Here is a 71,318-nt window from a genome sequence, read left to right on the forward strand (position 1 = left end):
GCTTTAACCACAGAGAAGTCGCAAATAAAATGAAACTCAAAACACACGGTGCATTATTTGTTTCGTTTCGTGCATACATAAATTGTACATGCGGAAATATATTTTCTGAATTAAAGAACGTATAGGCCACCGTTTGTTTCCTCGACAATAACATTTATTCCATAGATTACATTCGTGCCCATCAGTGGTTTAAAAAAAAAAAAAAAGGGAGGTGCGTGGAAAAAGGAGGTGCCAGCATGTGGTTCTGAAGTATTTTTAACTGACATATAGGTCCTTCGATAATGCAGTGATGAGTTCAAACAAATGAAGAGAACAAGGACCAGTGGGCGAGCCATTCAGGCCATGAACATGTTGACATTTGACCTGTCCACTTGGACATAACAAGCAATTTTGGCGCAAGGCCATAGCGGGTGGGGGGGGGCGTAGGGGGGGTATTCATAGTTAAGCGTAGTTTAACATTCATTCTCAGTAATGTTTTAATCGAACGTGTTCAACTAAAATGATATGCATTGTTTGTTTGTTTGTTTGTTTTTTTGCCACTTTGGAGATGATAGTGAATTAAATAAACGTGGGTGAAAGTGCAGCCCTCCTCCTGTGTTGCACCTTCCTCCTGTGCGCGCCTCCACTCAAAGACACGCGAACAATTTCATCAATAGACGCAATGTTCGTGCCTGGCTGTGTAGGGGGGTTATTTATTAACGCATCTCCTTTTTCTCCAACTAGTTCCCATCCGCGTCGTGTGCTGTTATAAAGCACCCCACCTCTCCACTATAAAATCAAGTCTTGTATTGTTCAAGGAAGGACTTTTTTTCTGACCAAAGTCACTCCGGTGTGCGCATAGAAGCCAACAAGAGAAGTCAAAGGCTGACTGTGTCGAGCGTGAAAGCAGGCTTGGAAGCTAATGGGATGGAAAATTAAATGAATTCAAATGGTTTGACCAGTAGTATTGTGTCTTCTTTTTTTTCGCGAGAAAAAGAAACATTAATTACATGGTTGGATCTTTCTTCTATGACAATATTGTGGAATCAATCCAGAGTGCGGCAACTCTCTAAGGCTATTTAATTACGACCTGGGAAGAAGTGGATTATTTGAAGGGGAGAGGAAGGTTTTATGGGCGTTTAAGATTGGCTCTTGCCCGTCCTTTTTGGATGTTTTACGATAAGCGGCGGGGCCCTGATTTAACTGGTTGGCCATTGATGAGCCATGAATATAGAGGAACAACCTGTCTGTGAAGCAAGGCGTAAATATAGAGAGCAATGCCCCACCAGGGATCTCCATTCAAACTCACTGACTATACTTGAGCGGTGCCAAGGGTTCACCACCACCTCTCCTCGACTGGTTTCAATGGCCCACTATTTAAGACCCCTGTGAGCTCACAAGAAAACACATTTTTTATGTCGACCCATAAAACTTTGTTTGGCCCTATTCAACGGAGCCCAATCATTGTCCCACTTTGCGGTGTGGCCTATTTCTGAAAGATTCCCACGTTTTAGAAGTGGCTTTGTAAAAAAAAAAAAAAAAAAAATGAAAGAAATTAATTATTTCTCTTCATGGAAGTGGACATCTACGCATATATCAGTCACACCTCTTTCACTATAGACAGAAATTCACTACGCTACATTGACTGCATCATTTTTCTGGTTTGACCCTGCACGGAGACAAAGAAAACAACAACGTCGAGTAAATGCGTGTTTTCTTCGACGCGCGCACCCTTGCCACACCGGTTGTGTTTCCTTGTTATGAGTACGAGGGAAAGATGCAAGCTGCCTGCATCAACGACCGACCAGCTCCTTAATGCGGGTGGGGCATTAGCGACCCCCGTGAATCGTAATTGACCTTGTATGGGACTCCCACCAGGTGACATGATTGGATTAAAACCCAGACTAATATTACAACTCGTATTGGGGACGGGCGTGCAAATAAACTACGTACACAAAGCGGTTCGTGTGGGATTTTATCCCAAAGTTTTGGCAACCCAAAGTCTTTGGAAAGTTTTTGCGCCGGGACTTTTTCAGTCCCATTCGCCTGGTTCAAACTCACTTTGTTTCGCATGAGGAGATTCGGACAAAGGCCTGTGAAGTCTTGTGAATTGATGTGTTTCGGTGTACCTTATAAATTCATACCTTTTCTCACTCGAGCGCCTCAGAAAGAAAGTGTCACTCAGGCCGATTCTCTCTGGTGTCCGACGCATTTAGCGCCACATCCATTTAAGCCGTTCATTCCGCAGCAAATGTATGCAGGCAGGGCCGCGCATGAATAGAGCAGCGTGTCAGCCGACTCTAATTGGGATTTAGCCACCAAAGCATATGCACAAAGTGACTGAAGATCACCAGTTTCTAAGAGAGTCGCAACTTTTGCCCTCCTCGATGAATACACGCCGTTCCTTCCCTCTTCTCGGGGTAAAAACTGCATTTTTGCCGCAGGATGAAGGTTAGTGACCCAGTTGAATGTGCGGCGTGTTTCTGCAAAGCAACAGTCTGCGCTAAACACCTAATGGCAAAGAGCATGTTTCTAACATGCAACCCAATGGCCTATAGACTTGAAAAGGACCCGATGTTTTATGGCTTTTATCTGATGAATTTCATAGTTGTTGTTTTTTTTCCCCCTCATGGCCACTGCACGGGTTGAGCGCAATTTGCGAGGAAAAAGCCCGAGCGAGAAATAGTGACATCAACCTGCATATTGCACCCTCAACCCCTCCACCATATCAAATTCTATGATTTTAATTTTTTGACAGCAAACATTTTTTATTCTTAAATGCTAATTCTAAATATATTATTTCGTAGTAGTAACGTGTATGTTTACTATATAATTTATTATTGAAAAAAATGGCACAATGGATTGTAATTTTATTGTAACAGCAATGCTGTTATCAAGGAAAAAAACATGCGTGCTTTTTGGCCATTTTAATTTAAAAAAATGTAATTTTATTTAATGCTGAATTTTAAACTGTAATTTGAGTGGGATATACTTGAATAATTCAAGGCTAATTTCGATTAGGTTTTGTTTAGAAATAATTTTTTTGTATGTGTGTATGTATGTATTTATTTACCTCTTGAGATCTGTTGCAGCGTCGGCATTGAAAATGAGGAACCATGGAGAGCTCCGCTTTCAGCGCTCAAGCACACCCGCGACAAATGCACGCACGCACGCGCACGCACACGATGACACTGTTAATTATATTCATGATGAATTCCATCGTTTCCATCATTTAAAGCTACTGTCTCCAATTTCCTCAAGTCAAGCCTATAAGCATATACGTTCATATATGCACCCTTCAGAGTGGATGCACATTAGTAAATCGTTATAACAAAGTGTGATCTAATGACATGAACATCGTACTGCGCCTCATTATGAGGGCGATTGACATTTTTGTGGTCGAACTAATTGTCCCCTCCAAGCATGAGCATATGTGTAAACAATGCTGATGCACATCTCTTGATAGCTGTGTATGAAATGTAATAAAATAGGAACGTTTATGAGATATTGGACCAGGTGGTTAAACACATTGACTCAGCAATCGGCATTGATCATTTGGCTTTATTGAAATAGAAGGGCCATAACCTTCGCTTTAAACTTGTATTTGTTTCTTAAGCGGGTACTGATTTTATTAAATGTATATCAAATATTGGTTGCCCCATGTGGAATAATAATATTCTTTAAATGCAGTTTGCTTCATTTTTCCTTCGCGTGCATTGATTCATCAAAACCCAAATCACTTCTCAGAACTCAGTGCGACTGGCATAAACAATTCACAGTGGCATCCTGATATTTCATCTTAACTGACCAATTTTTATACCATCATCGAAATCGGGTGCCTTTCTTGCCTTTTCTTCAGCTTCTATGCGATTGGTGTGTTTCATTTCTCTGCTACAAGCCCCCGAAGTAAGACACTGAGTGTGTTTGGCATCTGCTGGCCAAATTCGATCGCTCTCAATCAGCAGCAGGAAGAAAAGGTGTGGAAGTGGATGGAATGAGGACAGGAAACGGCTGTATGCTGTCATTCGGTTGCAAGGACAAAATTTGACCGATGGATTCTAAAGCCCTGCAGAAAGTGTCAGGTCAACTGCCTCAGCCCTCAGGTGACTCTTGCTCAGTCGTACTCTTTTCTTTCGACTTGCTTTGCCTGCCTATACTCCCAGTTGACTATTACATGAGCAAAGTAAAAATGCACTGAAAAAAGTCATCTTCAGCATTTGTAATGGTTACACAGTGTTAAGTTGTAACGTTAACAATGAAAACATTTTTATTGGAGGGTTAAACAGACAAATCTCATTTAAGATTATTAAAACACTGAACATCGGGAATTAACTTCTGAGCAAGCACTATTGAAGTAATTTCAGGGAGTCATGAGAAGTACAGCCATACAACAAATAGGAGATTTGTGGTATTCACTCAACCATGAAGAGATCCTCGCGGCCGTCGCATGATGGGATTTGTGTTTTTCTGTCTCGCAATGTCTTCATGTGGACCATTTATACCTTTGATTTTTTTTCAGTGTGCAAGGGGAGCAACTACTTCAGATCTAACAATTAATCCAGGGGAGTTCCATAAATTTCTACTGATTCAAAATCGCAAGTTGGCACACCCACCTCAAAGTACAGAGCTGCAGGGTTCGATTCTGGCTCAGGCCTTCCTGATGGAGTTTGCATGCGTGGGTTTTCTCCGGGTATTGGTGGTTTCCTCCCACATTCCAAAAACATGCATGGCAGGTTAATGGAACACTCTAAATTGACCCTAGGTGTGATAGTGAGTGTAAATCGTTGTTTGTCTATTTTGTGCCCTCTAATTGGCTGCAAAGCAGTTCAGGGTGTCCCCCGTCTACTGCCCAAAGACAGGTGGGATAGGCTCCAGCACCCCCGCGACCCTGTGAGGATAAAAAGATTAGAAAATGGATGTATGGATTAAAACCGCGACAAAATGGACTACGTCATGCTTTTATTCGTAACTCATTTTCTGAATATGAAATCCCATTTAGCCAAATGTAAACTGCAAGTAGATCCAATGTCAAATAAATTCTGTAGACGTTTTTAAAACGTAACGAGCACTTACTCATAAAAGTGTATTAAAAACTTGAATATGTAAGTAAATTCAAAGACATAAAAATTGACCAGTAAAATAATAAACTCAAGTAGAATTTACTTGCAAATCATTATCTTACACATTTAAAAACGTATATGGTCTTAACAAAGAATAGTGTTTTTGTGAGTACTTCATAATTTGATGCAATTAGTTTCCTTACATTTTCTAAGTAGATTGAACACCAAATTTTTTTGTGTGCATTTAAGATTTAAAGATGCGTGTAACATCTATCTATCTATCTATCTATCTATCTATCTATCTATCTATCTATCTATCTATCTATCTATCTATCTATCTATCTATCTATCTATCTATCTATCTATCTATCTATCTATCTATCTATCTATATCTTTGTACATTCTTACATAGATCTATGTAAGTTACTGGAAGCAAGGCTAAGTAAATGACTCCTGATGACAGTATTTGCAGCAAAAAGGGGGTGAAGGTCACACAAGTATTTCAAAATGAGGTCACCATTGAGGGCAAAGGCATATTTAATTCTCATGGTTCAAGTTGTGGTGCCACAGCAAAGGCCATTCATAGTTGTCTGCTCAGGAGCAAAGGTCCAAGGTCACTGTCCAGACATGGGGTTTGGTCTATGCAAAGCACCAAGAAGGCGTCAAGGTTTAAGGGTGAGAGAGAGGGTCACAGGCGTAGCCGTTTTTCCAATGGCCACCCTCCACCATCTCATCCTTATCGCTTACCATGTCTAAGAGGGATATGGAAGTAAGGTATTTAAAAAGGAAGCATGTCATGGGTATGAAACAAACCGGCTTCGAAGGCAGAGAGATGTATGATAGCCCATTTAGCAATTTTTATCATTGCATCAATTTTCTTTCACATTTTCGGTTCAGGGTCACGGGTGAGGTGGAGCCCATCCAAGCTGTTTTTTGATGAAAAAAATCTGTCTATCCATCCAGTTTCTAATCCGCTTATCCTCGCAAGTACCGCGGGTGTGCTGGAGCCTATCCCAGTTGTCTTCGGGCAGTAGGCGGGGAATACTCTGAACTGGTCTCCATCCAATCGCAGATGAGAAAAACAACTCAGCAAATTGTTTTGGAGCAAACAAACATACACAACTTATATTTTGGGGGGTTAAAACAGACATTTAAATTGGAACAACTTTAAAATATCAAGTATTGATATTTCTGGTGACAGTGTTAGTTTACATAACAAAGCATGCAAGTCGTTTGCTCCAAACAAATTTGCTGAGTTGTTTTTACTTGGAGTTGAGGGAGAGTATAAGGGGCAATTGGTTCTGTAAACTCTAATTTCTTTGTTGCAAGAAAGACAATTTTCACATTTGGAAAACTTAAAGTACTTTTATTGAATTGCCCAACTTATAATTTTTTTTTAGCTTTGTTGCCATGATTTTGCATCAGTTTGCAGATACTCAAATTCCATGATCAAAGTTGCCATAAAATTCTCCAAAACATGCAGAAAAAAGCCCCCCCCCCCCAAAAAAATGTTACCTACCAGCCGTCAGCACAACTACCGTATTTCATCCAAAGCTGGAAGCCTATGGAAGAACAGCAGTATTGAGATTAAGTCATGTGACACCTTAACCAAACTAAAAACAAGAAACTCAGTACTCAAAAATCTGAAATGTAAGAGTGAACATTGTTTTGTTTTACATTTGCTAGACCCAAAATCTTGGTTTTCTTTTTGAGCCATATATATATATATATTTTTTTTTTTTTTTCAAAACTTATTCATTTATTGACTTTTCGAAACTTTCCTTTTTCGTTCCTCCTCGTTTCTTTTAACCTTCTTTGTACAATGATTGATTGGTGGGAAAATGAAGCATCATTATGATTTTTACTGATTTTTACTCTTCGAGACAGTGCTCTTAGGTTAAAGATAAAGACAGGTGCATTGGAAATTTACTACATTCCCACTACATCTTTAAACCAAGAGTGCTATCTAGAGGAGTCAAAAATGATCACAAGTGCTTCATGAAGCTACATTTGTCCATCACTATTGGAAATATAAATGTTTTTTTGAGATGCGAGCTGTCATTCGGTGAATTTTTCTGACCTTGATTTGCGAGTGCACATTTGATTTACCTGCACTGTATGGTAACAGAGACCTTGACTCACTTCCCAACAAGCAAGAATTTGGCAGACAGAATTAATGTGCAATTCTTCAATAAAGAGGCTGTGAACGTGAATGTGAATAATCGTGTGCCTAAAAGCACCCTGGGATTGGCTGGCAACCAGTCCAAGGTGTATCACGCATCTTATATATCTCAAAGTCAGCTGAGATTACAATAATGCCTGAACATAAAAGCTGAAGTCTTTTCATCATACCTTGATCTCAAATCCCACAGCAAAACTCGAGGAATTGGTATCACTTGTCACTGAAGCTGGTTGCAAAAATAGAGGGGATGTTGTAACACCATTAGTAACCAAGTTCTCTATAGCTTGCTGGGACATCTATGAATTGAATAAGCCATCCTTCAACATCAACACGAAGGTTTCACCAGATCCACACTACTTCTAAGGTTGACACAACGGCGCTGGGCATTAGCCAGAAATTATGATCAGGCCTCGGAAAGTCATAGCAGGGAGTATAGATGCAAAACTGATGTAATCTGCTCTGATGGGACGAGGGACTTTAATTGAATGCCAAGCAGAAGCTGGAGGGTGACCTGATGAGGGCAGTGGAGGGACAAAGAACCCTGGCAAGATTTGACACAAATTAGTACTTATTAGTCTGGTCTGTTTTTGGCACATTAAAATCAAGAGTTTGCAGAAATGCAGGAAAAAGAAAATGGAATTAACTATTACTGAGGGGAAATAAGGATGCAGAAGATGGGGGTGGGTGAGTGCAGTCTGAATTTTACAGTTGACATAGCACAGTGATATGAGGGGAGAAAATAGTGGTCAAGCCTGCTAACGGGGATTATCTATTGTTACCTAAAGCATTACTTGATCAACCATTATACAGCACGCAGTCCTTTTAGCCATCCTTAGCATAAAACAATTAGTTGTCTCAGGATTAGGGTGAAAATATCATAGAAAACAGTGGCCTCCAAAAATGGATACCGTATTTTCCACACTAAAAGGCGCACTGGATTATGAGACGCACCTTCAATGAATAGCCTATTTTGTAATTTTTTTCATATGTTGTACGCACCACATTATAAGACTCAATCTACAATGCATCCATTAGATGGAGCTACGTTCAAGGAAATGCCAACAGAGCACTAAACTACACTACACCCTGATTTATATAGCGGCGATCAGATGTCAGTAAAACGTATTTAATAAAGCAGCGACACAGTTCACTTAACCAACAGCAAGTTATAACATTGACTCATTAACGTTGAACTCTCTTGCTGCTGCTCTATTTCCGTGTTCAACTGCGAAACCGATCGTCTTAAGTTTGAACTATGTGTTGTAAGCATGTCTCTCGCAAGGAACCATTTTGGGGTTGACATATTACCATAATGACCATACACAAGGTGCATCGGATTTTAAGGTGCGCTGTGAGCTTTTAAGAAAATGGGAGGCTTTTAGATGCACCTTTTAGTGCAGAAAATACGGTATATCTGAATTTGACCAATGCCAGTAGGTTCGCGCTCAACCTAACAAAGCAACAGCTATATTACTACACTTGTTTGGGATAATCAGATCCTTTTGGCCTTAAAGTTTTTGGCATTCACGCTCATCTTCCCATTGACACTTTGGCCCTTCTCAGTACTTTTTGGGTGAATTCCAGCTTGACCTTGGCATTCGGAGTGGTTTGCATCTCTTGGTGAAACTGTGTGCTTTTGTTTCCAATCTGTCTCAAAACAATACATTGTGATATACCTTCACTCTTGCCCCCTTGACGTTATTTCTGCAGACAGGTTGATGTGAGGCCTTCTTCAGAGCTCTCAAATTCGGAATCAACTGCTGCTCTTTTTTTCTTACCCATTTGTTGTATGTTACTGAGTGTGTTTTTATTGTTTTGCTCTACAGGACATTCATGACACTGTGGCTGTGGGTGTACTGACTAAGTACAATATTTGTGTTATATAGCTACAGTGTATCATATGATTGACTTTCCATCTTCTCAGCTTCCTAGTTGTTTATTTTCATCTATAAACAACTCTCAGTGTTTCCTTGTTGCCAAACCCCACCTTGTCCACTGTAAATGCATTCATCAAAGGAAAAATCAAGGTGTAAAACTAAGCAGAGAGTTAGTACTACTTATTGTTTGTCTGATCAATCTGGCAATAAAACACGCTTAAACACTTTTAAACTATGCATCAGACTCAGATACCTGGAAAGAAAAACTAGTGATGGTGATTTTTACTTCTCTAGATGGATTAAAGATAATGGCTAGTGCAATGGAAATGTATGGCATTTCCACTGCATCTTTAATCCAAGAGTGCCATCTAGAGGAATCAAACATCATCACAAGTGCTTCATGAAGCTTCATTTGTCTATCCATAATAAAAATGTCAAGCTTGTCTCAGATAAATCCTTGGCAGAGAAATTGTCCACCTCTATTTCAAACCCAAATGATTTCAAGCTACAGCAGAAATAAATGTATTGGTCTTCCTCATCCAATAGTTTTGGGGGGAACGGCCACTTCACTTCAGATCTTAGAGCAGCATCAAACTGGAATCAGCCAGAGTCTTTTCCATCTCCCTTTGAAACCTCGGTGAGAGCAGTCCATTTAAAGCAGTAGACAGCAACAATTTCAAGAACAAGTGCAGGTAATCATACAGGAGATCATGTAGCATTCATTAACATTATCCGAGTGTGAGCAAGACAGCATACATTATACACTAAGACACTGAGGGCCAAATCCATAAAGAATGAATTGCAATCTTTGGGCACGAAATGATCACTTCACATTGCTCTGTCAATGCTTCCCCTCGCTAATAGATGCTTCAAGTGACAATTTTACACCAGATTTCTGTAGACGTTGTTTGTGCCCCCCAAACTGTGGGCCGAATCCACAAAGAATGAACTGAGGCCGCTGATAGCATCTTTAATTTTATTTCCTTTGCATTGCATTTCATCTGCACATTGCTCCGTCTTAACATTCTATTCACAAAGGATATTGCGCTGATGACATACTAACCCAAACAGCTAATTTAGGGCCTCTTGTACTTTGTACATGTCAAGCGTTAACTCACATTGCTCAGATGTTGCAGGCTGTAATGTGTCCCCTCAAAAAAAAAAAAAAAAAAAGATGCTTCCACGGGCAAGTGTTAAGTTTATTTGCGTCACTCAAACTGCGTGTGACTTTCACTTTCAACACTGGCGTTCGTGAATTAGATGTTGTTTATCAATGAAGATCATTTGCATAGAGGTGGACAATTTCTTTGCCAAATATACTGCATGCATATAACCTAATTTAAATAATACCACCGGAGGACCGAGACACATTCTGCTTGGTGTCTCATTTAGTGACGCATTTCAGCATCTGCGGGTGTTGTATGGATTAGACGCTTTCATTAGCTCAATTTTTACCTGTGAGCACCATGCAGTCCTTCAGTAAATCCGGCCCCGAGTGTCAAGAATTGTCTTGAGGTAATAAAAATATATATAATTAAAAATAAAAAAATAGCAGCCAACAACGTTTGGTGATTTAGAAAAAAAAAATCATAAAAAGGGGGGGGTGGACACTGAAAACCAATGAAATTCTTTGCTGATGCATGTAGAAAGATCAGACTCTTTCATTTAACATTGGCATAATCTATGTTGACATTTGCTGGGAATTAATTCAATTCATTATAAAACTGAACAACAGTAAATGATTTTTCTATCCATTGACTTTGCGCTTGCGGATATGTTTCATTGAACAGAAAAAAAGGTCCTTGGTCTCACACTTCCAAGCGATACAGAAATCTGCTGATATTCCATTAAGGGTTGGTGGTAGTGATCATTAAACGTGCATCATAAATACATTCATCTCAGTTTTCAGAGTGTGTCATCTGAGCCAACACAAGTGGGGGTTTTTTTCCCAGTAAACAAGCTATCAAAAACATAGTAAGCTATCAAAAGCATATTGTAGTGGGACAGAAAGGAGAGAAAGATCTTTTATAAATCAAAACTTTAATCATTCAGAGGTTTACAAATATATGACCCACAGCATTTTCCAGCACAACATATTTACATCAACTTGAAATTTAGAATTGTTCACAATATTCAATACACCACTTTATTTTAACATTGCACAGTGCACCGTTGTTTAAATACCTTGCATTATTTAAAGTCCAGGGTAATAAAACAAGGGCATCTTCTGCATATCATATATAAATAATTAATAATCACCAGTCTTAAATGTTACAGGTAGTAAATGGATTGTCAATAATTAGAGATCACACTCAATTCACAAATATTTCAAGTATTATTGCTGTATTGATTATTAAGGCGATCATTAGGAAAACAAGCTGTGTGTTTAGCTAATAAATCTGTTTTGGGATTCATAGATGGGAAAAAAAGTGACCAAATCATAAAACAAGAGAGGGGAAAAAAAGTTAATGAACACTATTATTCCATACTGTATGTAAATTACAGATAACTGTCAGCCAAAGAAAACAATGGGAAAAAAAACCTTGAGTTTTCTGCTGAACTTTTAGTTTTGGTGTTCCTTTTTTGCCCAGTCTTGCCATCCACCCGGGTAATGCTGAACACTGGAATAGGGGACAGAATGAGGTAGTGAAATGAGGGGTTGGGGGAGGGGGTCATGGGTTATAAATACATTTTTTCCCCCTTTAGATAGTACAGTTAGTAACATTGTGTTGGCATTTGTGAACAACTGGTTGACAATGGGAACTGTGAGCATTTAACGTAAAACTCCTACAATTGCTCCCTGCCACGTTGTGTCTTTAATATAATATCAAGTGTTTGTTGTGTGTCAATGTTGTGACAGTTTAAATCAAATGGTCAAATTCTGTGCAATGCATTTAGGAGCTACAATGTCTTTGCTTTAATCATAAGAGTTGGGTATTTTTTTTATACGTTAGTAGTATGTAAGTAAAGCAAGCATGGTGGGGAAAATCAACACTTCCTGAAATAATTACAATGTTTTAATTGAGATTATGGTGCAAGATAAGATCAGTAACATTTAACCTCCTTGTTCTAATAACAATTTCAGGTTCCAAGGAGTCACACTCAGTTTCCATTAACATCCAGATTTTCCAAAATTGTGCAACACAACTAAGGAGTCTTACTCTTTGTATCCAAGTTCGGAGGCCATGTCAAGTGCATTCTTGCTCCTGATACCTGCCAGGCAGGTGAACACAATGTTGTCTATCTTCTGGGGTATCTCACCACCATACTTCTCATTGAACTCTTCCGGATCTAGCTGCAGAGCTGTGTTCACCTGACCCACTGCGAAGACGTGAATACACAAATTTTATTCTCAATGTTTGGCAACTGGTGGAATGAGAACCCAAATGTAGGTGATAAACCTATTTTGGGTGGGCCACAGACAAGTGGTAAAAAATTGCAGGGGGTGGATTTCCAATGGCTCTGACATACTTCGATACATTTTGAGGTTACGAACGGCACACAATAAACTGAATGGCTGGAGGGGGCGCAAGAAGGCATGCTGGGTTACTCACTTATCGTTTTTACATTGACGATGACACTGGATGGATGGATGTTTCATTTTTATGGGCCAGAAGTGTTTTTCACAGTAGTAATTACTATCATTGTGACTTTACTAATACATTAGCGTGGTCCGGTGGCCCAGTGTGTCGACCTTACAATGCAGAGATCGTGGGTTCGATCCCCGCTCTGGCCTCCCTGTGTGGAGTTTGCATGTTCTCCCCGGGCCTGCGTGGTTTTTCTCTGGGTACTCCGGTTTCCTCCCACATTCCAAAAACATGCATGGAAGGCTGAATGAACACTCAAAATTGTCCATAGATGTGAGTCTAAGGGTGGATGGTGGTTCGTCTCGATGTGCCCTGCGATTGGCTGGCAACCGGTTCAGGGTGTCCCCCGCCTACTGCCCGAAGACGGCTGGGATAGGCTCCAGCACCCCACCGCGACCCTTGTGAGGATAAAGCGGATCGAAAAGTGGATGGATAATATATTAGCATAGGTTTGTAATAGACTTGGGTTGCGCTCTGACTTGTGCACAAAATTGGGCTATATCGCCGTCTACAGAGTGGAACTTTGTCAAAAACTGAGGAACCCCAGTACAGTGAAATAGTTAACATCTCCAGTTGGACTTGCCTTGTATTTGGAAAATAACAATTTATTTTGATAGCCATGCATTAGAAATGTCATTACTTGTGTGGTAATGATATATTCAGTATTTGCTACACCTCTGGCCCATTTTGGGTTCCCACACGAGGGGTGTGCCGATCTGATATTGATGTGGCTATCGGTCCGATATCAGCCCCCAAAACAGTATCGGATTCTTCCGGTCGACATCAAAAATCTCTGATGTTAGCAATCATATACAAGCAGTCTTTTCCCGACTCCGCAGTCCTTTTCGGACTCCGCTCCTGCTCTTATATCCATCAGTGTCTGGATCTAGCATGCAGAGTCCACATGATCAAAGCAACCATGCTCTTGTTTGAGGTTGAATTTATGCAACCCAAGTGTTTTAAATAAATCGGTCATATTTTCTCATACCTACAGTTGCTGACTATTACTCTTAGTTTGAATAGTACCACTTAATCAAGTCTAACATTTCATACAAAAAAATACATTAAAGCATGTATCATTCCTGCTGATATAATATCTGACGATATCGTATCGGAGAGTACCCGAGCGCACAATGTTGGTATTGTATCGGGAGTGAAAAAAGTTGTATCTGGAGACCCCTATCCTAGACAGCATTAAGTAAGAGAACGTTTAAGTGCTTCACACACGAGCTTCATGTTTATTCCGTAACAAACACGGTGCACTTCAGCCTCTGGCTAGAGATTTTATGGCTAGATATACGCATTTGAGATACAGTCATTAACTAAATAAAGTGTTCCATTTTATATGTTAAGATGCAGTCATTCAATAAATAAAATGTTCCATTGAAGATGTTAAATTGTGTGATGTTATGAATGAGAGGCAGTGTTAAAAATTCAACTACACTTGTAAGCGTATGCACACTAAATTGTCGATGGAAGGGGGAGTGGGTGCCATATAAAATTTCGCCTCAGGCGCCACGTTGTGGCTTGGATTCATAAGACCATCCATGGTCCACGTCTCTGTTACAAATAATTTCAATTATGGGAAATCAACACTTACAGGGGATGTTAATTGAGCCGGGGATGGAGCCGTATTCTCGGAGCTCCCATGGCTCTCTGACATCGATAATGACAGACTTCCCACCAGCCAAGAGCTTCTTCAACTGCTCATAAGTCACATCCGAGCTCGGTGGCACCGAACTGAATCTGCGGCAACCCAGCCACGACTCTGGAGCTGAAGGACAACCAAACAACTTGCCACATATTGGAAATGCATGAGACAAAATTATTGTGGGTTGTTGTTTTTTTTGTCATGTACATACTGGTACATGCACCAAAACTGAGTGAACTGTTAAGAGAGGAATGTAAAAAAAAAAAAAGCTTCATGTGACTTAATTTCCGAAAACTATGACAAATTGTTATTCAAATTCACTTGCACATCTCTACTTATGCCCACTTCAACCTTTGAAAATACCAAAGCAATCACCACATTAATTTGAATCTTCTGGGCATCGACCGGTAGCTTGTTCCTCCCATAGATGTACACTATAGAGAAAAAGCTAGAAAAAAAGACAACCAATCATCACCAAATTAATGCCCACAGGTCCATCCGTACCCACAACAATCTCTGAAAATATAAAAACAATCACCCCTATATTTTGCATTTTATCGTCATTAAGTGTTTTCCTCTTCTCTAAAAAACAGCTCAGCGTGATTTTATGTCAGAAAACTACAACCAATTGCCACCAAAATTCACGTGGACATCACTAACTATGCCCACGTCAATGAAAATATCAAAATGATCGAGCCTATCTCAACTACACACAGCGAGGGCGGAGCAGGGATCGAACCCTCAACCTCTGCACTGTGAGGTCGACGCGCTAACACTGGATCACAGAGCCGCCCGCTTAGTGTTCATGAAATCCAAAACACTGAGGCAACTGTCCATATTTTCGGAGATCAATGGGCATGTGTCGACGAGATGTGCACATGAATTTTGGTGGCAGTTGGTCGTAGTGTTCTAACATTGACACAGGTTAAGATTTTTTTTACACGCACATTAAGCATTTTTTAACTCTCCCCTGTTGACAACGCATAACAGGACACTCACTTGTGTCAAGACCTTGAATGTTGACAAGACCTGCCAGGTGGATTCGGCTGCTTGGGACCAAGGCACGATGAAGGGCGTTACTGTCCCACAATAGTCGTGGGGCGACTCTGGAAAATCTCACGCACATTCGGAGAGCCATATGCAATAAGCAGCGTCTATAAAAAGACGAATTTCTCTTACAAAATGCAAGCACATTACTTAACTGCGAGCTGAGCATGCGCACGCGTGCAGAGTACGAATCGCGTAGAGGACCAAAGAAACTTTGTTGAAATAGAAGAACGCGCCACACAATTTATGATCCTTACAAGTTTAAACCGTTACATATGCACTATGTAACTGGGTGCGCACTAAAATAGTGCATGATATGATTTGTTAAATAATCTCGAAATACAGAAAAGTCTAAAATTAAACGATAGTGTTACTCAGAGCAGCCACTGCGCATTTCTACAAATGTGGCTAGTAACTTGATGGGTTGGCGCTTGAATGAGAACGTTTGAATGAAACGCGTATCAAATTATTCTTTACTTTTCCGCCCATTTTACAAATCTTTAAAATTGGTGAGACGGTCAAACGACTTTCACAGAGACTTCCGCTTTTCTGATGGGCATTGAATACAACACTACAGATTGCCATATTGCTTCCGGCTGCGTCACATGTTTACGTATTTGGGTTGCTAGTTGATGCTATAAACTCTGGCAGTATTTAGTCAAGGTTAACAGTGCACGTGTCTTGCTTTCGTGTTATTCCACGTGTTCGGCTTTAGTTCTCAATACCTTTGTTTCCAAGCATATAAAAAGAAAACAGTTGTATTAGTTGCATTATTTGTGGCGGAAGTTTGAGGCTCGCCTATTTGCTAGCCAAGGGAAGTTAGCATCACTGGTCTTTGCTCACACTGTCCATCATTGGGACACAAAAAAAAATAAAGAGGTGAGTTCCTTAAGACTTCGTTCTCATGAATCCCGAGTTTCATAAGCAAAGGATCACTTCGTACATCTTGGGCATTAATCTTGTCTATTATATGCTTTAAAACGCGTCTTAAAACTCATTATTTGTCTTTCGACTCAGAATGAGACTTGATTTTTGGTTTTACTGTTTTTGTGCTTTCTGCTGTCTTTATTCATTTGTTGTTTTATTGTTTGTTGCTGTATGAATTATTTTTGCCCTATGTACAGCATATTGTATACAGCGGTGGTTCTATAAGTTCTATAAAGTGCTCTACAAGTACAGTTGAGTTGAGTTTAATTCAAACTGCTAATTAGGATCGCTAAGTGACCTTATTTTCTGAAGCACTTGGTGAATGCCACAAATTAAACGTATGTTCTAGCCTAACAGAAAGTAATATTTAATGCAGTATATCTTGAATATAATCCAGATATCCGCCGTGATCATGGATTAACTAGGAAGATTCTTTAATTAGTTACATTTTTAAATGTTCTATTTTATTGAAGTATTTTTGATTCATCGTGCGTATGTTTAAATGAACACAATGCTGGATTACACCCAATGAGTCAAGAGATAAATTGCTGTGGTGGATGTTATGTACCAATCACAAGTTCTACACATTGTTTTTGTTGTCTGACATGACAAGTGGGCTGGGTAATATGGTTTTTCCATATGAATTGCAGGTTTTTTTTCCTCTCTCCCAAAAATCTACCCACCACTTCACTGAAATATTTTTTTTTCTTTGTGCACTATTATTTCCGAACATTAGCTTTTTTCAATTTATACAGAAATTATATTGTTTTTTTTCTCTAGAACATCATACTAAATGTTTCCATCTATCATCTGAATCCCTTTTATTCTTGAAAAAAATCATATTTGTCAAAACACGTATGTAGACATGATTACTAATAAATAAACAGAAAAAATGATCAACAATACAACATCAAATGACCTGTCTGGCTCCCTGGCTCCATTTATCTGTATTTTGCGAAAAAAAAAATATACCACAAGCAGGTGACCCCTGCACAATATACTGTATGCGGCATGGATGCACATACTGTCAGTCAGTCAGTCAGTCAGTCAAGTTTCCAACATATTACTAATGCACTGTTTTTGCAGTGTATAAATGGACACTGTCTTTGGCCCTGTCAAGCGCAATTGGCTCCACAATATCCTACTCCTTTTTTGTCATATATAACCTATAGTTGAAATGATTACACTCATGTTATACCAATGTTTATTAACAGGAATTCAAGTCACTAGTTGCTTTTTTTTTCTTCCTGACAAATAGTCACTTAAAGATTTTGGAAAACTCACTAAATATCGCAACAAAGTCACAAATGCTTTCACACTGACTATACTTTTGTAAATCACTTCCACTCTGCTTGCACTATGATGTCAGCGTAAGCTGCGCATGTTAGTGGGGATACACTTTGAATATATATATATATAGAGAAATAAAAACCATCCTGGCGTGAAATACTCTGTAAAATTAATCACCCAGCCCTAATGGCAAGGGGAAAACAGCAATTTAGTACAATGTGCTTGTTTTGTGTCATAATGTCAATCTTAACCTGCAGAGTTCCAAATGCGTCTTAAGGAGCCCCTGCCCTTGACAGCCGCCAACATGACTAAGCGGACAAATAAACCCCGAAAACCTCGAGATGACGAATCATCAGATGAAGTCAGTGGTAAGTCACTTCAGGAAAACATTTGTTTTTTTCTCTTTTTGTTTGTTTGTTTTTTTAAATAACTGATCAGTGGTGATGCTTATTCTACTGTTAATGGGTTTTGGGTACAAAATGTAATGAATATTTGATTAATGCAATGAAAAAAATGATTCTGCAAACAAATGAGTCATTTTTATCATTTGGTTGATCAGTTCACTTTTCAGCAAATGAAATGTACAGTACTCGAAAGTAGTGGTAAAAAAAAAGAGTTTGTTGCAATGCCTTGTTAACATGTTATGTATTTTAGTGTCACCATTGTAGAGGAGTTGTTGTTTTTAGTAGGGTACGGTGACATTTTTTGATGCTTTTGGTTTTTGTGAATTTGGCACCCTTAGGTCCAATGTTAGTGAAATTATGATACTCTGGTCTAGGGTTGGGCCTTGTTTGAATTTGGACCATTACGGTTCTTTGATTCAATTCCAGTTCCTAACATTTCTCAATTTTGATTCTTGAAAAAAAAAAAAGGCAGCTAAATGGAGATATTTTTGGGGTGAAATCATGTTAACCTCTGCTTTTTAATTTCATGAACTTTTTGCTGTGTGTGAAATTTACAATGAGTTACTTTTCATCCAGTCTATTCATATCAAACCTATGAACAGGATCTTTTCACAAGAGAACTTTATTTTTGAGAACCTCAAGAAAATACACTCATGCAACACAATTCATACACAAAGCATGTTATTGAACACCCATTGAAGGGCTACCCTAGTGTTTTTGTTTAGAGGGAAAAAAATATACATGACAGACACAAAGCTGCATTTAATGGACATGTAAGGACAATCTGTATGTTTACAGTATAGTGTAAGTCAGAGGTGTCAAACTCCGGTCTGCAAGAGCCGGTATACTGCAAGTTTAAGATGTTTCCCTCCTCCCACACACCTGATTCAAAATGACAAGCACTCCACTATGCAGAAGACTGGCTTGTTTAAAAAGAAAAAAAAAACCCTATATATATATATATATATTTTTTTTTTTTTAAACAAAGTTCAGCAAACCTTTAAATGCAACCGAAATGGCCCGAGAAGGACAGCCGACCTAGTGGAGGGTGATGGCCACCACCGTGGGGTCCTACTGGGCACCCCAGCTGGTGAGTTCCGCGTGAAGGGTCCGGTGCTTGTATAGAGTTGCTGCCAAGGGTGCCTGGTAGGATGGAGCAGCAGAGCTGGGTGGGAATAGGAGTGGCCCGCGGGGGTGGGGCATGCAGACTCGCTCAGCATGCGCATTTGCGCATGACTTGGTGCAAACAATTTTTTGAAACAAGGTACTTTTTATCAACAGTACATACATTTTTAACATTAGTTAGACATGAAATATAATTTTTTATAAGCATCTAGGTACCTGCATACATCTGTGATTTATATTTTTTATTTATACCTGTATTTTTTTTTTCTGAATCCGTGTACAATGATTTTATAGTGAAGAAAATTGTCTTTTACTGCAACAAAGTACGGTTACTCAGTGCAATACATGCCATTTCTGATTCTATGGTTATCACACCGAGTACCCTTCTGTGGTGGCTTCATAAAACGCCAAAGAAAACTGATAATATTAAAGAGTATAGTAGTCGATAATTTCAGGTGATTTTAAGCTAATTTTTGTCTGTTTTTCAAAGTTTATTTTCATGTTCTACGTTTCTGATGCAGGGTTGACTTGCCAACATGTGACGAAGGCAGTGGACTTAAGCTTGGTGAAGAAATCTGTGTTGTCCAGCTTGTGGTTGGTGTGTTCTGAGTGCCTGAAGGAAAGAACCATGATCAAGAGTGAGCCAGCAGCATTTCAAGACATCTTAGTTTGCCTCAAGTGTGGTTTCCAAGTAAGATTTCCATCAGACACACACTGGAGAGACTGACTAGTCCCCCCTATATATTTCCCACTTCTAAAGCGTCTTCTTTTTGCCACTGACCATTTTCGGCTCCTCGGTCCATTTCTTTTTGCACTTGTCCCGTTGAATGATTGTGACATTGGTTGTCTTTCGAGGACACGAAGGTTGAATGAGTGCTACCCGGACGTCCATACTGCAGTCACATTGAATGCATATCCGATTTACTTTATGTCCACCAAGGAAAGGGGGCTGGGTTGGATTTGAAAAAAATTGAATAGTACTGTTCAGATTAACATGAAAATATCAGATGCATGTCAGGTATGGGCAAAAAAATCGGAATTGACCTGCAGTGTGAACATGGCCTCAGAGACATAATTACTGGAGATTGGACTCTCTGTTTTTGAAAGTTTCAACATATGCCGTTTAGTTGCTATGACTAGCGTGCACTGAACTCGGTTAGTGCTACGCTTACTGTTTTTCATTCGATTAGTTTATATTTATAGCCTACAAGTTTTTGAGCAATGACTTTACTCCTGCATTAGTGTGGGACAATCCAAATTCAGGCTGCTATTACGGCCTTCATATTTAATTTGTTAGTGACCTGTATTTTAATGGTTAAGAATCAAAACAAAGCATTCCTTATTTTCCACTCACGATTTATGCACACTGCTTTGCAAATACAGTATATATGGAGCACTGTTATTATTTGGAATTATTGATTGTGGTCTCATGTGCTGATCAGTGTGGGGACGTAAAGTTTTGGTGGGCCTTAGTGGATTTCAAATTTAGGTCCCAGTACTCTAAGTTGAAGTCTACATGCTTCGAGTTTAACTTACAGCATGTCAGAAAAAGAGCGAAAATGTTGATCGGTCCGGTCTCCATTATTGTCTTTTATTGCTTAAAACACAAATATGATAATAGTAATAATAATAATAATAATAATGATGATGATAATAATAATAATAATATAAAAACACCTCAGTACAAGCCTCATGACAGCCCATCTGGAGTTTTCCTAGGAAACCAGAGGCACTCTGAGACCATGAAAAACAAAATTTTCTGGTCAGATTAGACAAACATTGAACTGTAAACTGTGAGTGCTAGACAACATGTCATCTTGTAAGGCTAAGGCCATGCCCGCAATGATGCATGTTTTTCAGCAGCCGGAATTTGGAGACTTGTCAGGAAGAGTAAGGAATTCAGCAGTTTAAAGAGACATCCTGGATGAAAACCTATTTGACTCGAGAGTGGAGTGACCCTCGGCACACAGCCAAGATATCAAAGAGGTGGCTTCAGGACAGCTCTGTGAATGTCCTTGAGTTTCCCTTAGCCGTACTCAAATCAGAATCTGGAACTGGCTGTGCATCCTACATGATGCCGCTTGAGATCTGCTACAAAGAAAGAATGAAAGCAGATCTTCATACTACTGTATGGAAGTGTTGTTTCTGTGCTATAATTTTAATAACATGCAGCGTATACTTTTTACAGGGCTGTAACCACTCAGGGATTGAACATGCTGTCAAGCACCACCGAGATTTCCATCCCGAGTCTCATTGCATCACCATAAGCTTGAGCACCTGGAAAGCCTGGTGAGAAACCTTCCAAATTACAAGATCGAAATGACTTTTTTTCAACCTTCATGACAAATTACCGGTATACAAAATGTGGTACTGAAAATGCCATCTTTCGTTGTTGCAGTTTCTTTGGAAATTTCTCTGTATTTGTTGTTTTAGTTTGTGTCCGCTGAGACAAGTTTAGCTGTTCTTCATCAATGCTTTTGAAAACATTTATGTGGGGGTTATCAGGCCTGAGGATTTCACGGTAACGATCATTTCCGGTAGCGTGTCGTTTCCGTGGGATCATTTGTATGGTACCGAAAAATCATTTCCCATAAAAATCACTGCACACTAGTTGACTGTACGCGATACAATCTTTCCTGTGTGATCGTGATTTCACTGTGCCTGAATATGTGCTTGTGGTGTGGAGTGTCAGTGCTTTTCTTCTATTCTACTTTCGTTTTGTTTTTATTAAGTGATTGGGGGGGGGGGGCAGAACAGGAAACATTATGTGCGCATGCGGGTTGCTATTTTAGTCTGCACGCTGAGAAAGCGCGTGGATGATGGACAGAGATGGCGGCGAAAAAAAACCCGAAAGGTGTATTAGTTACTACATTTAAGAAATGGGAATGCCAGTCGGATATATTTCTTTCGAATCATCCGAAGAAGGGCATATTACCAAGATGACATGTGATGTATGCACAAAACACGAAAGAGAAATACGACGGGAGGCACGATTCCGAGGCAAGTACTTGAAGTTGGTCATTAGATCTAAAGGCTAATCGCTATGAAAAATATTATTAAACAGTCTTAGTTATTTTCTAATTTACTAGTTGTAGACATGGTCACTTTATGAATAAAACATTCGGCACAAGGTGTAGTAATACTAATGTTAACTGTCGGTAGGCCTAACAATGACGTGTGGTAGATTATTTGGTCGAATTGAGAGTAGATTACACAGTGCATCATCTTGGGGTTGCAAAGAGGACGTCAAACCATATCAATACTATAAGTCTATCTATCGTAATAAGGTCATTTTTAAAAGACTCATCACATGATTTTAATCATTCAATTCCTATTACATGCTTTTGTATTAATAAAGGAGGTGAGTAGCAATTGATATGTTTATTTACATCAATAGTACACACACACACACACATATTATCATCTTGACAGTGTCAGGTTTACTTGTGGCCCATGGTATATAGCCAGGACTGAAGTATTGTGTACACATATGTGTTACTGATGGCCATAGTATTTCATCATGATTTATATATTAATGATTACCAGCAAGTTAATCTTTGCAGTGTGAGACTGGAAAAAAATACTTTGATTTTGTGGTATGCTGTATTCATGATGCCAAATGAGTACAATAAAAGTGTTAAACAACATATTTTGATCCAATTATTCTATTGAATAAACCTGGAGTACACAGCTGCTGATGTAATTATGTTAATTTGTTAATGCGTAGTTTTCAAACATCTGCCCCTTGCAGATTATACTTTTGAGTATCAAAATTCTTGATTATGAATATCAGTCAAAATAGAAAAATAGGTTCCCATGATGAACATTTACGGAACACCAAATTAGTTACAGTGGTTTCCCATTGGATAATCTAATGGAACCGAAAAACTGTTTCTGTTAATTTCTGAAATCCTCAGGCCTGGGTTATTGAATTTTAAAGTAGTTCAGTAACAGTTTTTCTGTCTGACTACTCCCTTTTTAACAGGTGTTTTGAATGTAATGAGGAGCTCTCCACTCACTGTAACAAAAAGGCGTTGGCGCAGACTCTGGAATTTCTACAGAAGCACTCTGTCAAGGTGACATCAGGTAGGACCTGCACATAATTACAAACAAGCTTGTTGCACTTTCATCAATGCTAAACTTGTCTCTGTCAAATGTATTCACAGACACCACTCAAACATGGGAAGAAGCCCCTAAATCAGGGGTGTCAAACTCATTTCACATGGTGGGCCACATACGGCCTCGGTAGATGTCAAGTGGGCCGGACCATTAAAATGATACCATACTTTGCTATAAATAACCAAAACAATATGTCTTTCCTTTGTTTTGGTATAAAGAAGCACAAGAACATTAGGAAAATGTTGAAATTTAATGAACATATCTTTTACAAAACATTTCATGAAGCACCTTACATTTCCTTTGACAAATGTGCAATTTACTTTTATCATTCACATATATGCATTGCAACTGATCCCACTGATTGTACAAACTTTAACAAGTAATTGGTATTGAAAAATATAGTGATGCACTTGAAGATTAAACGAGATTTATCAAGAAAGGAAGTTTTAAACCATTTACACGTGCATATAAAATCTAAATGTAATCCCTGCCTACACTTTACAAACTAAGGAGAGTGCTATTAAATGTGTAAATGTGACAGTGCTATTGATAGCGTCTGCTGTCATGGGTCTGTCTCAGTGACAGACTGAGGCTGCTGTTGTCTTCTTCTCTGATCAAAACAGTGTCCCCTTGCGGATACTCAATGAATTTCACCTTATTTCAAAATATTAATTCTGTGTCTTTAATGCATTTTTTCCACTTTTAAATTATCCTGCGGGCCTGATTGAACCTCCTTGCGGGCCGGTTCCGGCCCGCGGGCCGTATGTTTGACACCCCTGCCCTAAATTAAAGACAAGGACCTTTTAATAATGACAATCTACTGTATATTCATAATCAAATGCAGTCATTCTAGATCAATTATATAAGTAAAATTAATGTTCCTAATACTGTACTATAAATATGACAGTCACTGGATAGTTTCAAGATGCGGAACAGATTTCCAGAGTTGACGAACAATAATTCATGATGCTGATGCCACATTTTGATTTGCTACATTGTTCCACATTCTTCATTCAATTTAAAAAGGTTTCAAAAAGGTTTAAATTTGACAGATGCAGTCAGCCTCATAAGACTGCACTGCAGTATAACTGCCCCCCCTGGTGGTTGATTGTCAGTATTCCTCAATTGAAATGTGTGTGCGTGTGTGTGTGTGTACCCCCTCTTTTTCAAGACTCAAGTTTGAAAAAATACTTTTTGAACACCAAATAAATTTTTATACAGAAAATAATTACAGTACATCTGAAACAAATGATTATAACAATATATTTGAGAGAAAAAGCATGTTATTTTGCCTCATTCAAATCTTAATATCTGAACATTTAAATATGTAAACTAAAGTGCATCACATTCGTAAATGAATGGCTTCTGGTTTTTGAAATGTAAATGACATCATAACTTCTCCTCAGCTGCCGGTTAACCTGGCCGATCTTCGAGCCACTTTTCTCCAGATTGTCGCTACGTTTCTCCATTTTCTGTTATCTCTTCTATTATTTTCTTCTCTTTTCTTTCTTACCGCTATTTTTTATTTTTCTTCTTCGTGCTACCGCTATTTTTATTTTTATTCTTCGTGACAGGGGTTCACTTTGGCCTGGGGAGTCAAGTTCAGCATTCGCTTCAATGATATCTGGCGCCATCTAGCGTCGTGAATGGGTATAATGTCTAGACCCCGAATATAAGACGACCCCCACTTTTTCAGTCTTATTTCAATGCAAAAACACCGTCTTATATTCGGGCCAATACGGTATGTGAAAGACTCGTCACCAATTCTCGCAAACAGGGGGCAATTACTTTTTCACACAGGGTCTGAGTGGTTTGGAAAATTGGCTTGATTATTTGAAACCTTTGTGTGTGATGAATATGCAAAAAAAAAAAGCTAAACAAAAATCAGTTGGGCGGCAAATACTTTTTCATGGCAAGCGAAATCAGCCACGGCATTGGCATGAGTGGCTAACTCATTTTTTTTCGATGGTCCACCCCAAGTCGAGTTTGAAGCATCTTGAAGTGTGTGTCGACCCTAAGATTTGTATTTGAGGAGCTCTGTCCTATGGTTCTACATGCCCACAGTTTGTCATGCAAATACTACGGTGTCCATTAACCAGTGTCCATACACTAGCCAGCCATGCACATTGGGGCTGGTCTTGAGTCAGTCGCTCAACCACAGCTGAAGAGTTGCAGGATTGATGCTAAAACTGTCTCCCACTCTCTCTGTACTTGTCGCATGAGTGCACACGTTAGTGGAATTAGGCGCTTGAGTGATGCTTCCCGGCTGGGTTCCCTGAAGAATGTGAGCAGCTGTGAGGGGTTCGGCCTCCGCTCTGTTATCCATTGTCTTTCTCACTCTGTCGCTTGTCCCTTGTTCTGTTTTCTGTCCTGCCACCTCTGGGCCTGTGTGCAGCACTAGTAGGAGTCACAGTCCTGATCAAATTAGAGAAACTGGATCATTCTCCACAGCTGGAGTGCACAAACTCTTTGGTGTACTTACATTGAGATTTTGCTGAGGAGAACATTCATTGTCATTATTTAATTGTGAACTATATCACACATTTGCTTTACATTCCAAACTGAGCTAAAATTTTCACTCACAAACTGAAAATAATGTACTTTTTCCCAGCCTCCAACAATACAGATTTAAAAAAAATATTTGCCAAGTACATGACTAACATGATGTATTGTGCATTATTTTATTAAAACGTGTATATAGCATGCTGTTCCTTCTAAGGCGTCAAGGAACACCAATTTTTCAGAACAAACAACAAACAGGACACTAGAGACAAGAAGCACTTTAAGTTCTTTTGATGTTGTTTGGCAAATTGGCAAATTTCACTTATTAGACAAAACATCTAAAAATTGTGTCCTATATTCATTTGGATTCTTTTTATTATACAAAATTATCATTACAAAGAAAGAACGTGTTGGACTAGCACTTGGCATGTGTAGCATGTAAATTTAAAGGACCTTTGTGGACTGGTGTTTTCGTGGCTCTATGCTAACCCAGCTATATGTTTTAACTGAGGTGGATTAGCCTACCTACTGTTTTGACTCTATCAATTACCTGTCACCCTTCCGACCACCCAATTGTCCCACACCCGTTGGCCAAATGGCTATAGAAATAGACAGCCATTATTGTACAAAATAGACTGTTGTTGTCGGTTGAGGAGCTTGTAAAATTGCATTTGAGTCTGAAGGCCAGATTTTTAGAGAGAGATGTTGTTGTGCTTCTCCCATGCTCCCCAAAACACAAAGGAGCCCAAGCATGGATGTTTTTCAGAATCCACAATGATTTGTTCCAACAGCTCATTGAAGACTAAAAGTCGATTAACTATGCTCTCTCACCATCAAGGTCTTTGGCTCAAGCACCAGAATTCCACTAAAAGGACGGTTTACCTCAGGGAGCTCGACTCTGTCCTACAATGCACCTGGGGTGTCTTTGTGAAATAAATGAATGGGTTCTCAGGAGACATAACACATTTCCCACTGTAATCCTGTAATTCCGTCTTGTTTCATGGTATTTATAGTAGTGAATAATTACTCTCCTCTCAACTGTGTGAATGTTATTTTATGAATTATACTTGGTCGGTATTAATTATAGAAAACATCTGTTCTTAGATTTAAAAACGCTCACTTCCAAATGATATATTATAAATATTTACTTAGACTTTTTTGGAGTCATACTTGCTTTGTTTAATGTGTGTTTTTCCCCACCCTTAGTCAATTGTACCTTTCAGGACTTGTAAACTATTACTTTTTCTTTGAGTAAAAAAATGTTCAACATTTTTTTTTTTAAGTTTGATTTCATATTGTTTAATTGGAATAATTGCTGCTTTTCCGCATTTGATACAGTGGTCAAGTAGCCTACAATCAGTGTCCATCAAGTTTCTATTTTGGATAAGTGTGCCAAGGAGTGATATGTTTGTTAGCATTGACTGTCTGACGGATGACTTGTCCTTACTTAATGTGTCTAGACGAGTCATTGGCCAACAAAATGCTTGTTCCCTGGTGGTGTGTTCATGGAGGTAATCAAGGGTGATCCTGTCTTAATTCCCACCACTGCACATGAAAGTAGGCCAGTGTGTGCACTTTTTTTTTTTTTTTTTTTGGTTTGTCTGTATATGATTACTGCCATACAGTCTTCCATACAATCCATAAAAATCTACAGTCAAATATAGTCTTCCCAAATTCAATCATAAGTCTTCTTTTTGAATCAGTCAGTGTAAGCAAAAATCACTTTACTGAGCATTAATTTCACCAAGGTGCACTTAATATATTGGCATGTGTATGGAAAGTAAAACGTCACTGAGCTCGTCTGGCCTCAGATGGCAAGGAAGCAAGCTTTTTATGCCCTGTAGTCACAACAAATTAGTGAATTAATAAGACATTTGGTGTTGCTCGTCCTTCCTCATGACTGCTTGCTCTGCATGAAAGGAGCTGGCTTTGCTCTGCTGCACTGTAAGCAAACATGGAAGCATAAACCTGACTGGCCAAACGATTAGATTGTCATATCAGGAATCATACAAAGCGCATCTCTACTTTATTTTTCCATTTGCTCTTAGTTTGATGAATTGTTTGCAGTAATTGAGAAATATGCTGTCCATACATACTCCTTATTCATCCCTGAACTTGGCAGCAGTGAAAAAGGAAGAAAATGTTGCTCTCCCATTGCTGCTAAAAAAAGCATTTGCTCCTCTGTTAAGACTCTTGACAAAATGCTGGAGTGTCTTTGGGAACTGAGTCCTTTTTTTCCCCGGAATTATATTAGAGTGCTCCAAGGTCACTGATGTGTTGCTTTCTTAATTTTCCTTTTTTTTTTTTTTTTTTTTATTAATCCAATTTTTCTCAAAGTGTAAACAATCCCTATGTTTCTTTGGATATCTCTTGTGTAAGGACGAGCAAGGGAGTGCAAGAGGTGTTGCTGTACATGCGTGCATGTGGATGAGTGCGCGTACCGTACTGCTTTTCTCCACCCTGGGGAAAGGCTCATCTCGAACTGCTCCTGTTGCCCGTACTCGTTGGCTGTGCAAGAAGAGCCAGGTGGTTGTGCTTAGTGCAGCACAGTCAAGCGTGGACGTAGCGCATGCTGACATTTGCCATCGTTGATTGCTGCAGGGAGAGGAAAAATCTGCTTTTCCATATGCTTGTGCTCATTGCAACCCTTCCCTCCACCCACTACACCCCTCAACTGTCCTCCGCTGCCCCCCCAACCCGCAGCTCCCCCACCCAGTCTCAACCAGATGGCTCCGTGAACATTGTTTACCTTGGGTGATGGTCCCAGATGCAGTGTGTGTCCATAGGCATCCCCATTCCGCCCAGTTAGTTTCCTCATCCCTCTCCTCCCACTCAGCTAGTGCCAGTCGCATCTCTTTGACTCAAGCTGCGTTAGGGCTGTTGACTCTGTGACCTTCATTCTCAAACACACACCATAGATAGATAAATAATCTGCTTCTTATAATGTTTTTATTTATTTATTTATTTTTTGGGGGGGTGGGGGCTAAGTTTGGGTTTTCCTTTTTAAAATATCTATTGTGTTATTTTGTCAGTGTGTGCCTTGTCCTTTTTGTGCTCCTGCTGTAACATTAATTTCCCTTTAAAGGACAGTAGGTTCTGATTCGTATTCTGGAAGAGATGCTCTGTCTTTTCACTGTTGTTCAATTCTCACTTGCACATGTTTTCAATGTCAAATGCAGTTTGGGAAGGCACTATATGTTGGCTACTTCCCTACTTCCACACTGTCTGTTCTGACATATGGGAGTTCCCTTATGGCTCCATGGAATTGCTGGAAACTCCAGATGTTGCCAGCACAGGGGGGCAGATGTAATTAGCACTATTTAACGGAGTGCGGCAACAGACTGGCATCTCACCAAGCTGAACCTTCAAATTCCAAAAACTATGGGATGGGCCTCGAAAGTATTTTTTTCATGTCAGCGCTTAAAATTTGTCATTCAATTTCAGGCCACAAATACTCGGAGAAACATTGAAAAGTCCTGCACAGTCCGTTATTCTCCTCGCAAAATTATTTTTTTGAAATTATTGTTTTTTTTTTTTTTTTTAGAGTAGACATGGTGGATATAGTTTAGTTTTGTTGCTAAGTATTTTTTGTGATTAATCAATAAAATAATAAATGACAAAAATATTCCATAGTGAGAGGCCTACCCAGAATTGTAGGTGAAATATTTAAATGATTTTTGGGGGTTAAACTGACCAACCCATTCTGCTTAACAGGTTCATTACTGTTGGGATGCTTCTATAATAAATCAGCGCCTGAGTTGAAAATGAACAAATTTGGGTTATTTATCTGAGAGTAAGAGTGAGAGTGAGAAGGTTGGAATTCACATGATAGCACCATTTTCTGGAATCATGTCAATTTTTATGTCTTCTCATGTTCTAGCAACATCGATCAAGATCCCGAAATTGAGGGAGGAACCCTCTGATTGTCATGACCCCTCAAGAGGCAAAAGCTCACTCATCAACAATGGCTTCGTTCCTGTTAAAGGCATCAATAACCTTGGCAACACCTGCTTCTTTAATGCTGTTATGCAGGTTGGTACATTTCTAAACTACTTTTGCAAAAACATCACTGTTCTCCACAATTTGATGTCTACAATTTACTTTAGTCTGCATTTCAACTGCGAGGGTTGAGAATGGTTTACTTTGAGAGGGCAGAGTCAAATTTAAAAAAGCAACACAAAGATCCACCCACCCATCCACTTTCTAATCCGCTTATCCTCACAAGGGTTGCGGGGCGTGCTGGAGCCAATCCCAGCTGTCTTCGGGCAGTAGGCGGGGGACACCCTGAACCGGTTGTCAGCCAATCGCAGGGCACACAGAGACGAACAACCATCCGCGCTCACACTCACACCTCGGGACAAATTATGAGTGTTCAGTCAGCCTGCCGCGCATGTTTTTGGAATGTGGGAGAATACCGGAGTACCTGGAGAAAACCCACATAGGCACGGGAGAACACGCAAACTCCACACAAGAAGACCGGAGCCGGAATCGAACCCTGCACCTCTGCACTGTGAGGCCGACACGCTAACCGGTTGACAACCATGCCGAACACAAAGATCAAATACAGTATTTACCTTGGCTGAAAGCAGGGGGCAATTAATTTTGCAAAGGGGCCACATAAGAAACTGCGATGCTTGCTAAAGACCAAGCCAACATGGAAATCTCTACTTCCATCCATCCATCCATCCGTCCATTTTCAACCACTTATCCGGGGTCGGGTCGCGGAGGCAACAGCTTTAGCAGTGAAGCCCAGACTTCCATCTCCCCAGCTACTTCTTCCAACTCTTCCCGGTGATCTTGAGGCGTTTCCAGGTGTTTTCCAGCATGTCCTGGGGCCTCCTGCCGGTGGGACATGCACAGCACACCTGACTAGGGAGGCTTCCAGGAGGCATCCTAATCAGACGCCCGAACCACCTCATCTGTCTCCTCTCCACGTGGAGAAGCGGATCAACTCTGAGCCCCTCCCAGATGACTGACCCCCTCACCTTATCTCTCAGGGAGAGCCCCGACACTCTGCGGCGGAAACTCATTTTGGCCGCTTGTATCTGGATCTCGTTCTTTCAGTCACAACCCATAGCTCGTGACCATGGGTGAAGGTATGAACCTTGATCGACTGGTAAATTGAGAGCTTCGCCTTTTGGCTCAGCTCCTTCTTCACCATGACAGACCGATACAAAGTCTGCATCACAACAGACGCTGCAGCGATCCGCCTGTCGATCTCCCGTTCCCTCCTGCCCTCACTCGTGAACAAGACCCCAAGAGACTAAAACTCCTCCACTCTTATGTTTTAACATGGTGTTCATGATGGACAATCCGTGACAAGCACAGAAGTCCAATAACAAAACATCAGTTGTGTTCTGATCGAGGGGGGGGGGGCATACCTCCCAATTATGCCCTTCCAGGTCTCACTGTAATTGCCCAAGTGAACATTGAAGTCCCCCAGCAGAACGAGGGAGTCCCTACTGGGAGCGCCTTCCAGCACACCCTCCAAGGACTCCAAAAAGGTTGGGTAGTCTGAGCTGCTGTTTAGTGCATAGGCAAAAAGAAAACAAAATCACAGCATATTTTATCTTCATGGTCACTGTGAAGGCCGGCAGGAGACTGGTAGGGCCCGTGGACTGTAATTTGCACAGGTCTGCGCTAAAGTCATCTGTCCAATTTTTACAGACAGTAAAAATGACCTATCTAGACATCATACGTGTTTTTGTGTGATTTCAGACATGGCCAAACCAGTGGTTACCATAAGAATTATGATGAAGTTATCATTAAATTTAGTTTGACTATCATGTGAGGTTAATTTGTTATTGAAACACTGCTTGATGAATGTTTGTTTGGTCCTGTCTTGTCTTGACCTGGTTTCTCTTTACATTCTCACAGTATGTGTAAACACTCACAAATTCTTTAAAATGACTTTGCACGTAAACAGGCCAGCTTTTGAGGTCACTTTGATATATTTTCAAAACAGTGAGAAAAGCAGTGCAAACTTGGACATGTTTACCTGCCCACACATGAGTGGCTTTCGGTTGGTGCAGAGCATGATCACAATGCAATTCAACCATGAAGCCTCCCTAGTCTCTCTCTGGTTGTGTCATGGTCACTGCAAACTGACATGCCTCTTTAACAATGAACCTCTTTTTTCTGCCATTTTGTTAATCACCCCTAGGACCTTCCTCTTTGATAGAAATTCGAGTGAGTAAGAATGCTATTCCCTCTCGCTCGCTCACTCTTTCTCTTTTGTATTCTCTCCTTGAAAACTGCAATCTTTTTGGTGAAAACATATAATTGTTAGAGGATGAGCCGTGTCTGCATTCACAATGCCAGCTCCATTGTGCCTTTTCCATAGCAACTGTCTTCATTGCCAAGATGTGACCAAACAAATCTCTTGATAGCAACGGAAAAGATACTTCTCTCTCTTATGGGACACTCGCTACCCCTAACCAAGACTCTTCTTTCATTTTAAAGCAACACGTGAGAACATGACCATCAGTACATCGGTACAACATTTCACAAGGATATTTTAAATGACCACATGGAATTGCAACAAGCTAAGAATGGTTGAGCGGATATCCAGTATTGGGTGTCGTGACGTGATTTAAATGTAAATGATAAGAATTTATTTCTTTCAGAATCTGTCCCAAACTCATATGCTCATTGACCTCATCCAGGAAGTGAAGGAGAAAGGGTATAAACTAAGGATCTGCCCCCCAGTTGAGAGCAATCTGGTAACGTTCAAATGTCCTCTTCTTGACTTCTGGAATTCTTTTTCAAATACTAATTGTTAAGTTACTGGGTCGGTGTTTATTTACTGGCAGCAACGGTATATATTTGTACTACACAACAGCTTGCTGTAGCGAGTAGCAGATATTGAGATGTATGTGTTTATTTACATGTATATAGAATGATAACAAGAAACTGAGCAGTACCATAGTGAATCTAATCATAATCTCACTGAATTGAACCGAATTGAATCCTTCCTCTTGAAGAATAAACTGTCCTTGACTGGTATTATTGTATGGATCGAGATGTGTATCAAATCATCTTTTATTGGACTGATGCACACCCTAGTGAAAACCAATTTGGAATTATGTTAATGCAAGGTTATGACTTTTTTTTTTTTTTTGCAGGCCCCATTAGTAGCAATGCTGCCCAGTCCTGAGCCCCTGACTGCAGCCATGCTTCTCTTCCTCCAGTGCATGAAAGAACCAGGAAAAGGTCCAGTTAATCCCAAGATCCTCTTTAATCAGCTCTGCCAGAAGTAAGGCACTCTTCTTCACTTTCCTTCTTTTCTTCTTGTTCTTTTCCTTCCCCTTTTTCCTTCTTCTTACTCCCTTTTCTTCTTAACTGTGGTGATATAAGTCAGTCTGCGAACACAAGCAACTACAATAAAACACACCAGAAATAAAAGATTAATCTGTCGCTCGTCCTTTTCAACAAAGAGTGTCGCTAAAATGATTAGAAGACATCTCCAGTTCAACTCAGAACAGAATGAGAATTGAAAAGTGCTCCCACGGATGCCTACACCAAAAGATCGGTGATTGGCTCATTTCGTTGTCAATCAAAAAGAGATTCAGCCTCAGACAGATCATTCAATCATCATGTAGAAAAGCTGAGCGTCCGGGCCAGCCGATAAACGACGACTGTCCATAGACTCCCAGAGACGCTGAGCATCCGATGGGCGAGACAAAACCAGCATTTATCCAATGACTCGTCTCGTTTCAATGCATTGGGACAACGGGCTCCGAACTCTCTAGACCAGGGGTCCCCAACCTTTTTTGCCCCACGGACCGGTTTATGTCAGACAATATTTTCAGGGACCGGGATTTAAGGTGTGGCGGAAATAATACAACAAAATAATATGGGATGAGCTGCATGAAAACTGTGGTGTTTTCTAAACATAATAATAAACACAAGGAGCGTCTACTCTGGCCGCAACACTCTGATCGCTATGGTAATGTTTAATGCCTTCAAAATACGATACAATGCAAATTCAAAGTGCATGAAAATGACGACTCACCACAGCCCCAAGCTTGATTTTCTGCAACCAGACGGTCCCATCTCGGGGTAATAGGAGACAATAACACCTCAAGTGTGTGTTTTATGTCCAGTCTACTTCGTAATTTTGTTTTAGTCGCCGTTGCTGCAGAAAACCCCCGCCTCACACAGGTAGCATGTCGGAAATAGCAACAGTGCTACTGTGGCGATCTCAGAATATTAAGCTATAACTTTCATCCAGTTGTCTCGAACATACTTTTAAGGCCGCCGTCATTTGCGATCTCCAGCAGTTTTTTTACTCATTTTGCGACATATATAACGGAATTAAGGCAAGTTCTTTCTGTGGGGCCCGGTACCAAATGCCCTGCGGACCGGTACCGGTCCGCGGACCGGCGGTTGGGGACCCCTGCTCTAGACGGCCAGCGTCTGCGCTGTAGACGCTCAGCGTCCACACAGTTTAAAGCACAGTGAAGCTGCGGGAATGAATGAGAAGAGAGTCGCGTCGTAACCAGTAATAAGAAGCTGATTTGGAACAAAAGTTGAGTACGTTGGAGCACATATTTAGTCAATGAGACGTACACACAATTGTATATACACACATATATTTGATCACTTATTTTTTGACATTTTATGGGAAGCTGAGCTTCCCTTGCAGCCTGAGAGCAATCGCCTCTGCTACTGTGCATGTGTAAACCAGTGTGGTGGTTGCTGTTGCCTTTTCCAAACGAAGCAGTAGAGGTCGCTGTGGCATGCTGATGTTGGATTAGACTTTTGCGGAAGACTTGTTTTCGTTGTAGTGAATCTCATCGCGAGGCAAGAGCAGAGAAAAAGATTTCGTATAATGGAACAGGGGGACTTTTCGTTGTAGGGGAAGCAGAAAAGTGGCAATAGCTTTCATGCATGAAAATATTTTCACACTAGAGGGTATTTTCGCTCATGTAGGTTTCGTTGTAGAGGAGTTTCACTGTATCAGTCTACTACTTTGCTTGATACTCATTCTAAAATGTAACCATCACAATATAAATCACCCACAATGTGGATGCATCACAAGTAATAGAATCTTTAGAAAAGGTTTCTGCACGGTCTTAAATCTTTTAAATTTCAACTGGTTTTCAATTAGATTCAATATATTTCAAATTTCTCCCTGTCCTAAAGATGTCAAAATGTATTTATTTATTTATTTATTTATTTATTTAGGGTTTGCCACTTGTTTGGATTTAAAGATGGAATTATGCTCACAATGACCATTTTCTCCTTGGATAGCCAGATAGCCACCTGGTAGGTCATACGACTCCAGAATACATGCCTTCGAAAGCGGAGACTGCAAAGTGTAACTTCCCAAAACAAATGAAAACAGAATGATGTTGTAGTAAAAGTCTCTGAAAACATCACAAAAGAAGACTGCTTGCTTTTTTTCGTGTGTGATTGTTTAAAAAAATAAGCAAATTGATATTTACGGTACAGTACTTGTGCATATGATTGTTTAATGCTGGCGCCTGTGGATGTATATAAACGTATTGTTTCTGGTGTCCACATCAATACAGATATTAAGCAGAAAAGAAGACTGTAAAAGTTTGGTGATGTCAAAGGGCCATACGCTTGATGCGGTTATTTTAAGCAAAGGATTTGCAACAAAGTATTTGGTCTTATATTGTGGTCATGTTGCCCGGGCTGGGTTCTTGTTTAAGCATGGTACATTGCAGGAGTTTGGTATTGCACTATTGTGCAGGTGGGTGACCAGGATATTTGATGCTGGGTGACTTGGTACATCTCTGGTGCGGCTTTGACATTCATTCTGGTACCTAACTTTCAGCGAGCAGGCGTGTGCATTTGTTCTCGTGTGTGTGTGTGTGTGTGTGTGTGTGTGTGTGTGTGTGGGTGTGTGGGTGTGTGTGTGTGTGTGTGTGTGCGCGAGCGCGAGCGCGCGCGCACTCTGCAACCTCACCTGGTACCATTTCAGCCCACAGCACTCATGCAGCCTGTGTGCATTCAGACAGTAAGCATTGCAACCACCTGTATGCAATCAAATGTAACTAATTTTACATTGGGCTCATTTTTTCCACTCCCATGCGTTTGAAATGAAAGTTATTGTGTTAAGCCTCAGTACTCATTTCTGACATGCCACATTCAACCCCCTCAAATGTTTTTTATTTTATATATATATATATATATATATATATATATATATAAGTTAGATTTTGTATTGCGCGCCTTTTTTTTTTTTTTAACCTGTACAGTCAGACCTCGGTTTTCGTCCATAATCCGTTCCAGAAGGCTGTTCGAAAACCGAAACCACGCTCTTTTTAAAATAAAAATGTTTTCTGAACACGGCTGCTTACAATGGAAAGCAACACGGGGAAGCGTCACTTCCTCGTGTAAGGAAGGCAAGAGGAGTCAAATGGTGCATTCAAGTGCGCTCAGTTCGTTCGAGAACCTAAATTTGTTCGTCATCCGAGGCATAAAAAACTCAAAATTTTTGGTTGAGAACCGAGACGTTCGAAAACCGAGGTTTGACTGTATATGTTAATTGGTCGCTACTTTGCGGATTTTCGTTTATCGCGGGTGGTTTTGGTCACCGTTAACCGCAATAAACGAGGGATTACTGTATATTCACCTGTGGCAAATTGTGAAAAGTGTTGGAACAGTCAAGCGCCAAATGTTTTCTTCCAATGCACCTGAGGAAAAAAAAAACCCCTCTTCTTTTGTTTGAGGTGTAACTAATTGTTGTTCAAGTGAGTTTGACTGTCTTACCACTTGTATTGTCCTACCCCTTAAGTGTCTAATGACAAGTCGGACAAACTGGACATCTTGGGCTGATTAAAATTTTAGGATGGCCAATGTGCGCTTAATCCTGTTGGGAGAAAAAAAAATCAATTTTATTTCCTTTGTATGTATTTTGTTTTCTAAATGTCAACTCACCCACATCTTTGAAAAATATTGTTTACAATCCTTTTTGAGAAGATGTACTTGCTCGATGGAAACAGCCAAAGATGACAATAAATTCTATCTCTTGCTGTGACACGCACACAAAAACACGGACGTGCACTACAAACAGCATCAGGCTGGGTGGACATGTTTTTCTGCGCAGTAGGCAAGACATCTTTCAGTTTTGATAAGAAAGATATTCACAGTTGTTTGAAATAAGTATAGGTTTGCGTGCTTTTGCTAAATTTCAAGTCTTGGTCAAAATTGTCTCTTTGTAGAGTCTTTTTAATTGAGCCCTCACTTCTGAAAGTACAGTTGTGTTTCAACAAAAGGCAAACCTGCAAATGCACATATTGTAAAGCACAATACAGTGTAGCCAAATGGAATCTTTTCAAATGTTTGCATTTTTTGAATGTACGAGGGGGCCAGAGTTGGGACTGAATAAAGATTCGGAGCCACAGTCTCTGGACTGTGAAGCAAATGCACTAGCCACGTACAACAATCTGCCGCCCAGCCAAAACCTATCCATTCAAAGCCTAAGTTCATTTTTAATGTTTTTTTTTTTTTTTTTTTTTTTTTTATTAAATGTTCAGCGTCGTCCCATAACTACCCGTATAGTAAATCTCCTCAAAATCTCTTTAACTCAATTAGCAAGTTACTTTTATTCATCCCTTGATTGAAATTCTGCAAATTACTGCATCCTTGTTTATCTGGTTTAGGTGGATTATGTTCTGAATAAATTTGGCATACAAATATTTATGCAAGTTTTCTTTTTACTGATGTGTGTATCCAATATTTTGGCTGAGTCTGGAATGCAAGATAAAAAGGGCTTTTGCTACTGATGTATTTATACTATTTAATATATCTCAATATCTATCTCTGTATTTTCTTTTTGCATATTTCGGTGACCATACTGTAAGGGATTGAGTGTTTATGTCCGCATGTAAGTAAGTGCAGGAATAATTCATTATTTGCTTTGTTTACGGGTGCATGTTGCTCATACGTGTGTGTTCAGGGTATGAGCTTGTGTGGCCTTGTGTCTGGTACTAACTCATCCGGCTATTAATTGTGTTAGCACCGCAGCTGTTTGCATTGACCAGATTGAGAACAACGCTACAGGGCCCTTCTGCTTCCCTCCATAGGGACAAGCTTCCAGACCTCCTCTTTGCCACTTAATTCAAACCAATTTTTAACTTTTCTTTTTTTTAATTGTTCCATTCCCCCCCCTCCCCCCCCTCCCCACTTTTGCTTCTGTGTCACTCTGATATTCTTCATTTACTCTGGTCTGACTCCATTCTCAAGAATGATGAAACAAGAGGTGGACATTTCATTGCATGCAGTTGCTTTTTAGGTCTTGCAAATATTTACCCCTCCACCCACCTTTCTCTTTTGAATGCGCGGATAGGGATCAATATTGTGTCAGTATTTAAGGGTGGAGGAGTTGACTTAGGACAAAACTAGACCTCCTGCAAAGCACAGATTGTTGGCTGCCAAATAAAGTATCATACCACAAGGACTTTGTGTTAAAGAGACTCGTTTACCATACAAGTTTAACACACTAGCCCAACACTCGGACTGTTGGTCTCTTAACCCAGAAGTGTTGTGCTTTTCACTTTGTGTCGTGCATATGAGACCAGCCTGTCCTCTGGTTATGTGGCTATTTGGGCCCAACAGGTTGATGTGGCTCTGTCCTTTGCTGTCCATATGCCCCTGACATCTGTCCTCACATCTGTTCAATGTGGACAGCCAGGGGACGGATGCAAAAAGAGCCTTTCCTCTCCGCACGTAGGCATTAATGCTTAGGTTGGATGACTGTCGAGCAAGAAAAATACATCAACAGGCCACCTACATGTTTTGTGTGTAGAGTACTTGTATCTTATAAATAACTAGTGTATTGATGCTCTCGATGGGATTGGTGATCGTTCGTGTGTCTCTTCAAATGATACATGTTCCACAGACTTCCAAGGTAGCAAGGCTGACAGTCATGAAGCAGAAACAGTAGCCCAATATTCACAAATTGTTTTTATAACTGTAATTGTGTAAATTACCAACAGCATCACAACACCTGATTGCATATAGAAATATCTGAATATTATTTCATGTTAAATAGTGGAGAGCTGTTTAACTCATTCACTCCCAAAGACGTTTTTAAACGTATTTTCAGACTTGGTCCAGAATTGGCCGGTACTGAATGAGCTAATCAGTTCATATTAAATATGTATACAACGATTTGAAGCAACTTATTTTGATTTGTGTTTCATGTATTTTATTAATGTTTTTTTTGTTTGTTTTTTTTTTAACTAGGGCTTCACGCTTTAAGGGGTATCAACAACAGGACAGCCAGGAGCTCCTTCACTATTTGCTGGACTCCATACGAGTAGAGGAAACTAAAGTGAGTAATATCCATTATAATACCTTTCCTTTCTTTGACGAACAAAGAACAGCCCCATTTTATTGTGTTTTTTTCTACACCTGTTATTGCATTGTAAATCAGAGATTTGATCTGATGTTTAATATCGTGTGTACTCCTGTGATCATGTGCACGTGTATGCCTGCAAGGCTGCGACACATTGCCACCCCCAAACTCTTCACAGAGTAATTAGCAGACCCAAAGCCGCTTTTTGGAAGTCTGAGATGTTCCCAGTTGCCCCACCAGTGGCTACGTGAACCTAGCAGGGGAAGTTAGCGGGTGTGTTTCGTGGTCAGCCCCAGGCTGCACTGTCTCGGATCCCATTCAAACTTGTGAACATTTGCAGTTGTGCCACTTCAGGGACTTGCAAGTGGCATAGCCTGCATCATTGTGTGATCTTGGGAAACCCACAGCTGCTGAATGAAGTCTGGGGCTGCCCCATTGTGCTTGGGGGTCACCCATCAGCCCCTCCCTGACACACGCACGCACACACACACACACACACACACACACACACACACACACACACACACACACACACACACACACACACACTCATCATCCAATTTAATCAAGGACGCATAGAGGCGGAGTTTCAGTCTTTATTCATGGAATCAAATGCTTTTAATCAACCAGGCGTGTTCACAAAATACACTGGCATAATAGCAACTCTTCTGTGTTTTAAATTAAAACGATCACACAATTTTGGAGTACATTTTTTTGCTGGAAAAAAAAGAGCCATCAAAAATCAACAAACACTCCTTCCACAAATTAGTAATCGTTCATTTGTTTGTGGTAATTTTTACATATTCTGTAACATTTGGAGTGTTTTAATCATACACTGAAGGACAGTGTGAATGCATACTGACTTGTGTGTAGCTGAGCATGAGAAAGTGATGGCGGTGACCATCCTTTCAGAGGCCCTAAATGTTTGTGTTCATTGGCCATTAGTATCAGGGAGCTAAATATGCTAATCTGGCCCCAGTCAATTATCAGCAATTAACTGAGATGGTAGTTATTACTCTCTCAGGGCATGGACTGTCCTTCTTCACCCCATCTTCATTTTTGGTTCCACTCCTACACCCTTTTACCAGCAATCCTGCCCACCCCCTCTCCTTACCCATGTGGGAGCGCGCATGCTGTTACTTTGGAGAGGAAGGGTGGGGGTTACTGGTAATTAATTAGGAGAGCTTCAGCCTCGTCTCACTGTGCTGTGCTGACTGAGTGGTCTGAGAGATTGGCTGGACTGGGATTAACAAGGCTTTTTGACCTAAATAGCCAGTCCAGTGCGTGGGTCCTGGGACAATGGGGGTGACTGGTCTCAAATACAGACACAGACCACGGCCAATTATGTATTGATTGGTGCTTTACTGTGGCTGTGCCTCTTCACAGCTCTCTCACCAACAACTCACTGACCATGTCACCTTTAATCAGAGGAACCCTCCCTCTAAAGAGTTTTCTCACACACACACACACACACACACACACACACACACACACACACACACACACACACACACACACACACACAGTACACAGAAATGAACCTCATCTTAACAATTTCAGACAAGGACAATAATTATTTTACTAATGATGCTTATAATAAATACAACTGTCAAGCAGAGTGTTTGCAGGGAAGTTGATATATTTGTAATGGATGTAATTAAAAGAATATAAAGAAACACAAAGGGAATCTACCATGGTCACTAGATTGCAACATTTCAAGTTTAAATTCTCCAAGGGATCTGATGTGAAATCACAGTTGTTTCATTTTATTTGTTTTCCAGAGGGTGAAGGCAGGAATCCTCAGGGCTTTTAACAATCCCACTGAGAAGACGGCAAATGAGGAAACCAGGCGTAAAGTCAAAGGTTCGTGATGCTGAACGGACTAAGAACCATAGTGCCATCTACTGGCCGTTCAAGGAAATCCTATTACTACACATGATGGCTCCCCTGTAAAAAAAAAAATAAAATTACAAATCAAAATCTGAAAGCTGCAGTGGCAGATCATATGAATCGAAGCTTCATAGTTTTGGGTTTCAAATTGGGGCATGAGTATTTAGTCTTAAAAAACGTCAACAAATAAAGCTATAATCTTGAAGTGTACAAGTGCATTGTCTCTGTGAATGTGGGTTCAATGTGGCATTTTCATCTAATAGTCAATTACAATAATCAATTACAATAAAATAAATGCACACTGTCTCATCCCACCAGCATATGGAAAGGAAGGTGTAAAGATGAACTTCGTTGACCGCATCTTTGTTGGAGAGCTGACCAACACCATTATGTGTGAAGAGTGTGAACATGTAAGTGTGGGTGGGTAAACATGATATATGAACCAGTCAGACTGCATTAGTAGCATTGAGAGTGAGTCTTTCCTAAGATGCATCTTATTGCAACACATACTTACACACTGAGGATTAAGATCAGGGGATGTTGTTACTATTTGTCAACTGTGGGCTTGTGAAGCCCTTTGAGACTTTTTGTGATTCAGAGCTGTACATTTGACTTGACTTCACTGATTTGTCTTTCAGATCTCGACAGTTAAGGAAGCTTTCATAGACATCTCTTTACCCATCATAGAGGAACGTGTAAGACGCTGAACATTTTCTAGAAATAGCAGTTTTATGGATTCTTAATTATGCTTAAAATTAAATATATATTTTTTTTACTTTGTGCCGATGGTGTTGTACACTTGCCACAGATATCAAAACCATCTAACAGTGTCAGGCCAGCGAAGGGAAGTCGGGAGCAGGAAACCAACACGGCGGTCCTTTCCACTACAAACTCGGCCACCAAAAACACCAGGAAATTGAGTGGACAGGTGGGTCACCGCTACTATTCTACACTATTTTACACATCAACATTCAAATGTGAAAGATGGCAAGATGTTGTGGGTGTTTTTGTTTTTTTTCTTCAGAAACATTGTGGCAGGAGGTCTTCCAGTTCTGTGGCTGGAAAAGGGGCAGGCTGCAGTGTGGAACAACCCCAAGAAGAGGGAATTGCAACTGGATCAGCCCGCTGTGTCTCTGCTCACAAGATGGGCGCTTGCGGAAGCCTCTCAGATGGCAGTGAGAGAGGCTCTGGTCCTCAGGACAGCAGTAACGATGCCGACAGCGAGGCTTCAGAGACCGAGTGGACCCCGCACACATCCTGCTCCAGTCATGTCCAATCTCACCCAACACCCACTTTCAATTCATCCACTGTATCTGTTTCTACCTCACCATCATCCTCTTCCAAGCAAGTTGACACTGTCGAGCCTCTTTTAAGTAGTTTGTCAAAAGTCAGCCTTGGCTGTTGTTCAGGGGACAACCCTCCTTCTTTGCGATGTTCTCTGGAAGAACCAGAGGAAACAAAATCCCGAGAGAATCTCCGCCATCATTACCACCAGGGGGCATTCCAGGCACTCTCCCAAAGTTACAATCCCGGCTCCAAGGAGTGCTCCATCCAGTCCTGCCTCCACCAGTTTACCTCGGTGGAACTTCTGATGGGCAACAACAAGTTGCTTTGTGAGAGCTGCACTGAACGCAGACAAAAGCAGATGCGCAAGAGCAGCTCAGCTGGTGGGCAGAAATCTTTGCATGTCCCTGTTTATCCTGCAAAGGATTTTAAAATGGTTTCTTTGCAAACAGGTCTCCAGTCAAACAAATGGGTTGAATGCATCTGTTACCTTAAATTCTCACTTTTTTTTTGTTTTTGTATTGCTGTTGTAGAGAAAAAGGTGGAGAAAATTTATACCAGCGCAAGGAAACAAATGCTCATTTCCTCACTTCCTCCTGTGATCACGTTGCATCTGAAACGCTTCCACCAGGTTTCTCATCTTTTTTTTTAATCATTTCATCATTTTTATTACAAACCTAATACGTGAAGTTCTGAACTTTTTAAAAGTGTGTGTGGTCTGAGAGTCAGATATCTGTCTGCTGCCATTTTGTCTTCAAAGGCTGGGATGAATCTACGAAAGGTGAACCGCCATGTCGACTTTCCTTTGATTTTAGATCTGGCCCCATTTTGTTCAGCATCATGCAAGGTAGAAATGTATTTCATCATGAAGTACAACTGCATTGTCTGTGCCCAATCGTTTTACTCTTTCTCATTGCCTGTATTTTTTGATTCATGATCTTTGTTGTTTGGGCACTATTTCCCTTTTTTAAATTTTTTTTTTAAGTAAATTATTATTATTATTATTATTATCACCATTATTATTATTATTATTATTATTACCTTTCTTGTTTTCCTTACTGCTAATTGTATTTCCTCAACTTTAGCAGAACCTGCTGCATGGCGACCGTGTTCTTTACAGCCTGTATGGGATTGTAGAGCATAGTGGCTCAATGCGTGGTGGTCACTACACTGCGTATGTAAAAGTCCGTGCTCCCCAGAAGAAAACAGAGCATCACAGGAACTTGTCAGGTCAGCGCTGAGCAGTCTCTATTACTTTCGAATGGTTGTAACTCCCCTTTTTGACCCCTTGTCCTCAATGAAGCAAATGTTGCATTTGAGTTGTGTCAAGCTGAGACAGACAGCTTTGCTTGTTACTGAGATGTGCTAATGAATGGTCTGTCATCGGAGACAGAGGCACACTACTTTGTTTTTTTCTTTCCTTATATAATATATATTTGTCAATCACATCTGCACATCGCACCTTTACTCAATTCACTCTGAGGCCCTATCACCACTCTGAGAATGTGTGGGCTCAGAGAGGCAGAGCGCACTCCCCCTCCCAATAATTATCAAACTCAACCTATGCTATCAACCAACAAGCGGCTCGTGCCCGAAGTTTTTCCATCTGTACTGCCTGACGCACTAGTCTCGGGCACGCCATTCACTGAGACATTCTGAATAAACAAACGGCACATTTGAACAATGCTTTGAGATCCCGAAAGGTCGGACCAAGCCAATGCGTGCCCGGAGCACATTTCAGAGTGCACCCACGATTAAGGATTTTGGGTGCGAGACTGAGCTCGGCTATAATTGGTCCCATATTTGTCAAATAAATTTCCCCCCCAAAATGGACTTACATGCTTGAGTGACTTATGACTTTCTTCTAATTCATGACTTTTTGACTAGTGTGATGTATAGTCTGAAAGATATGGTACTTCTAATTAGAATTTAAAGTTTTTCGATCAACTTAAGAAATTATTACTGCGAATGGGATGACAGAATATACACCGAGGCATAGCTGCAGTTCAGTTCCAATTCAATAAAAAATTATGTATAGTACTGTGCAGAAGTCTAAGTTCACCACTAGTTTTGTTTTATAGTATACCCATTTTTGCCTCAGTCAGTAACTTGTAAAATTTCAACTAATAGGATACAACAGGTTCACAAAACCAATGTCCGCTAAAGTTTTTATAGGAATGGCGCATGAAGAAACAACCAAAAAAATGACTTTTAAACTGTTTATACAGTAATCCCTCGTTTATCGCGGGGGTTACATTCCAAAAAGAACCCATGATAAGTGAAATCCGTGAAGTAGTCATATTTATTTTTTACAATTATGACATACCCAATACTTTATTGAATGAAACCAAAGATTAAGCCTTTTTTCAAGACCAGGCATTTAAAATAAAACTAAAATATAAATGTTTTCTTACAAACAGCTGACAGTTTAAAGAAATGCTGAATGTAACGTTTTGTCGACATTGTGGGTTTTGTCATGGAGAAAATTTGGCAAGATGTACAGTGATGAGGCGGGGAGACTGTTGACATTAGTCTACAGTCTCTTAGCCAATCAGGATGCTGAACACAATGCACTTAAAAAAAATCTAATACAATGACCGAAAAAAACATCTGTGAAAGACACACCGTGTTTTAGTGAGGGATTGCTGTATTTCAATCCATTTTGGTGATGATGTGAATAAAGGAGATGTGAGTGATGCTGGTACAAATAAACCAAACAAACAAAATTCCACTGCCACACACCTGCAAAGAAAGTTTCTTGTGATTTAGCAGCTAAACATTTTGTCAGTATCGCAGCCTACTGCCTCCATCAAATTAAACTTTATTACCCCATTGTTTTTACACAATGTTTGTGTATGTGTGTTTCAGTTGCAAAGGACTATAGCAGCAGTTCCCAGGGCCAGTGGTTCTACATCAGTGATACTACGGTCCAAATGGTACCAGAGTCCAGAGTTCTTCTCTCTCAAGCATATCTGCTGTTCTATGAGGAAATGATATGATCTGACAAATTTCATACAGGACATTAATCTGACTAGTGTCATGTGTTCGTCTCTTAAGGATTGGAAAAGGGAAATGTTTTTTCTTCAATCACATTTGCAATTCTTTTCTTTCATAAATTCATACTTCTAAATCGTGAAATTATCTCGATTAACATTTGAAGTTAGTCAAAATTCACATAATACTGTTTGACTTGCAAATTAAACATAACATAGCAAATTAAAGGATTTGCAAAACGGTTGTAGAAAGGTTGTACAATCCATTTTTTCCCTTTTGCGCAAAAATATTTCAGTACATCACATTTGCCAAAGATCAAGTCATATCCGAAAATCAAAACCAAAGTATTTTTCTGCCTTAACTTTTTTTTTTTGTCTATTTAAGGCAATCAATCATTTGTGGCACATGCAAAATACTGTTGATCATTTCAATCTGATTGCCTTCATTGCACAGTATTTGACCTCTACTGTAGTAGCAAACAACCAGACACTTAAAATGTCGACCCAGCTACTATTGGTAAGGTTTTACCAAATCATAGGAATGAAAAACTGAGGCTTCAAGCCTTACTAGTAAAACAACATCTTTGTGTAATATGCATGGGATCAATGTTCTAATTCATTTATTGATTATTCTTGCATCATAAAATGAGACTTTATATATTTTTTTGTCTAAACATTTTTAAAATTTGCCAAAAGGGAGTTTATTGGCATAATAGAGATTTAGAGGGTTTTTTTTTTTTTTTGTTAAAACATAAGATTCCACAAATTCACTGCCTATGCCAATTGTTATGAAACATGCATGGTGAAAAGAAACGCGTGCAGAATTAAATGCCCCGATGGCTACTGTATGTGACATTCATCTCCATTGAAGTTTGTAAATGTGTATTACACTTGTGCGATATGTTGCGGCATGCAGGGTTTCTCCTTGAGGCAATTACTTTTTTGTAGGACATTTCATCTTGAAATAATGAACTCTTGTTATACATTGAAACCATGGACATAGAGTATTACAAATTAAATAAATCAAATTTATGGACAAAATCTTCTTCAGAAGTCCGTATTTTAGCCACAACAGCCTGAATAAAATGCAGGGCATGATGAAAATGATGTATTGTCTTGGCACTTGGAGTTGTTGTCATCCTGTTTTTTGTTCCTTCCTTTTCTCTGAAATTGCGGCGACAAACGCTCTGACTGTCGGTCTGTGTCCCATGGTGCCACATTTGAGCCATCTTGCCTGCTGATATGCCCTGACAGGCGCAAAGCAGGACTGCTCCACAACATGTCGAGAGCTGGTGATGAGGAGGTGGGTGTGGAATCAGGAAAAGGGCAACGTCCACAAACATTGCCATGTGCATCCTCTTGTTACTACAAGCTGTGACACACAAGTCACGCCGCTGCAACGTAAGAACAGGTTGTCAAGCTGCCACCAATGAAAAAGCAAATATTTTCTGAAATGTGTTTGGCTATTTTTATAATACGGGGGTGGCTGGCATGGCCTTTGGCTCAGAGACATGCTGCTGATGCATTAGACATGAGTTAATCTCAGTTAACAAAAATACAGCCCACCCCCTTTGAGACAGTTGTAAGAAACAAATGGGTTGGTGCTGTAGGGCTCATCACTGTCGACCAGCAGTGCAGGTTAAATTTTGCTGCTCTCACCACACACGCCATCATCACTGCCAGCCTCGCCCGGTTTGACGCCACAGCTCACATATCCAAATTAATAACGTAAACACATCCCTTCGTGTAAAGCTCTGCACACTGCCTTTGGCTTTTCTCCTCACAAAGCATAGAACACACCAAGACCACAATCCAACTTAAATGTTGCATGAAATTGCTGAAATATCGAAATATACATTCATGTAGCGAAATGTTCTGTAGATGTGCTGATTAAACTTTTCAGTATTTACCATTTTGGTAACATAAAAGTATTTACAAAAGGTGAAGGGGACCTACAATTTATTTAAAAGGTCTGCACACCTACTCGTGTTCAAAATATCATGCTTTTGTGACAGAAAAAGAAATGAGCCCAGAATCCATCTTTTTAGTTTTTCTACCCCCACTAGAGACCATACAATTAATTTGAAAAACGAAAAAAATAATCTGCCACCTTTTGACATTCCTCTGATTAACCCCAAACACAAATTCAGCAGTTCTATGAGGCTTTTACAGCACAGCGCCATAGGCTGCAGAGAGCTTTCAAAGAATTTTGAAGACATTAAATGGAACACAGTGAAGACGATCACCAAGTGGCCAAGTCATATGGCACAACAATGACGTGACCGGGCGGCCTGGTGATCCAGTGGTTAGCACGCTGACCTCACATCGCAGAGGCACCGGGTTCAATTCCAGCTCCGGCCTCCCTGTGTGGAGTTTGCATGTTCTCTCCGGGCCTGCATGGGTTTTCTCCGGGTACTCCGGTTTTCTCCCACATTCCAAAAAAATGCATGGCAGGTTAATGGAACACTCTAAATTGTCCCTAGGTGTGAGTGTGAGCGTAGATGGTTATTCGTCTGTGTGTGCCCTGGTTGGCTGGCAACCGGTTCAGGGTGTCCCCCGCCTACTGCCCGAAGACAGCTGGGATAGGCTCCAGCACACCCCACGACCGTTGTGAGGATAAGTGAATCTGAAAATGGATGGATGGATATTTGTATTTAGGTCAGTAGTTGTTTTACAAACCAACAGACCAGGGATGTGCAGTGACCTTAGGAGGGGCAGGTCCTCAGAGTAAAAAGAGGGACACGTGTAAATGATGATGGCGTTCCTGCACCACCTACCTCCAGGGATTCGAACCTGCGCCACCTGCGAAGCGAAGACTGCTGACTACTGACCTTAAAGCCAGCAAAAGGCCAGCCCCCTCTGAGAGCTCAGAGGAGTGATGTTTTACTAACATACAGTACAAGATATGAAAAAGTTTTTCACAAAGGTTAGAACATTGAAAAGTTACCAGTCGCTAAAAATGACCCATGTAAGGAAAATGACACTCTCCATCAATATGATACCAATGTTAGAAGAAGGTAAACAAAGGTAAACTTGAATAAGAACATGACTTGTCTCACTACATTTTAATTTAAGATAGCTCACAGTGTAACACAATTAGACTCTGTGATACGTCTACAAAACTAATCAAACTTCTTTTCATGTTTTGCATGAGTTTTCTGAATTAAACATGACAATGTCTTTGGATTTTTGTGGACTGTGAGACTAGTTAAACTAAGCCATAAAAACGAGACAGCAGGTGCAGCGGTGACCTGCCTTTGAAAGAGCGGCGCGTCGAGAAATATATGACGTAATCTATAAGGGGAGTGTTATAATGATCATTTAAATTGTTGAGTTTTATTCTTGAAAGGCAACAAAATGGCTTTGACATGTACCTCAAAATAAAAAATAGGACAAAGGGACACTTTGGGCACTGATGCCCACAGTGCTCCTTTGTCCTGCCTGTGTAAGTGCATCCCCTCGAATTCATGTATTCACACAGATGTGTTTTATTTGCTGAAAGACTTGCCAAAGCCCTGTCCTCGACAGCCAGAAAATTTTCAGTGGAGTGGCCAGGATAACAAAACATCTCAGTCAGGAGGCAGCCATCGGCAAACGTGTGCATTCATGTGTACATTTACATGCTTGTAACCCTCTCTGTAACAGAAGTCATTGTCTATCACGGGGGTCGGCAACACACGGCTCTCGAGCCGCATGCGGCTCTTTAGCGCCCCCAGTGGCTCCCTAGAGCTTTTTCAGAAATTTTTGAAAATGGAAACAGATGGGAGGGAAATATATATTTTTTGTTTTAATACGGTTTCTGTCAGAGGACAAACATGACACAACCATTAATGTTTTCTGATGCTGTAAAAATGTGTCGAATAAATATTAAATGTCAAACGAATATTTGCGTCATAGCCTGTGACACACGTTTCTATTAGCAGTGCGGGATGTCAGTCAGGGGGCTGTTGTAAAAAAAAAAAAAAAACAAAACACTGCCTTTCATGTACAATTCACCGAAGGTACTTGCTCAGAATGGGAATCTGATTCAGATTCAGGAAACTTTATTTATCCCTGGGATACAGTGCGAAGGGCCTGTCGGTACTCGCCATATGTACAGCGCCACAAGATCTTAGTTTCTTGTGCAAAGCGTGCCTGTTAAGTCCAATTACCCCATGGGGATGAATAAAGTTTTCTGAATCTGAATCTGAAAAAGTAAACAAGGGAAAAAACCATGCTCGAACTATCCTCTTCTTCTATCTTCTATACCCGATGCACATCAAAAGCATATGACAGTTACAAGTCACAAGACATAACATGTAATGAGGGGGCGGATGGATGGGGAGGGGGGGAGCGCGACGCGGCCCGACCGGCGGGCGGCCAAGAGAAGCATTTTTAAATGGTACACATGAGCTACGATAGTTAGCACGCTCTCGAAAGTGCGTCCCGTGCGTCGTTCATCTTGACTGTTGCTCATTACGGCATGCGTGTGCAGTAACGGGTCGATCGCGGGAGGTGGGTTGTTCGAAAAGTAGATCTTCCATCCAAAAAGTGTGGGCACCCCTCCTCTACAGTATGAACTGCAGGGGAAAAAAAAAACTTTTAATTATGAATGCTCGTTGTGTATTTGTAGCCAACTATGTCATGTTGATAGCAGGCTAATATAGCTCATATAGATACATACAGCATATGTTGCCTCCCTTAGAAGCCATTTTTTTTTTTTTTTTTTGCGGCTCCAGACATATTTGTTTTTTGTTTATTTTCGTCCAATATGGCTCTTTCAACATTTTGGGTTGCCGACCCCTGGTCTATCATATACCATGCAATCAGGGTTTACTGGATAATGCCATTATATTTGCAGTTGTTTTACTTGTGTGCACTAGCTCACAGTCACCTTCTATCTCATGCACTGATTTGCTAACTAGCCAATCAGAGTGAACACTTGTCACATTGGTTGACAACATTTTGTATACTGCCAGTGCATTAAGTGGAAAAAAATAAGCACCGGTGCTCTCCTTATTCAACTGTTGCCAGGTAAATTAGTCGGTGACTAACAGCAAATCATTAAGTTAATGGATTAATAAATATATAATAGATAATAAATATGTATATTAAGTAATACAAAGTTAATTCTAACCCGATTCGGTCCTTAGACTGGCAGTCTGGCCATTCTTGTTCTGAGCAATTTTTGTTGACCTTGGTAGCAAGCAGGGTGAATCAGAATCGCTGTTACTTGACTGTTTGCTGTCTGCTCTTAATGTGTCATCTGTGTCATTGTCACCTGCTTCATCACCAGTCGGGGTACTCTTTTGCCCCTTTTGCAGTCACCCCAACATTTATGGCTTCAACTGTTTTCAACCAATAACTGTATACGTAAGTCATGTCAAAGTTATAACTCGCCCCCATATGTTTACATTCTTGACTCTTCGGCGTTGTTTTTCTGCCACACCCTCGACTCACGAGACCGCCACACACCAGTACACTACGTAGCTCCGTCCCTAAATGGTACCACGGAACTTTATTGAAGTGAACTTCTTCACTGAAAAACAAGCTATGTACTGTATGTGAAGAAAGAATTCACAATTCAGTTTAATTTATATAGATTACATAAAATTTATATGGGATTGGAGTTTGTGGTACAGTATAGGCTATTCTCTGGAATAGAATATATAATAGGCAATTATGAAACGTTTTTTCCTCGTACATTACTACATTCGTTTTTTTCCCCCTTCGTATGTTCGAGGAAAATGGACACGGACTACTGAAGTGTTAAAATTACTTTATCAATTTATTATGAGATCACAGTTTATCGGGCATGGTGTTGTCCAATTTTTTCATACAAAGAACCCCAATTCCCAAATGAATTTAAGATCAACGCAGCAGAAGTCTAAATGCAGCAGAAATCCAAATCCGAAGTGTTGTGTCAAATAAAAGAAGTGGACAGGAAGCAGCGGAGTGTCACTCTTGGTCTCAGCAGCTTGCTCTCCCACGGCAGCCATTTTGGACCACCAGCGCCTGTCGCCTGGGATCAGTTGTTCGGAAAAGGTAAGCTTACGTTTTTATCCCCACAAACGTTTAGGATTTCCGCTTCTACAATCGCATTGTTTAATGATGTAATGTGAACGCAAAGTAAACATTGGCACCGGTTTAGCTGTCAGTGCAGTGGCTTGGTTAGCCATCATTCTTGGCTTAGCTAAAGCGATCTCATGTTAGCTTGGATGTGCGTCCGAACCTATATCCTCCATTCGAGCTCCAGCCTGCTTTATTTCGTAGTCTCTCGTTTAGATGGTATGCAGTCAATGTGTGCGTTCTTTCTTACAATGTGCCGTTCCACAAAGAACCCATTCATGAAGCCTTACAACTATTGTAGCCAGTTTAGCACGACGCTAACGTTTGTCCCAGACGACTCTGATGAACAGTTCAGTCATATTGGCTGCAGCCAGCAACACTCATGGTGTAAATGTAATTCAGTTTTGGCTCTTTTATAGAGTAATGTGGGACCAGGGAAGCCAGCCCTGGCCGCAGTGGCCTCTGAGCCAGCAGCAATGGATGCAGTCTTTCCAGCACCAGCAAGATCCAGGTCTGTGAGGAATGCACTGGCCACCTTCCACTAAAATTTATTTACGAATGCCACCAAGTGTATGTCTTTGTTGACTGCTTGATATCCATGCACAGGTCAAGTAGACTGGGCTGCCCTTGCACAAGCTTGGATAGCACACAAGGAGTCTACTGGATCAGAGCCTAACATTCAACCCAATGGACAGGAAATTCCAGGTCTGGAACCACCAGCACAAGGCAACCATGGGTCCTTCCAGGGTGACTCTGCTTTTGGCAGAATGTGGCAGCCAGGTACATGTCTAAAAACACAGTTGGATCAATGTGAATACTGAAGTTTGTTATTATTGCATATTATTTTCAGCTATGTTTTTCTTCTAAAATTGTGTCATCCAAGCAAGGGCTGGGCAGGATAAACAGATGCAGCATTAATAGTTTTTTGTTGCTTGATATTTGATCAGCTGTTTAATTTTGTGTAATCATCAGCTTTAAAAAAAAAAAAAAACTCACCAACAATTTTACCACTTGGAATTCAAATATTTCAGGCGCAACTAATCTGCTACCGCTAAAATTGAAACAAAATAGGTAAGAACTTATGTAACGCAAATACGTCAGGGTCCCAACATTAAGCCTTTTTGGCCCTTAAGCCATGTTGTGTTGGCCCTGCCTGAGCCACCACTGGCCCTGTATATTCATGCTGTAACATAAGTTTCAATTTAAAAAAAGTATTTCATACTTGGTATCTTTATTTTTGTTAACTTTTCTTTTGATGGCGGTGCAGACACCCGCAGCGGCTCCTCTTGTTTTATGTTGAGAGGGGAGAAATTTCATCTGTGCTGTATGTCATACATACAGCACATTTGACAATAAAGTTGTAATCAATTCAATATACGGTACTATTTAAGACTTTAAGAAAATATTACTTGTTTAATTGCGGGGGTTTTTTTTTGGGTTTTTTTTTTTTGCTGCTGTGTGATTTTATTATTGTTATTTGGTGGTGTAAAATCAAACTGAATATTTAAAGGATCTGCAAAATTCAATTTTATGCTTTCTACTTTTGGCACATGGCAATGGAGTTCATAATGGCGATTTCTTATGAGATATGAGTTATTTTGGTTGTTATTTTTCGAACATGGAAGTAGGACGCCTGGCTCGCTAAAACCCCGCCTCTCCCAGTGTGGCTGCTGCCCCTCTTTCATAATGTTGTCCTAAAGCCAGCTGCTGCGCCCCACCGCCCACAAAGCAGTAAATAGTAATAATGGATGGAAGAACGTAGTGTTTGAGCCTTACACCCCCGACGCAGAGTCAAGTGGCAATCTTTATACAGCATTGATGTGCTATTCATACAATGCACATGGTGCTGTGTGTAACAAGTACATTTATTTTTTTATTCAACAAAATGTGACTGACATTTAAATCTTGATCAAGCTATTCCTTATGGTTGGATTTAACCTGATGTGCAAAAAAATGTGCGCAGCACGTTATAAAGATCATTGATGATTAATCACTTTCACTCAAAATACTGAATATTAAATATGTGGAAAGAAAGAACATGTTAATGTCATCATATTTATTTCTGAAATCTGTACTGGCCTAGTTGGCTTGCGTCAATGAATTTCGGCTGGCCCAATACAGTCATGCCCTGTACATATTGTAAATCGTCGTTTTGGGGTAGAATTCTCATATATTCAAAAGTCACTACTTTTCAGGGAAAGTAAAACAAACAAAAAAAAAACAACGCTATCTTACTTGAGTTACCAAACACTGCATTGTTCAACTTGGCATTATACAGTACCATGTATTGCTGTCATATCCTGTTGGGCACTACTATGAACATAACAGTACCCCAACCCAAATCATGTTCTGTTGGTGTTCAAAATGGAAAAAAAAAATACAAATTCATTCCGCTATCATTGACTAAAATGGTAGAAAACATCACTGGGTGCCACAATCTGCTTCGATTTAAACTTTATGAACATTACAAAAGCGAACATCAACATCTTACATCATCTTTCCAGTTTTTTAAAACGGTCTTAGAGCCATGAGTGATGCAATAAACTGACTTCCCACGTGTATTAGACAAATGTTAATCTGCACGCAAACTTACCCTCTTCTCATACAGTCATCCTTCTGCAACGAAGCATTACTACGATCCATTTTTAACAAAACAGGCTTACTCAAATATATTTAACCTTAGTATTTTCACTCGTTTTTGTCCCAAAAGATCCAGACTTCAGTCTTGAGCCCCATGGCTCCCGCGGAGTGAGGGGGAGAGGCTGTGTTTTACAACACATAGCTATTTTCAATACTTTTTAAATTGGATAATGATGTGTAAAAATAACTGATCATGTGGAGACAGAACCAATAGTATCGATTTGTGGAAAACGTAAAACCCACCGGATATGGACAAACAGTGTTTCCACCCGACAGCGATCAAATGTTGCATTAATGTGTGCACTTACAGCACACACTGCAAGTAAATGTTTTCATCTACCCGTGCTTGTGCGACCTGTAAATTTGCCATTTTAAAAAAATTGTATTATTCAGTTTTTTTGTTGCTGATTAGCTGATTTTTAACACTAACAACATAGCAGCAAAAGGAACAAATTTACCAAAGATGGACGGTTTTATCAGTCATTTGGAATCGGTTTGTAAGGTCAAACAGTGAGGAACACCCAATCCACTATTAAGTCTGGTTAGAGCGTGTTTAGAGGCTTTTGAAACCAAAGTGAGTAGCAATTATTTCAGCATTAAAAATAGACACGCGGCAGCAAAATGTTTTTTCTGTACTTGACATGGGAACGAAAACTCCCACTAAGAAACAGACCCGAGCAGAATTATGTCACATATGTTTACTTATGCCAAGGAGGCCAGTAATAAAGGAGTTAATCACTCTAAACATTGTCAGAGTTGCCCATTTATACATAGCATAACCAGTTAGTTAGCCACAAAATGGTACTGATTTACTTGGATGGTGCGTGCAGCTGTTGTGATGAAAATATCACCTGTTCAGTGAATGCCACGTTCTATGTGTATTCAGAAGTACATTACAGATATTTCATTTGTCATATGACAGTATATCACTATTTACACGACCACTATACTTGTGGTGATGTACAGTAACTTCACAATAAGAGAGCATCCTGAAGTTTAAAAATTAAAAAAAGTTGTTTTTTTTTGGGGGGGGGGGGCCTGTATTCATCAATCGTATTATGTTCAGTGATTGTTTCGTTGTTAATCCCATAGGACATTTATTTGATGTTGCGTTGTTGAGCATTTAAAAGGTTTTATCAAATGTATTAATGGTTGTGTTCAAAAGGTCATGTCAGAGAAATTAGCATTAGCTTCTGGAGTGATACTCTTTCAGTTCAGCTGGATGTGTTTCTCTGCAATCTTTTTGTTGTATTTCAAAATGCAAATAATGCTTGTCCCTCAGCTAGCCGTAGCCCTAGCGGGTGGGTAGGAATGTGGGGATTGGTTGAGAGAACAGTCGGTAATGGAAGCCAAGGGAGGCTGGGAAAATGGCAGAATTAAGGATTTAAAATCTCCAAGAAAGCGTCTTTATTTAATTTCGTGCGGAACACATTTTATTGCAGTAGGAGTGGAAGATGGCCACCTTGTCCTTATAATCCCGAGATGTTGCTGCGTCACTGTCGTCCTAGCCCCGATGGATAGATGGCAGCATTTCATAAAACAAAAACACCAAGCACCATGAATTACTTGATTCTAGAATTCTCTCGCGGCTGCTCAATTCCCATGGTCCTCCGTATAATTTATAGCTTGCAGTTTAAACTGTGCTTCGTAAGCGAGCTTCTTCATATTGTATGTGCCATTTTCGGGATGTTGTTTTGCAAAATGCGAATACTATATACTATACAATATACATCTTCTGTCGCGTGCCTTTAGCATCGTCTTTCACGCCCACCCTTCCCACTTTAACATCCGTCTGCTGTCCTCCTCAGGTACGTTCGCCTTTCCTCTATATAAGCAGCGTGTCGGCACAACATCAGTCAATCAGACCCCTCATCGAAGTCACACAACAGCATTCACAGATTTTGGAACTCGGTGCATACACAAGGCGACCCGCATTATTAGGCGCCCCATCCATTTTGGAAAAAAATTAAGACTTAAGTGCGCCTTATGGTCCTGAAACTACAGTGTGGTGTGAATGAAGCAAAGATGCATGCTCTTGTTTTTCCGCCCACCCAGGTTTACCACATATTTATGAAATATTTTGTCATGAACAGAATGGGGAATGCATGGCCAACCGCCACCGCCTCCTCCACCACCTCCTGAACAAACCTGGATTCCTCCGGGCTCAACTCAGATGGATGTCACGAACCCCAGTGAAGATAGCAACAGCCAAGACAGTGCAGAGTTCAACTCTGAAGCGCACCGCGGGGTTTTCCCCCAGAACAGCCATGGGTATGGGGCACAGCCCGACAGCTACGCCATGGCCCCCATGGCCATAAACCAGTTTGATTATCAGGTATGCAGATGATGCAGTCAAAATTGTTGAAGCATTTGGGTTTTCCATAGAAACATTGCCAGGTCCAATCATCTAGGTGTATCAGTCATTGCCTCCTTGAGGCAGTTGAAAGGAGTCTATTGGCATGTTGAGGATCCAGCATGGTTTGGTATTCTTTTCATAGCTTTTGAGCCAAACAATATAACCAGCACAGGCGTAAGTCATTTTTGGCTCTTACCATTCCAGAAGACGACGACCCCAACCCGGCATTCAGAATTTCAAGCCCGTGATTACTTGATGTAACTTTGAATTTTGTGCTGTCTCTTAACAGCATGGAGCTGCTTCAGCTTTTGCCCCGCCGCCTTCTGGGTTCCACGCCCCATACTGGCAGGGGCACCCTCAGAACAGACGGGATGCCCGACCACCTGGCTTCAGGGACCGGCCTAGGTCCCCGGTACAGCTTCCAATTAAACAGGAAGCCCCAGCACCACTTGGTAAGCCCCTTCATGCTTAACGGGCTATGTCTGTGACACAAACTCAAAGATGAAACGCACGATCAATTCCTGAGCATTACTCTTACGGCTTTGTAAATAATATCCTTATTTCTATTTCCGAATGATTATTCAAATACGGCATCCGACTTTGGAATACCAACGAACGGAATATTGAGTGGTGAATAGATGTCAGCATGCAAAGTTAGTGCCAATGACAAGCATCATTTAAACCTTTGGCCATCTCCAGATGCAGTGAAAAGACGGACACTACCTGCCTGGATCCGAGAGGGCCTAGAAAAGAGGGACCGAGAAAATCAGAAGAAACTGGAGCGAGAGCGAATGGAGAAGGAGCGTGCAGAAATGTCAAAAGACGACGACAAAGCGCACGAGGTGGATGAAGGGGGTGATGGGCCTCGTGTTCCCCGTAGGAGTAAATTTGTAAGCAGACACTTTTTTCCAAGTGACATCTTATTGTCTAAAAAAATGTGTTTGTTTGTTTTTGTATGAATGTTGATGAAAGGTATTGGGGGTCATGAACTGAACGTTTAAAATGGGTGCTACTGTCTTTATCAGGACAGTGATGATGAAGCAAATGAGGACCATGATGAAGAAAAGCCTCCTGTAAAAAAAGAGTTTATTGTGCCGAGCCCATCGCCTCCTGCAGAAGATAGTGAACAAGAAATGACTGAGGAGGAAAAGGAATTCCAGATGGTCTGTCCCGCATGACAGAAAATGTCATAGTTAGGAGCGCCTGACTGATTGGATTTCTGTTTTGTTGTTTAAAGATGATCATCACAAAAACACTCCTTACAGAGATCCTTCTGGAAGTCACCAATGAAGAAATCCTGCATGTGGCTAAAGAAGTCCACCGCAAAGCAACACGAGGTCTGCTCTTGTCTTGTCCAGCTAATGCACTTCTGCTTTTCACCCAAACAGTTAGAATTTGAACTGAATCTAGGAAGAAAATAATCATGTCTGGTAAAGTAGCATTGGATGAGCGTAAGAAGAGAATACGATATCATTACAACCATTCTCTGCTAATGCATCAGCTAGCACTGAGCATTCGAAGCTGCAGTGGTCCATGGCACTTAAGGTCCTGCTGCCCAACAGCCACCACAACGGATAGGAGCCATGTGATGCACTAGTACAAAGTGGTTCTTTCCCTCATCTCTGACTGCTTTCATGTGGATTGTCTGACGGGATTTTGTTTGTTAACCCTCTCTCTTTTCTCCCATTTTTTTATTTTTATTTTTTCTCCTGTTACCAATGGCAGCTCATGTGAATAGTGCTTTATCTGTGACCCCCAACCCCACCCGACCCCAATCTCTAGCGACTCTTGCCTTTGAGAGAATGGCAATATGTGTTTTAACATGTTGTTCCTGTTGTTGATGTGAATCAAAGCTCCTGCAAAACAGCTGGCACAGTCAAGTGCACTGACTTCTCTGACCGGTCTCAGTGAGTATCCGTTTTTTTACGGTGGGTGGGAGGGCAGAAGCATCATAATTTTTTTTTCTTTGTCAGTTATATCGTTTGGGGGAAGCTGGCAGGATAAATCATATTTCTCAAATATTCAACTTCGGATGTTGCAGTTTAAATAAAGCTCTCTGGTTTTTGTGGGTGTAGTTATGCCCCTTTTACGATAGAAGCATGCAATACATGACCTATTTGTTTGGTCTTAACCTTTACCAATTGCCTCTAATTTAAACTTTGGGTGAAGATTCATGATTTCACACATAGAATGCAAGAACTTGATGCTCGTCCTTGTTCAACACTAATACATGGGAGTTCTGTTTTGGCAGGCGGGCTGGGTGACTATGGCTCGGAGGAGAGTGCGGACGAGGACGACGGCAGCGCCCGAGGGTCAGAGTCCTCCGACACTGATGAGGAGGAGTTGCGCCATCGTATCCGGGAGAAGCTGGATGCCTTCTATCGCAAGGAGCGAGAAATGCAACAACTCCAAGAAAAACATGCACAAGATGCCCTACTTGCTCGTGGTGAGATCTTATTGTCCCCCAAATGTTTAATTTATGATTACTTTTTAGTCACATTGGCTGTAAAATCAGTACCTTATGTATTCATTGATAAAATTCTGATTCCATTTTCGATTCTGGTTAATGATTTAATTCTTTATAAGTTCTCTTAATGATATTTTGCTGAAAAAAAAGGGAGACTAAACAAGTATATAAGCATTCGCTTTGTTTTATGTCTTAATTGTACATGTAAACAAGATAATACATGACTTTACAAAGCCAACAGATGCGGCCTCAAGAGGTCTGCATCCATGGTGTGCCAAGCTAGCAGTAGACTGGAGTGAGTACTGCCACCCTATGAACCAGTCAGACGCTGTCTCTCGTCTGGCACCAGGTTCTACAATCAGGTCGAAATGGCACTAACTTACCGGGACTATTAACAGCAGAAGACGTGGTTAAATTGTTGCCTCTACTGGGCTCAAAAGCACAACTGTCATCTAAAAGTTATCGAATGCTGTGTGTGCAAATGCTTTTGCATATTGGTAGTGTTACCTGCCTTCGAAGGAATATCGACTTTGCAAGTATTGCAGGTTTCCCAGTTGTTATCCTTCCTTGCTATGTTTCTTGCTAGCCGCACTCGTTAATGACATTGTGCTACGCAACGTGTGTGGTGATATCATTTGTCCCGACTGGAATTGATAAGGGAATTGTTTGCAAAAACGACAAACGATGCCAAGCCATTGAAACTCTGCGAACCGTTTTTCAACAAGAACCGTTTTTCGATTGCCATCCCTACTCATCCATGCGCGTTTTCTTCTCTTTGTCTTTGCAGAGGAGATGGTGAAGGAACGATTGAGTAGAGAAAGGGTTGAATATGATGAAGGCCAGACTGAAAATTATCACAAAGATGAAGTAAAAGAGAGGGAACCAGAGCCCTTAGTAGAGAGGCGGAAGTCCCGTAGTGAGGTTGAGAGTAGTGAGGGAAGGCATTCGGCCAGGGGAAGATCAGGCAGAAGTGGTAGCGATTCCCCAGCCAACGGTCACAGCAGCAGCTCTCGTTCTTCTTCCAGCCGCAGCAGCAGTCGGTCGTCCTCTTCATCTTCAACATCGTCTTCTCGTAGCTCCTCGCAATCCTCTTCCCCTCGAAGGAAGAGGAGACGTAGTCGATCTTCTTCCCATAAGGCCCGCCGGCGTAGTCGCAGCCACAGTTCTCGTAGACGTCGTAGTGAAAAGGTCCAGGACAGGAGGAGAAACAGCACGGAGCAAAGAGCGAGACACCGCAAGAAAGACCGCAGTATTTCCAGAGAAGGAAGGAACCGCAGGAGTATCTCCAAATCAAGAGATCGGGGCAGGGCCCGGGCCCGAGACAGCCGCAGTAACAGTAGAGACAAGGGCAGGGAGAGGGAGAAGGACAGGGAAGAGAAAGACAGGAAAAGGAGCAGAGAGCGCGGGGACAATAGTCACAGCAGCAAACACAAGCAGAAAGCCTCCAGCAAAGATGAGGAGAGGAAGCGGGATCGAAGCCGTAGCCATGAAAAAGACAAAAAAAAGAAGGATAAAGATAAGGAGAGAGACTCTGAAAGGAAGAAGGATAAATCAAGAACTAAAGAAAAGACCAATTCTTCTGTTAGTGAGGAAAACGGCAAATTAAAGAAACGGAAAGAGATGGACTCTCACGCTGACTCACAGGGTGACAAGTATTGCAGGCAAGATAGCAAATCCAGTAAAAAGAGCTCGGCCAAAGCTAGCAAGAGATTGTCTAACTCAGAGTCAAGCAGATCCCCTTCGCCGGAACTTAGTAAGGAAAAGAAATCGAAGAAATCCAAACGTAGTCGCTCACGGTCAGTGGAAAAATCGCACAAGTCTGGTAAGAAGGCAAGCCGCAAACACAAGTCTAAGTCGCGATCAAGGTAGTATTCCTTTTTTTTCTCTTATATTCCTATTCTGTGTTCTCATTGTTTGTCCAGTTGTGATTTCTCTCAAGTCATTTTAACCAACGTGTTACATTTAAGGGAATGGTCCTTTGTTGGACAAATGTGGGAAGCTGGCTATCAAATGCAATTGTGTAGATTCAACTATGGCCCCATGTTGCAGTGCGCAAGGCTCTTCTGCAGTGTACCTTGCAAACACTATGAAGCTAAAGAGCTTTTTGTAGGGCAAAAGGAATCCAAACCTAAGGTCCTACAGCAAGATTCGCAGGGTAGACTTTCAGAACAATAATTTGTGAATTAAGTGATTGTTATTCTAAGAATATCTGGTGGGTGAGGCACTGTAGGTATTTACTGCATGTTCCTGTTTTGTTTGTTTGTTTGTTTTTAGTCTGAATGAATGTATCAGTGCATTATTAATCTGTTTTTGTGCATCCTTTTTCAGGTCGGCTTCACCCAGTCGCCGTAGCAGACACTGAGGACGTGATTTCCCCATCTCTAAATTCCACGATTCAAGTGGCATGTCTCATTATAGAGGCACTTGTGTAGGTGGTCATCCCTTTACAATTCTTTCTCCATTGTAAATATGTTATTTTTAAAGTGTGTGTGTGTGTGAGGAGCAAGACAGGACTCGTTCCAATTCTTTCTTGTATCAGTGGCAAAGCATCAGCCTTGGCTGACACTGAACAACTGAAGTTAGCATTTTAAATCGAAACAGGATTCACAGATTTCGCCACCAAACGTTATTGTGAGATGTCCAATAAAACTATTTGTCCTCGTTTTGCCGCATTGATCTCTAATGTTGACGAGCATTAACATGCATATTGTATTCATCAATTTAAAATGGAGCACATAAGAATGATGTGATTGTCGTATGTTGTGTTTGATTATTTGAGGTGTCACGAGCACAAATGCAAGGGAAGTACTTGAAGTTTTGAAACCGGAGAGTCACTGTCTCAATCCTGCTGTGGACAAAAAATGGCGACCACAGTAGTTGCCCTTGGCCAAGGCACTGCCCACCATCTCCGCTCTCGCTCAAGAGTTGCATGCAGCACTGTTTTCGCACCCCTTTCACCCAGCTGTAGCTGCTTGCATGTGTGAGAGCTGGTTCTCTTATGTGGTGTTTACAACATAACAGAGTCACATTCACCTTGTCCTCCCCCCCTCCCCCCAACACACGCACAATACAAGGATTTTTGCAGACCGACCTGCTACATATCCTTTGAGATTAGCGGGGCTACACTGTACAATTTAGTGTGTACATTCAACTTCGTGAAGGATTAATTAATACTCTGCTTACAGAAAGTTAATGTATATTGGGCTTTTGGAGTGACATTTTAGGATCAACCTAAAATGCATCACCTCTGCAGATGAGCTTCATTTGAGCTAATCATTTAATTGCACGTGTCCCAGCAGTTTAATGTTCCAGTATGCTTTGCACAACCTGCTGTTCTTAACAAGGAACTGAATGACAAATTGATAAACAGGTGTGGGATCCATGAAAAGACCAAAACATTTCCTAGCTCAATTAGACATTTCTTTATGCAGTCGTTATCATCCAGTTCACATATTGGCATGAGACCAGGAAGGCCTGATATGTGTTTTCAGAGGTAAGAGGTCACTAACCAACCTTTTGAAAAACTGCTACTTCCTGAAAGGCTTCAAGTTTGATGCGTGTTTCTGAAATAGCAAATTGGCTCATATTCCTTTGATTGTAGCCTATTAATCAATTATTTCTCACAATTATGACCAATTCTTTCATAAGGTACGAAACATACAAATACGCAACACTGAGTTCGCAGGTGTTTACATCCTAAAATGATAACTTTGTCATTCTAAGGAAATCTCAATGTCCCATCATAGGTGAGCCGTTTTATAACAGTCCCACGTGCTACTTGTGGTCCATCGGGAGCTCAAACTCAACCTTTTAAGGGCTGATAAACGTAATTATCTTAAACTGACATCACTTAAACTTTTAGAAGCGCTCCCTTAAATCGGTACAGTATTTACAAAATGCCGTCTAATGTAATTTGTATTAGTCATTAACATTTAGGCTCAGGGTGGTGGTGTAGATTTGTATGATCCATCCGTACTCTTCTACTACGAAAGCCTGAATTGTTACGGAAGAAAAGTTAAAGAGCAGCGTGGACATGACAAATACTATTGTCATGCAATATATGTAGAACGGATTCACAACAAACGTGAGTCAACACAAATTATACGAGTCAGGAACCTTCGTTTTCTCAGCTGTTTCTAGTCGAACAGTTGTCATTACAGTACCGTGCTCCACGGTCAGTTTGTGATGACAAATTGTGTTTGTCATTAACATGTTCGCAAACAAGTCGGGCAGTGTCATGTTAGGGTTGTGTCGCCGCAAAGCAGTGTCCGTTTGCAGCGTTGTTCAGAGTCTCGTGGGTAATAACCTATTCGGTTGGAATGTGGGGTGCAAACAGCGGACTCTGTGGCTCCAGATGAATGTTGCGGAGCGGACACAACAGCGGGCCGTGCACCGTAAACTCAGGTACTGTACACGAGTGTTGTAACAGCTTTCAAAATAATCATTTACATTAACAAACGTCAAACCCGATTAATCCCACTTGCAACATTAGTTGCTGCACCTTTCGTGTTACTTAAAACGTTGCTTTGAATTTAAGTAGCTAAATTAATTAATGAAAAATAATAGGCAATCTATCGATCTCCTATTAAATATTGTATATCAGAAATGGTCACGTGACCAGGCCTTTTACAACCTGTCTGAACCTTTGCAGGTTGATATCGGCGTCAAACATTTGCGGTACGCCTCTGTCCTGTGCACACGCAAGTGCCGCCCAAAAAACACCCCGCAAACTCGGGATGCACGATAAATATCGGAAATACGACGTCTTGTCAATAAAACAAACGACATTTAAAAAAAAAGGACGGTCATGGGTAAGATGGTGTTCTGAAAGCCAACGAAGATGGCTGCGCTGTCAAGAAAGGAAAAGTGCAAATCTTTTGCCAGACAGGAGCCAAGGGCTCAAACGAGGCGATCTGATATTCCAATTGACGGCGTGGGCGCTTGGCGACCAATCTTTTTGCATCGTTGACTGTTGTGGGCTACTCAACCCGAGCCGCCGCTGTCTTCTAAAACAGGTGGTGTCATGCTTCTGCATACCCTGACAAAAGGAAGTCAGTACACGAGCATCACTTCTGATTCATGGCAGGGTGACGTCAGCCCCGTTAGCGTTCCTCTCTCGCTTCAAGTAATACACTGCAGTGCTCACTTGTGCGTTAACTCACTGCATCAAGAGTTTGTGGACTCTGAGAAGAGACCTTAACTATGTTAATAAAGGAATGCTGTAACATGATACTAGTCAATCTTATTGGAACTCTTAACTTAAAGTATACTGTATTTTCTGTAAAAGAAAATGAGTCTGTTGAATTCACAGAATAAATGCAAGTCGTGGTGCAAGGTCAGGATGGTACCACCTCTGCCTCAATTTGAGCCGGGAACAACCCTGATAGGTTTACAATAAAACGAGATTGGACCCTTTAAAGGTGTATGCAGCTGATTTAGAGCGTTCCATTAACCTGCCATGCATGTTTTTGGTATGTGGGAGGAAACCGGAGTACCTGAAGAAAACCCACGCAGGCATGGGGGAGAACTTGCAAAAAGGCTGGGGCCTGGAATCGAACCCACAATCTCTGTACTCTGAGGTGGACATGCCACATCAGTCCTTTTCCAAAGTTTTAAAATTGGTTAAAGAATAACCATGATATCAATTTGATCGCTGGCTCCCGTCTATAAATACCTAATTATGGATATTTGCAAGAGTGTCTATTTTTAACCGCCCCAGAAAAGTAACTTTTGCACTTTTTTTAAACCCCAAGTGTAATTTCTTTGCACTTATGTTCATCTTTCTTGTTCGTGTAAATATAACTTTGTATGTAAATAAGTAGGTTTTTTTTTTTCATTTCATATTTGATACTCTTTCTCTCGATTAGAAGCATGTTTCATTGATAACTATGAATAGTTCAAATGAAATGATTCTTGACCGCCATGTCAATGTGAACGTGAGTAGTACTATTTCTTCAGAAAACACATCACTGTCACACCGACTTGTACTGGTTTACAGGGTGGTCTTGACTGCCATAAAATGCAGATGGCTCTGATGTATCCAAGCAGTGCCTGGACCCGGGCAAGATGATGTCTCATGTATCTGTCCAGTGGTGAACCTCATTTCTCACCCAAAATTCAGCTGAAATGGACTCCAGCACATTGATGAGCCCAATGAAAACAAGTTGTGTAAAACAAGTTATGTAGATACTTCATTCCGTAGTCCTTACACGTGTGTGTGAGATTTATGTGTGTGCATGTGAATAAACAATGAACATAAGGCTTTTCCACATTGACAGGATGTGAGGATCCACCCCATTTGTAACATCTGTGCATTCCCCCCCCGCCCATAGTACAAGAGCAGTCCACCAAACCACAGTGGACCCTGATGAGCTGAAACGTTTCCGATTACTGGCCGGCAAGTGGTGGGATGAAAATGGCGAGTTCAAAGCCCTACACGCTATGAATGACCTGAGAGTGCCTTTCATAAGGTGTGTATTTGTACAGATTATATATTGCAATAGATATATTTTAAATTGTAATGCTTCCAAAGTGCGATGGAATATTTTGGTTGTCTGAAGATAATCTCGGGGAATCTGTTCTTGTGGTATATTAGAGCAGAGCGTTTAAATTGAAGTTGACGGAATTCCACCACACGTTGGCACCTTTTCATCATTTCAGTCAGCCCAGCACTGCACATGTGCCTGCTTTGATTGATAAGATCTGCTGCTAGAGGCCAGCTTGATAATCACGACTTGAGCCGTCCGGCGTGGAGGCCATTGCTGCTCTCCTCCACCCCCACTGTGGTCTCTTTGGTGCAGTTGATGTATCGGTATGGTGACAGTATGACAGATCCAGTGCCCATGTTTTGAGTGTGGCTGATTTGCCTGATGCATCTCAGCCCTGGGGACATGTCTGAATGAGACGCAGCATCATTTGTACTATCGCTGCAGGGTTGTCACCTTCTGACATTCTTACTGTGATATCGTTAATGCCGCTATGGTGCTTTCTTTTAGAATGATCACATGGACATTTGGAACCACCCCTTGTTTAGCAAACAACAATTTTCAACCCCCCTCATCTATTTAATTAGAATAACAGGTCAGATGGTATTTCACGTTAGATTTCTCATAGCTTTTATTAGCACATCTCATAGCTCGCTGGCTACATAGCTGTCAACTTATTTTCTTTATTTGCGCCAAAGCTCACACTTAAATGATAGCAATTTGTGCCTCATGCGCTTTCTTTGGCCAAGGCCGAGCCTGGTCACACAGCATGGGAGTCAAGGCAGGAGGACAGAACAAAGCAATGAGCTCAGCAGTGGTCTGCAGGTTGGATTTAGCCAGAGAATAACTTGTGCTTGTTGTGCACTCATAAACGTAAAGTCAGGACCTCCATCTTGATTCGTGACTCTATGGGGAAATGGGCCTCACTTATATACAAATGACAGTAGAAAATTCAAGAGCATTCTCACAAGCAGTATGGTGAGGTACCTTTTGGCATTCATGGTATCGGGAAAAATAAAAATACCCATGTTCCTGTCTGACGTCATCCCACACCACGCCATTATTTTAGACTGGTGCTGCCTTTTTCGAAGAGAATCTTCTTTTGCCCAGCAGTGACAATTGTGACAGTTCATGAATCCACTGTCCTTCAGCTCTGTTTGTAGGCTTTGGACATTTCAAAGAGAATAATCAATTAAAAAAAAGATTCCATTCTCATCCATTTGAGAACAAAGAACAAACACTCCCCCCGACAAAAAAAAAAAACACACCACAAATGAGAAACACATCAAATGATAATTTGTATTTGAAAATAAGGTGTTACTTTTCAATCAAAAGTGCAGTAAAGACTGATGGTTATGGCAGCTCACTGCACTCCATTGAAAGAATGCATCCCACGCAATCGATTATTTTGCCCATTTCAGATTGCAGACTGCTGCTCTATTCGTGTGTAACATTCATGGTTTAAATAATTGTTGCTTATTTTCCTGCTCAGAGATAATCTGCTGAATATGCACAAAGCACAGCATCCTGGAAAACCACTTGCCGGACTAAGAGTACTGGATGTTGGCTGTGGAGGCGGTCTGCTCACTGAGGTAAGGGAGTTTTATGTACAAACCCAATGAAGTTGGGACGTTGTATTGGGTAAACAAAAAGAAAAACAGAATTAAATGATTTGCAAATCATGTTCAAACTCTCTATAATTGAAAAGATTACAGAGACAAGATATTTAATGATAAACTTTATTGACTTTAGCAAATAATTATTAACTTCAAATTTAATGGAATTAACACATTTCAAAAAAGCTGGGACAGGTGTTAAAAAAGAATCCCACAGGTGAACGGGCTCACCGGGAACATGTGGATGCCATGATTGGGTATGAAAAGAGCTTCCCTGCATTGCTCAGTCATTCACAAGCAAAGATGGGTTGAGGTTCACCTCTTTGTGAATAACTGCGTGAGAAAATAGTCCAACATTTAAAAAAAAAAAAAAGTGCAACTTAAAACTACAATGCACAGCAAAGCCATTTGTCACCAACCCGCAGAAAGACTGCCGGCTTCTCTGGGCCCAAGCTCATCTAAAGTAGACTGAAGCAGAGTGGAAAGTCTTCTGTGGTCTGACGAGTCCACATTTTAAGTTGTTTTTGGAAATTATGAATGTTGTGTAATCTGGGCCAAAAAGGAAAACCATGCGGACCGTTATAGATGCAAAGTTCAAAATCCAGCATCTGTGGGGGCTGTGTTAGTGCGAACTGCAAGGGGAACTTACACATCTTTGAAGACACCATAAATGCTGAAAGCTACATACAGGTTTTGGAGAAACATGCTTCCGTCCAAGCAATGTCTCTTTCATGGGCGCCCCTGTTTATTTCAGCAGGACAATGCCAAATCCCATTCTGGGCGTTTTACAACAGTGTGGCTTCGTAGTAAAAGAGTGCAGGTACTAGACTTGCCTGCCAGCAGTCCAGGCCTGTCTCCTATTGAAAATACGTGCCGCATTATGAAATGTAAAACATGACAACGGAGACCACAGATTGCTGAACAGCTGAAGCTGTACATCAAACAAGAATGGGAAAGAAATCCACCTACAAAGCTTCAACAATTAGTTTCCTCGGTTCCCCAGCCTTCATTGAATGTTGTTAAAAGAAAAGGTGACGTTACACAATGGTAAACATAACCCTGTCCCAGCTTCTTTTGAACGTGTTGCAGCCATAAAATTCAAACTTCATGATTATTTGCTAAAAACAGTGTATCAGTTTGAACATTACGTATCTTGTCTTTGTTATGTTTTCAGTTAAATATAGGTTGAACATGATTTGCAAATCATTCTTTCCTGATTTTATTGATGTTTAACACAACATCCCAACTTCATTGGAATTGGATTTGTACATATATGTGTGCAGAGCTGGTGTTAAAAGGGCAAGCAGACCAGCGTCGCCTTTCAACATAATCTTCTGCAATTGTTTAAATGACTTCATCTGTCAGAGTGTCTTGTTCGGCAAAACAAAAATCTTTCACAGTGTGAGAATGTGCTTTCAGTGGCCTCTGCCCAACCTGACATAAAACATTAAATATCGAAACGGATGTTTAATTTGCAGTTTCTTTTGACTTGACTGGTCTCAGTTTGGTGGAGTGGACATTCGGTCTTTTGAAATTGTTTTTGCATTTGTTAGTGTCGATCGCTGTTTAGTAGGGAACAAGCCCCTGTCTCGGCTTTCATTTACGCTGAGGATTTAGTAGTTGCGCCATGTGATCTGGAAAGACAAAATCAGGTCCTGTATTTATGCGGCTCACACAGACTGTCATTTAGATGCCGACAGTGGAGCAAGTCACAAAGTCTGTCTGCGGCAAATGCAAACCGGGAAAGTGTCTCTAGATGTTTATGTCACTTCATGCAAGCCTTCCCATCAGAGAAGATCATCTGTAGCGGAGAAACTGGCTTTGGGCAAGTAAATTCAGACCGCGCTGTATTTTTAGCTTTAGTCCATGAGGGGGCGCTAAAATGGCAATTTCAATCACTCCTGGCCAGTGTTTCCCCAGTCTTTATTGAGCCCTAGGCACCCACTTTACATTGGAAATATCTTCTGACACAACACCAAACAAAAATGACAAAAGTATGAACACTGAAATAATGATTATCTCGTCTCAAGTTCCTCACAAATTTACTTTCTCAGTCTTAAATTGAACACACAGGATGCCATGACTGATTCAGTTGTACCATGAATGCTAACAGGCGGATAAACATTCATGCACCTACAACGCTGAATGATATTAGGAAAAGATTGAATTGCGATTTTTTTTTCTTTTTTCCAACAATGATTACATTTCGATTCAATTCACAATTTTCTTCACATCACGCTTCCTTGCAATATTCACTATATCCAGTCAGATTTCCAACCATGACGGAAAGCTACACCAAACCATCAAAACATTACAAGCTATTACTTTAATAATGCATGGACACTGAAGGGCTGTGTGAGCGAGGCAATCCTTTTTCAAGGTTTTTAAAATGGTTCAATAAAGCAAGACAGACTACTTGCCGCCATACATATTGGATATAAATATGCAATTATGTGTAGTGTATGTGTAGTAGTCCCACTCCCATACACAGTGATCATAACGCATCTTTCTTCTGTCAATCCACCTCATCCGATAATCCCCCAACCCCTACCCCCCAGCCTCTTGGTCGCCTGGGAGCCAGCGTGTTAGGTATTGACCCAGTGGAAGAAAACATTGGCACGGCACAGCTGCATTCGTTGTGTGACCCCCACCTTGGCGGGCGGGTCAGCTATCGGGCGTGCACCCTGGAGGAGCTGTCGGCAGATGTTGCGGGAGGAGAGACGGACCGGGGAGACACGGTGTTCGATGCCGTCGTAGCGTCCGAGGTCGTGGAACATCTGGCCGACCTGGAAACATTCGCCTTCTGCTGCAGCCGCATACTGAAGGTGTGTGCTTGCTTCCAGCTGCTCCCTCAAGTCAGATCCTGCTTTGCATCCCCGCGGGCTTGTTCAGCTGAGGCACATATGGTGACATTGCTCAGGTACCCTCTGCTGTGCCTCAATGGGATTACATTACTGTGTTCTATATAGATTCCAGTTGCCACTGAAGAGAAAATCTGCCTCTTTCATTTTTTAACACTGTTTCTAACTTTATGTATTTGTTTCTTACACTTGGAGCGCAGTTATGATCAAACAAGTTCACTTTCACGTTATGTTCAGTGTTAAGGGAATGGCTTGTGCGGCTGAATATTCGTCCCTATGAAGTTGTTAAATCCAGACAAATCAAGACAGCGTGAGAACAGCTTTATGAAGTAACACTAGATGTCGCCCTGGAGAGACTTGTTGAGTGCTGTACATGTTGAAAGCCTTTTGAGCATCCATTCACGATCTTTGTTCACCAGCTTATCAAGCAGCTTTTTATTCTCACTCGTAAGACAGGTCAGTGCACTCGTCGAATCACTGTGTCTTACAAGTAACATTTCTTCCACTGCCGCTTTCCACTCCTGTAGGCCTTTGACATTTCTGCACACTAGTAGGACAACCTCAACATAACTTAAGTGGAGAACTGCATGTTACTCGTGGGCTAAAGCTGCGTACTGTTTGACATCTCTGTGCTCCTTGTACTACTGTACACGTGTAGCGCAAGATATTAACCAGTTATTTTATTTACCGGTAAATGTCACTGGTGATACTAGTAGCATGCAGTTGTCCACAATGTTCTCTCAATACAAACATGTAGTCGTCCCATGAGTATGCTGAAGCTGTCTTGCTAGGGAGAACAAAGAGTATACGAGTACACACACCTTAAGGTGGATATCAAGGATCTTTAAGAACTGAGGGCGGCCCGGTGGTCCTGTGGTTAGTGCGTCGACCTCACAGTGCAGAGGCACCGGGTTCAATTACGGCTCCGGCCTCCCTGTGTGGAGTTTGCATGTTCTCCCCGGGCCTGCGTGGGTTTTCTCCGGGTACTCCAGTGTCCTCCCACATTCCAAAAGCATGCATGGCAGGCTGATTGATCACTCGAAATTGTCCCTAGGTGTGAGTGTGAGCACGGATGGTTGTTTGTCCCTGTGTGCCCTGCGATTGGCTGGCAACCGGTTCAGGGTGTGCCCCGCCCACTGCCCGAATACGGCTGGGGTAGGCTCCAGAACCCCTCCCGCGACCCTTGTAATGATAAGCGGATCGGAAAATGGATGGGTGGATTTAAGAACTGACGACTTTTCATCTTAAAGCACTTTCTTATTCAAACTGTATAGTTTTTTTAATGAAATTTATTTTTGTACGATTATCTACCTCAGCACTTCCCACTTTTGAAGCATCAGCATCAAGGCCGACACAAGTGTCGGGTTCAATTACGGCTCCGGCCTCCCTGTGTGGAGTTTGCATGTTCTCCCCGGGCCTGCGTGGGTTTTCTCCGGGTACTCCAGTGTCCTCCCACATTCCAAAAGCATGCATGGCAGGCTGATTGATCACTCGAAATTGTCCCTAGGTGTGAGTGTGAGCACGGATGGTTGTTTGTCCCTGTGTGCCCTGCGATTGGCTGGCAACCGGTTCAGGGTGTGCCCCGCCCACTGCCC

The 71,318-nt window shown here is 41.0% G+C and overlaps 4 protein-coding genes across 9 annotated transcripts in view; 3 read left to right on the plus strand and 1 right to left on the minus strand.

Annotated features, from left to right (window-relative positions):
* Positions 1-11,121: 11,121 nt before the first annotated feature.
* tstd3 (thiosulfate sulfurtransferase like domain containing 3) lies at positions 11,122-15,574 on the minus strand. Its single transcript, XM_019856266.1, has 4 exons — positions 15,336-15,574; positions 14,286-14,459; positions 12,260-12,419; positions 11,122-11,719 (listed from the first exon to the last, which is right to left on the minus strand). The coding sequence occupies exons 1-4, from the start codon at positions 15,550-15,552 to the stop codon at positions 11,662-11,664; spliced, it is 609 nt and encodes a 202-aa protein (XP_019711825.1). The 5' UTR covers positions 15,553-15,574; the 3' UTR covers positions 11,122-11,661.
* Positions 15,575-15,854: 280 nt separating this feature from the next.
* usp45 (ubiquitin specific peptidase 45) lies at positions 15,855-46,376 on the plus strand. 3 transcript variants are annotated; one of them, XM_019856263.1, is made up of 18 exons: positions 15,855-16,262; positions 17,858-17,968; positions 19,651-19,820; positions 21,318-21,418; positions 23,115-23,215; positions 29,631-29,782; positions 32,416-32,472; positions 32,875-33,005; positions 38,972-39,059; positions 40,865-40,946; positions 41,292-41,383; positions 41,612-41,668; positions 41,782-41,901; positions 41,998-42,640; positions 42,791-42,888; positions 43,018-43,104; positions 43,343-43,487; positions 45,126-46,376. In XM_019856263.1, exons 2-18 carry the CDS (start codon positions 17,866-17,868, stop codon positions 45,254-45,256), a joined length of 2,358 nt encoding a protein of 785 aa, XP_019711822.1. In that variant the 5' UTR covers positions 15,855-16,262; positions 17,858-17,865; the 3' UTR covers positions 45,257-46,376. The 3 variants fall into 3 exon arrangements, with proteins under 3 accessions (XP_019711822.1, XP_019711821.1, XP_019711820.1); XM_019856262.1 differs by having other exon boundaries at positions 15,860-16,262; positions 32,377-32,472; positions 43,346-43,487; XM_019856261.1 differs by having other exon boundaries at positions 15,863-16,262; positions 32,377-32,472.
* A 4,775-nt stretch (positions 46,377-51,151) lies between these two features.
* pnisr (PNN-interacting serine/arginine-rich protein) lies at positions 51,152-61,425 on the plus strand. Of its 2 annotated transcripts, XM_019856259.1 has the most exons (12): positions 51,153-51,274; positions 51,718-51,809; positions 51,905-52,078; positions 56,032-56,273; positions 56,584-56,746; positions 56,994-57,184; positions 57,320-57,457; positions 57,532-57,631; positions 58,148-58,201; positions 58,546-58,740; positions 59,549-60,626; positions 61,090-61,425. In XM_019856259.1, the coding sequence occupies exons 2-12, from the start codon at positions 51,722-51,724 to the stop codon at positions 61,121-61,123; spliced, it is 2,457 nt and encodes an 818-aa protein (XP_019711818.1). In that variant the 5' UTR covers positions 51,153-51,274; positions 51,718-51,721; the 3' UTR covers positions 61,124-61,425. The 2 variants fall into 2 exon arrangements, with proteins under 2 accessions (XP_019711819.1, XP_019711818.1); XM_019856260.1 differs by lacking the exons at positions 57,320-57,457; positions 57,532-57,631; positions 58,148-58,201; ... (1 more) ...; positions 59,549-60,626; positions 61,090-61,425 and having other exon boundaries at positions 51,152-51,274; positions 56,032-56,209; positions 56,994-57,060.
* Positions 61,426-62,766: 1,341 nt separating this feature from the next.
* Positions 62,767-71,318, plus strand: part of coq3 (coenzyme Q3 methyltransferase) — a 10,167-nt gene continuing 1,615 nt past the window's right edge. The window contains exons 1-4 of one of the 3 annotated variants that reach the window (XR_002166409.1): positions 62,767-63,165; positions 65,094-65,231; positions 66,739-66,838; positions 69,421-69,782. Coding sequence is in view for 2 of the 3 variants with exons in the window: in XM_019856265.1 (XP_019711824.1) it covers positions 62,972-63,165; positions 65,094-65,231; positions 66,739-66,838; positions 69,421-69,687 (699 nt within the window). In the remaining variant the exon portion in view is untranslated. The remainder of the gene's footprint in view (positions 63,166-65,093; positions 65,232-66,738; positions 66,839-69,420; positions 69,783-71,318) is intronic. The other 2 variants (XM_019856265.1, XM_019856264.1) reach the window with 2 other exon arrangements.

This window comes from Hippocampus comes, unplaced genomic scaffold (genome assembly GCF_001891065.2).
Source record: "Hippocampus comes isolate QL1 unplaced genomic scaffold, H_comes_QL1_v1.1 scaffold327, whole genome shotgun sequence".
In the NCBI taxonomy this organism is placed as follows: domain Eukaryota; kingdom Metazoa; phylum Chordata; class Actinopteri; order Syngnathiformes; family Syngnathidae; genus Hippocampus; species Hippocampus comes.

Excerpts from the sequence above, each read along its gene's own strand:
- pnisr (XM_019856259.1), top strand. The coding sequence starts at position 51,722 with ATGTGGGACCAGGGAAGCCAGCCCTGGCCGCAGTGGCCTCTGAGCCAG. Across the intron at positions 52,079-56,031 it reads TGGCAGAATGTGGCAGCCAG|AATGGGGAATGCATGGCCAA; the intron begins GTACATGTCTAA and ends TGTCATGAACAG. Across the intron at positions 57,185-57,319 it reads TTCCCCGTAGGAGTAAATTT|GACAGTGATGATGAAGCAAA; the intron begins GTAAGCAGACAC and ends TGTCTTTATCAG.
- usp45 (XM_019856261.1), top strand. The coding sequence starts at position 17,866 with ATGCGTCTTAAGGAGCCCCTGCCCTTGACAGCCGCCAACATGACTAAG. Across the intron at positions 33,006-38,971 it reads TTTAATCAGCTCTGCCAGAA|GGCTTCACGCTTTAAGGGGT; the intron begins GTAAGGCACTCT and ends TTTTTTAACTAG. Across the intron at positions 42,641-42,790 it reads GCGCAAGAGCAGCTCAGCTG|AGAAAAAGGTGGAGAAAATT; the intron begins GTGGGCAGAAAT and ends TTGCTGTTGTAG.
- tstd3 (XM_019856266.1), bottom strand. The coding sequence starts at position 15,552 with ATGCTCAGCTCGCAGTTAAGTAATGTGCTTGCATTTTGTAAGAGAAAT. Across the intron at positions 12,420-14,285 it reads CGGCTCAATTAACATCCCCT|TGGGTCAGGTGAACACAGCT; the intron begins GTAAGTGTTGAT and ends ACGTCTTCGCAG. Across the intron at positions 11,720-12,259 it reads TCCGAACTTGGATACAAAGA|TGTTCAGCATTACCCGGGTG; the intron begins GTAAGACTCCTT and ends CCCCTATTCCAG.